Below are 72089 nucleotides of genomic sequence, written 5' to 3'. Positions count from 1 at the left end.
TTCACTAGTGAAATATTGAAAATGATTCATTCTATAAAAGTGATATGTTTCACTAGTGTATGGTTGTGTAAACATACTAGTGTTAAACTTATCCAGATCAAGTATTGTCAGCTTGATGTGTCGTTTTGCATTCCGGGGTAGGTTTTCATGAAAAAATGTAATGAACAGATTATCTTACAGTATCTTGTATTTTGTGCTGCGCAGTCGTGACAGATATTAAAATATCAGCCAAACTCGTGAAATATAATTGGTATTACTGAGGACACTGTTAGATATCCTCTACATATTACGTTTGTTTGAATACATAAATATGTACAATCTATCCATCTTTTCGCCGGTGATCTGAATTTACATTTGTGACGTTACATTCTGAATGGTGAATAATCAACACGGAAAGTCAAATCAAATATTTTTCGGCAGCATGACGAAGGTCCAAGATGTAAGTGCGTGTGCATCTTATCTATCGACAATCATCACCACTACATTTCTATATTACACCTATTTGATCAACCATATTTAATTTATTTTCTATACACAATTCACATTTGATTTATAAGACAAAAGAAGTAGGAGGCGATTAGTGTAGTGACCATTGTTCTCATCCCTTTGTTTCGTATATCCCCCCCCCCCACACACACGTTTTCACCACTTCTCCTTATATGTATACACAGTCATCAATATGACATATTTACAAAAGATTGGCATGATCTATAATTTGTTATCTGTTGTTCTATTTAAACAAAGTTTTTGTTAACGCGTGTTTTGTATTTAAAGTACAGAAAACCAAAACCTATTATTCCACAAAGATTTGAAAATTAAAACCAAAACGTTATTGATGAGAAATTGATGCTGTTTAAGTTTCGATACAGGATTTTGTCAAAGAAACAATATATTATAAAAGGTTTTCGGAAACGAGTTCGAGCGATTTTATTTTAGTGAAAAGGAGAACAAGTTTAAGATGTTAGTCATCATATTCATAGCTAAATTTTGTACTATTACACATTTCATATAAACGACCAGAAACACTTAATCAATACTAGTTTTGTTTTGGAGTGATGTATCCGTCACAGAATTATTTTTTTGACATTAAAATCAACACTATCATTTTTTTCTCCCATTTCTTTTTATTTAAGAAGAAATGTTTATTTTCATTAATTCCAGTATCGGTTATTTTATCTATTTGTTAAGTTTTGTTGTACACCTGCTTGGAACTATTGTTTCGTTTAAGTACAAACTTCATAGTTGTAAGTTATGGTTTTGTCAATGGATGGATAATAGCCATGTTAAGCTATAGGCAATCACTGTATTCAATTCATTTTGTAGTTATTCAAGTTTGTTCTGAGATACAATAAATGAAAAGAATTATACTTGATTGAAGAAGTTAATTGAAGCCAATTAATGAAAAATTGAAAATTAACCTTTATTTCCGAAAGCAACATATATGTATTTTAATTTATAAAACATTGATTTATTTCCTGGTCCAAGGATGTTTCAAAAACAAAAACGAAGGTCGAAATCCTTTCATCCATACTTAAGATCTAGGAAGGTCACGCTTTTCATTAAAACGAAATTTAAATTACTCCTTTCCAAGACCAAGAAATTCTCCATTACAAAATATAGTTGGTCTGTAATTGAAGATAGGTAGGAAAAGTTGAAGACGGAATACGTAGAGTATACGTTTTTGCTACCCTGGGTTATAAGCAATAACTGTATTTTACGATAAATGACCTGGGCCAGATAATGACAGGCAACAGTAACCCCTATATACGACACATTTACTTTACTAATAGTTACCACTTTAAATTCTGATGGTAATCCTGAAACATTAAAACAACTAGAAAATCAAATCAGCTTGTACTACGTTAATAAGGTAAACGTTGCTAAGGTAAGAAGTAGGATAAAATGGTATGAAGAAGGTGAGAAATCCACTAGTTATTTTATAGGTCTTGAAAAATGTAGAGCGTTGAACAAACAGTGGGTCTCAATTAAATGTGAAGACGGAAGTTATAAAAATGATATAAACGATATACTTAAGGAACAAGTAAAGTTTTATAGTAATATTTTTACTACTGAAGGAATAGATGTTGATGAAGCAAATAATCTACTACAGAATGTAAAGGCAACTGTTGCAAATGAGGTAAAGACAGACTTTGCGAAATTGCCTACTGAAAATGAAATATATTCGTCCATTAGAAATTTGAAAGCCAATCGATCACCCGGTATAGATGGTATTAATGCAGAGTTATATCACACTTACCGGAATTTAATAAAGCACGAATTTACTAATGTTATAATAGATATATTCCAAACAAAAGAGCTATGCCCATCTCAATATAAGGGTTTGATAACCCTTTTGTACAAACAGGGAGAAATGGAGGACACCAAAAATTGGCGCCCAATCACTCTCCTGAATACAGATTACAAAATTATTACAAAAATTCTTGCAGAACGCATTTAAAAGGAACTTTCAAATATTATTCATAGCGACGAGAAGGGGTTTGTAAAGGAAAGAAACATAGAAGACAGGATTCGTTTAATCCAAGATATTATCGAGTACTCAATTGAAGAAATTAAAGGCAGAAGTATTATTTTGTTAGATCAACAAAAGGCATTTGATCGGGTGGAATGGGAATGCGTAGAAATGTGTCTTAAAAAATATAAGGAAATTACTTATAGAGAGAGTAAAGGCTCTTGGGATAATGCATGGTTATGGAATAAACTTGGATAAAATTTGGGAGAAAAAAATAAGAAAAATTTAGTCAACCATTCATTGTTGGAAAAAAATAAATCTTACACTTCGAGGAAAATAAAATCATTAATACTCTCAACTATCAACTATGAAGTATCACAGACAATCATAACACAGAAACATAAAATCACCATAAATGAAATAATTTACACATACTTATGGAACTCTAATGTAAATAAAGTTGCAAAAGAAACATGTTATAGAGAAATTAAAATTGATGGGTTAAATACGATTGATGTTGACTTAATGGAGACGTTAAAGGGTATTAAAAATATATACAAGAGCATTCACTCAGAACTACAATGCTGGAATGCGTTGGGGAAATACTGGCTTCAAAAATATGATTCTACCTTCTCTCAGCATTTTTTTGTGTGTAAATGTAACACTACAAAATTACTAGAATTACAAAATATTCCACAGTTCTATAAGCTCTCTCTTCAAGGTTGGCAGATTATGCTAAAACGACGTTCGGTCAAAACAAAAAATGAAATACTTAATCAAAGGATATTTTGAAACACAAATATCACATTAAAAAAAAATGCGATCTTCCTAACAAACTCGACAAAATCAAATATAATGAGAATAAAAGACATATGGAGTGAAGAAAGTTTTTTTTATGAATTCTCAAGAACTCCAAGAAGTTCCAAGAAGAAGTTACGATTCAAAGATAACTGGATATCAGAATTTACCATAGTCAAGAAGGCAATTTCTTCATGTAACAATTGGTTACAAGAATTACGATCAATTTACCATGAGACTCCAGAAATTGAACCCATAGTTGTAACTGATGAACTACACATAAAAATAAATAAACACAATGAAGTAATAGATCCGAATAGATTAAAGAATAAAATATTGAAAGAACTAATTTTGAATAAGAAATACTATCCCAAATCACAAAATAGCTGGGATGCTGTATATCAAAATGATGACATAGATTGGGCTAACATTTGGACTTCTTTAAAATCATCTATAGCAAACAGGAAACGTAACGACTTCCAATGGAAATGCTAACATAATATTATTTCTACGTAGGCAAAATTATTTAAAATGAGACTGCCAAACGGTTTATGTACACTTTGTCATTTAGTTCAGGAAAATTAAATTCATTTATTCTTCAGATGTAATAAAATAACAGAAATTTGGAAGACAGTTGACTCATTGATAAACAAAGTCTTACAGGAAATATCAAATTCAAATCAAGTATACCAAATAACTGAGAAAATTGCAATGTTTGAAAGCTGTAATTTAAACCAAGAATATAATGTAATAATCAATTTGTTTGTCTTTATTACAAAGTGGCACATATGTAAAGAACAATATAAGATAAAATTTGATGATGAATATGAAGTTGCTGACTTCACACAGCACATTTTGAAGTGTGTAAAACAAGAACTAAGGTTTACAATCAATGCAATTGAAAGTGTTAAAAGATATCAAACACTGGGGAATAAGTTACAAGCAATATTTGCAAATTGAAATTGAAATCAATGTAAGAGAAATTGAGTAGAAAGAAAGAAAATGAATAAGAGAATAAATGGACAGAGTGAGGAAGATGAGCGTACAAAATAGAGAGAGTCAGAGAATGAATATGCTACATGTACTATGTACAAGGATTAGGCCAGGCCCCATCCTGGTATTCCCTATTGCATTCGGGATGATAAACCATAAAATAGAAAGAAAAACATCATTAACATGATGCAACCATTTTTATCCCGTGCTTTTATAGATAATGAATGCTTCACCCGTATGATAGTATTTTTCATTTTTGCAATGTTGATGACTGCGTGAGGTCACACACAAAGTAAACCGTAGATATAAAAGAAAATAATTACAAGTTGTGTTAGGGCCTTTGGCACAAAATAGCGATCGACTTATAAAAAAACAAATCTTTTTCTGTTTATACTTTAATTTGTTTGAATAGTCTCATCACGATTCTGCTATTATGCATTACTTCAATTTTGCATTTCGCATGCATATTTGAACACGCCAAAGCGTCAGCAAACACGAACGAACGGAATCAGAAGAAAAGACAATACGAAGAGACATCTGGTAGATGACTTCGAATCCCAAATAAAGATATGAGACCTAATAAGCAAAGCAAGCAAAATTCCATGTGTTCTGGAAAAGTAAGCGGGTTTGTTTGGAAAAAAGTTGTGACCTGTCACGAAACATCCTGTTAAATCAGGGAAAGAATATAGGTCATCAATCATCTAAAGCACCGTCAGTAATTCTTTAAAAGTAGGGTCAACGCCTATGGAGATTTAACATTAGCGTCGGCCCCCGCATGGAATTCCAAAACAAGATCAATCCAAAAAGATATGGGTAAAGGAAGCTTAAATAAGGAACCGTTAGTTTCAGAATTCATTTTATGATAAACAGGACCTCTTTGACTTAACCTGTGTGGTGTGGGTGTTAAAGGTGCGGTAATACAATTCCTCCGAGAGCATTAACGACACAATTACTATATAAACTTATATCACCATCGTGTGCAACATATTCCAGCTGTTATTTTGATACCAAATATTACACAATTTCAAGAATGAAATGTTCATTTTATTGAAGATTTAAGCAAAGAGTTATGAGAAATTTCATTACTAATGAGAAAATTTCCATTTTTGACAAGTTAGTTTACATAGTTCTAAAACGAGTCTATTTTTCATACTTGCTTAAAAGTTTGCTACCAATAATATCTTTCAACATCAGGAATTTCAAAAACATTGACAACCTGTAAATTTGTCATATAACACTTTTGATTAAAAATAGGAAAAACAACTTTTCCTTCAACTTGTGTTTCTTCATGAGTTGTTCATGTGAATGGATTTAACTTTTGCAAACGTTAATGAACTTGACCTTCGTTCAAGGTCACACAAATGAATTTGCATACATTTTTTTTGGTATGGGGAGTCAGACAAGGATATCTTTCATTGCTTTATTTGTTTAGAGTTAACGATATAAAATAATGTAATATTTCTTCATATTTTGTTTAATGAATAGGCAAAATGAAAAATAAAATAATAACTAGAACTGTACGCCAAAGGTTAACTTATACCCCGCTCCTATATAAACCAGAACTGTAAGCTAAAGGTTTACTAAGGCAAAGCATTGCAAAGCAATCCATATTCTCCTATCAGTAATAACTTAAGTATATAGGTCACTGACATACTTCCTGTACTCCCTCCCCATATCAAAACATTCTTGCATACCCAATCTTGCTAGCCCAGATGAACCAGCTTTGCTGAAACCGTCCTAGTAGTAAAGGCAAAGTTGTCAAGACAAAGATTTTTTTTATCAAAGGGCCATAGCTCTTTAAAAATGGTCGAAATGAAAAAATACTACTCTGATGCACGACATCAGGGGGTAATTACCATATCTGTAAACTTTCATTGGAATCAGCCCAGTAGTTTATGAGGCAGACAAAGGGTTTTATTAACAAAGGGCCATAACTCCTTTTAAAGGGTCGGAATGAAAACGTACTACTTGGATGCACAATGTCAGGAGGCAGTTACCATATCTGTAAACTTCCCTTGGAATTGGCGCCTTAGTTTTGGAGGAGTTGTCTGGACAAGAGTTTTTCAACAAAGGTCAATTTCTACGTAAAAAAGGGTCAGATTGAAAAAAAGGTGCCCGGATGCACAACACACAGGTAGTAGTTATCATATCGAAAACTTTCGTTGAAATTTACCCCTTAGTTTTGGAGGACATGTCCGGACAATGATTTTTCAACAAAGTGCCATAATTTTGTAAAATAAGGGTGAGAATAAAAAAAGTAATACTTGGATGGACAATTTCATGTGGTAGCTGTCATATCTCGAAACTTTCATTGAAATTGGTCCATTACTTTAGAAGGAGTCGTCCGGACAAACTTTTGCTACGGACGGACAGACAAGTTGATTCCAGTATAACCCCTTAACTTCGTTGCGGGAGTATAATTAAGTGTATAATAGTTTTCTATTAAGATTATTTTATATATAACGGTGTATATTTGTCTATAACACAATCTCAACCTTAAGTGGTTCTCCAGAGGAAAGATTACTTTGGCAGGATACATATTCATGAGTTATTACTGCTGCACATAACTTTAAAACATGTATAATATAACAAAGTGATTTGGTTAAATACGAAAACAGAAAATGTATCGTTATTTACCAGGATAAACATTGATAATCAAATATTCATGATTATGTGAAATTGGCCTGTGATCATGTTTGGCATGCTAAAAAAGTACTTTACCGGTTTTGATATTACATAAAAATTATTCTGTAGACAGAATTTATATATGGAAAGTTTTTAAAGAAGTTTAAAATATAGACTACCATTGTAAATATATATAGGCAAGTTTTTAGTGAAAATTTTGCATGTGTTTCTAATTAAAAGTACCACTAGGCTTACTTCATCTATACCAATACGACATATTTAGTATCACAATAACAGTAATTATATACACTGTACACTATCATAATTCATTTTCAAAACAACATTCGCCTGTGACACATATGTCATTTTGCCAGGATACCGCCGTCACTCAACCTGGTGTTATGCAAGGAGGTCAACTACGGCTATCAGCAGTAATTATGAATAATCATTTATGCAGTTATTGATCTATTTATGTATCTACATATGGCAAAAGAATAAAGGAAATCAAAGTGGGGGCCAAAAGTTGACCCCACCTTTTAACGAGAATGTTTATATTCCGTAACATTGAGATATATTGAAGTTCTTAAACATTCCACCATATGAAGACTGACGGACTGACGGACGTAAAACACTAAATCCACCTCGCCACATCAACGGCAGTAAAACACTCACGAAAGCACCAATTTTTAATGACAATTTCTTTTATTTAGACAAGTTCCGAGTTTTCGGGTGTGTCCATGTTTCATTATACCTGACAGATATTTGAATGGTGAACAAGCTTACATTGGCTGCATCAAGACAATGCTATTTTTAAATATCAGTTGTGATATCAAATTGTACAGGATGATAACTGCATAAGGTCAGTTTACGTTTAGACAAGACTACAGCCTAAAAAAATGACATGTACTGTATGAACACGCGCGTTTTGATTCTTTTTATGAAGTCATTTAAAACTAATTTCAAACACATACATGTTACGTGCCTAACATTAGAATTTAATCAATATTTACCAACTTCATCGAGATATAAAAATACAAATATCTAATTTCAATTTGTATATTGAAAACAATGATTTGATAATATGAAAGTGAGAAAAGTTTGAACCTACACGCGAAAATTTTGAGGTGAAATATGAAAATATTGACGCGAAATTCGAAAACGCTGACGCGAAACTCGGCAAAATTCGAAAATCGACTTAAAGTTACTTTCATTCTTTATACGCTGCCAAAATCCGTTCGGATTTGATGTTTTATGTTTCTTTGTATGCCATGTAAATGTAATAATTTAATGTAAAAATGGCAAACGCTTTTTGCCAAATATCAATTTCCGTAAAAATTAATATCATACGGAGCCCATTTCCAATAACATTACCTGAGACGGAGCCATGAACATGTATTACCAGATTTTTAAATATCTAGTGACAAAGTCACGAAAGTTGAATCAGCACTTTGAACTCACGAGATTTACATTTGTAGACCATGACACACTGATATGAACAGCAAGCTGTGTTATGTGGTCAGAATAGCGAAATCTATAAATACATTTCTAGGAAATCAGACATTTATGAGACGTCACTCTTTGTTACAGCCAGACATACGAAGTAGTAATATTGCCATAAGGTTACGTACCTGTACAGATATATCGCTGTTTATTGGAAAATTTGAAACTTCATGGCTAACCACTGCAACATGTTTTTTATTGTCTGTTATAACTTTGTATTTTTAATTCATAATGAATCATACTGCATACAAAGCAAACTATTGTTAATTGAAGAAAACTCCAGTTCATTAAATCAATCGTCTGTCAAAGAGTTCTGTAACGATTGTAAGTGTTTTGTGATGTGGCCATGCTGCCTTGTTTAACATGTCTACTGGTCAGAGAGGTTACAAAACAGCAGTTTCAGATATGTTCAAACAGCTCGTTTGGATTTCAATATAGTTTGAAATTACGTTGGTAAAAATGTCTTCCTTGTTTGTTTGTATAAATACCTGATCAGGTAAAACTCCACCACATCCCTGTCGGAGGAGCTTCTATCAGACACAGGTAAGAATCTTAAATGTTTTTAACATATATTGAAACAAAATTAATTTACCTTTTGCAGTAAATCATTTTGTGTATTGACCAATCAGAACGGTTATTGCTGTGTCCGCGACTGTCTTTATTGAGTTTAAACTCCAGCAAACATTTTTATGTTTGAATTTCAATGCACTGAAATCTAAGTAAAACGACATTTTTAGAGATTTTACCATGTTTCATGAACAAATATGTGTTACCACTGCAGCAATATAACGTTTAATTTTGTCCAACACGGAAATGCCTTTCGACAAAGAACGTCGCGGAAATAGCAATGACAGCGACTCATTTTGAACGATACTCTCTTCAATACAAAACGTTGCACCTGATTAGTACCGTAACTATATAACGTCCATCCATTGAATATACTCTATAAATTACTATTCACTGGAAATATAAATCAATATTTACTTTAATTTCACAGAATAGCGGTTTAGCAAGCTATATTTATTTTAATAAATACTTTATTTGATCAGCTTTTAAAGCTTCACATTTTCTCGTATACCAGACAATGGAATACCAGGATGCGTTTTTCTGTCTCGTTCACTTTGGCAGCTAGAATCTTTTAGACAGTTATGTCACGTTTAACTTACACATCTTAACAGTTTTAATGAAGATTTGAATTGAAACTCCCGATGGGTGATTATCATGGTAATCTAACTCTCATTAGCTAATTTTTAAATTGTTAAAGACGATTATCTTGGTGTCTTTATAGGACTTGAAAATTAACTAACTCAAGTTAGATAAACATTATAACCAATTATCACTCGTTGGGGAACCTCTATATTGCGCCCCACTTGGAATTAATTGCAGCGCATACCGTTACTGATAATCAATATGTAATAGATTGTGGAAATAGTTTCCTTTTAATGAACATTATGTAAATAGGAATATGGTGTATGCTTAACTTACGTTAAGATTATTGAAGAAATGGTTCAACTTATTTATGCCTAATTAAATATTCTTGTTCATTCTGTTTGTAGTCACAATATTTTGTGTTGTTACATGCTTGTTAATATTTTAAAAATAGAATAAAAATCTTTTTTTGTAAAATAACGTGAGTTATCGAAGTAATATTTTACATTCATTGATAGATGTCGTGTCTTTTACAAATTAAATGAATAATGTGATAGAAAACATACATTTTGTCCATTTTAAAGGAACGATATTAAAATACTTCTAAATATAATCTGACCTAGGCTGATAGGCATCTAGCAATTAATGAATGTTTAATGTATCTTGATTCCTGGTGTTTATTTAAAAACATGGTTTTGCTTACTGACCATAACATTGGCGTGATTTCTTAAGATTTTATCGAGCAAAATAAAGCCTACGTCAGATACAAGCCTTAAAAGCCATATTAAGTTAGCAAAACAATACATAGAGGATTAATCATGTCGATAAACATGTTGCTGGTTTTTGCAAATTGAATTTACAGCAATGTAGGTTGCATTACAATGTATTTTAACTGACTCGATACTTGATTAATTATGTCAACACGTGAATTGTATTTACCAATAAAATTCTGATAATCTAGGAATAGGTATGATATAAAAAGTCTATATACTGATGACAGATGGGTTTTTTCAGAACATGGGGTATCATCTATCACTGACGTTTCTTTCCTGCTATGCAGCCTGTATTGGACTTGCTGGAGCCGCTGGTAAATTCGGTAAGTGCACTCAAATAAGAATCATGGCTACAATGAAGTCTGTCTTAAATTCTAGGCGTCTTTGAGGTTAACGTGAAACCTGACTTGAAGTTAACCTGTCTTAAAGTCAACCTGTCTTGAAGGCTACCGTTAAACTTGTTCTTAAGAACACCTCCTCATATCTCCCTTTACAAGTCTGGATATGTCGTTTCCAGTACAGTAGCAATCTGTGCAGAAAGACGTCATACCAATTTTTAATTTTCTAATATCAAAGTTTTACTTAATACACAAACAAAGTATGTATTAAACGTGTCGCAGCGTAAAACATTGATATTATATATGACCAAACCGATTTATCTTACTTAATTTTTTTTAATATTCTTTCTATGGCGGTATGTATGGTCAAGTTAGCCCGTGTATGTTTACATCAGATATTATACCAGTGATGCTACCAGAGTTATCTCCATGTACCTCATGATTACGTTTGCCTTTGTCAGTAGGCCAGTATGGAGACCAAAATTATTGGACCTTCTGCCTCCTTTCTAAAAGTTATGTTACTAATCTATTGGACAGTCTGTTGTGTCTCTGACCCTGATCAACACTTTTTAAGAATAATATAAATGAAAATATGATAAAATGTGTCAAGGATGTGACATGTCAATGATATAGCGCACGACACGTTGCTTTGTTTGGACGCTTTGTTTTGGACGTTTTGTTTTGGAAAGCTGTATTTAACTAAAAGAATAAGGTAGTTAACCGAATCCCGAAACAACTGACTCATTCATATGGCCTATCATTTAACTCTGATCTCCAACTACATCATCTACAATGCAGATAAATATTGGTTAACATTTTATGTTCCATTTTGCGCCACTGTAGTCTTTACACAAGTTATGAATAACATAAACAACTATTCACTGCTAAATAATTTTGCGTTTGTTCTTTTTTTCTCAATTACTGCTTTAAATCACAACTTGAACACTTATTTTGGAATGTTTGCCGTTTTTGAACAAATAGTAACATAATCTCTTGAATACAATTTTAATTCAGCTTCCTGTTAAAGGATATCAAACCATTGTTTTATCATCACTTTGGTAAAAACAAAAAAATCCAAATTTCTATATCAATAAGTGAAATAATACATGGATTCAAATTCATAACTTCGGGATTTGGAAATTTTAGGTGGAGGTGGGTCAACAATTATAACGACTGATGGAATGGCTGGCGGTGGAATGATGACCGGCGGTGGAATGACTGGTGGTGGAATGATGACCGGTGGCGGAATGACTGGTGGTGGAATGATGACTGGCGGTGGTGGAATGACTGGCGGTGGAATGATGACCGGTGGCGGAATGACTGGTGGTGGAATGATAACCGGCGGTGGTGGAATGACTGGTGGTGGAATGATGACCGGCGGTGGTGGAATGACTGGCGGTGGAATGATGACCGGCGGTGGTGGAATGACTGGCGGTGGAATGATGACCGGCGGTGGAATGAATTATGGAAGATTCGGAATGATCAGCAGTTCTGCCATTCCTTTTTACGGAACGGGTAGTGGCATGTACAGCGGAATGTGTGGCATGTTTCCTGGAAACAGCTGGACATATTATCGCTCTACTGGTGGCATTCCTTTTTACGGAATAGATGGGGGATCTATGGGTGTTGGAAAGATGGGAGGCGGAACTATGGGTGGTGGAATTATGGGAGGCGGAGCCGGTATGGGAATGGGAGGTGGAGCTGGTATGGGAGGAGGGGCTGGTATGGGAGGCGGCGCTGGTATGGGTATGGGTATGGGAGGCGGTATGGGTATGGGTATGGGAGCCGGTATGGGTATTGGTATCGGAGGCGGAGCTGGTATGGGAGGTGGAGCCGGCATGGGAGGCGGCGCTGGTATGGGTATGGGAGGCGGAGCTGGTATGGGTATGGGAGGTGGAGCTGGTATGGGAATGGGAAGCGGAGCCGGTATGGGTATGGGAGGCGGCGCCGGTATGGGAATGGGAGGTGGAGCTGGTATGGGAAGCAGTATGAGTTCATCAAGCATGATGAGTGGCGGGTTCATGGGAGGAGGGGCTATGGGAGGAGGAGCAATGGGCGGCGGGGCAATGGGTGGAGGAGCAATGGGAGGCGGTGGAATGGGTGGAGGAGCAATGGGAGGTGGTGGAATGTCTTTCATCACCACCAGTCGTAAAGGAAAAAAAAAAGGTAACTTAATGTGTTTAACGTTGGAGTATTCAATGTTGATCTAATGTATTTTCGTTTTCGATTTTTGTTCATAGAGGTTTTTAAAAAGACTCATGTTTAAGTATGTTTTATACTAATCTCAAGACTAACAAAATGTCTTTCATTTAAATTGAGATACAGTAAAACCTCGATTTTATAGCACTCGTTTTATCTATAACCCCGTTTACCGCCGACACATGCAACACATTCTGGCAGTATAACGAGGTTATACAGTTCGCATAGACTTTTTTGTTTTGTATTCAGTGTTTCTACTCTTTATGTTGCAGGTTCCTATTAAACAAGACGAAATGAAGTAACCAACTGGAAGAAGACGCCAGATGATCATTGACATTCATTTCCATTAAAATCTACGTAAAAAGAAATACATATAAATCACATGACGCCGTCGTTTATATACTTCGATTTTGTTATGTGTCCTTGTGGATGGTTGATGTAATGTTTTAAAGAAGCTCTTGCATCATATGATCGATGTCAATGATCATATATTAAACACCCATCGTCATTGGTAATCGTTCACTATGTTTTTATGAATGTTTTTTCTTGTAATGCGTTCGTACATGTTGAAGAACCAAATAAATGTAAAATAGAGAAATCTCATATGCAGTTCTTCTCCATATTACATTGTATGTTCATTGTAACGTTGCCATCATTACAAAATCCAGATTTTAACAAGTCTTCATTATAACAATAATGGTCACATCAATCCAAACAATTAACAAAAATAATCGCGAATATCTGTTTCCCGTAACCCTTAATGATTTAAAATTTAAACACACTTTCCTGTATCAACTGCAAAATATAAGTATGACATTAATGGGAATAAAACTATAAAACGCTATGACAAACGTACCGACATGTCAATATTAATTATATAGTTACCTTTCTCTTTCTTGGTAGTAACAGAACGACTTAGTCTGGTTAAGGCTTTTACACATCACAGTTTAATTACAACCCAATTGCCTGTTTTAAGTGCAGGAGTTTTAAGGAAACTTGCCTCATCTTGACTACTGAAATATGAAACTAGGGTTTTCCTATCTGACATGTTTCAATCTACGTTTCAGATCGTTACTGATTATCATCCTGATCTGATCACTAAGCGTTTAAAATAATTCATGGCTTGTGTTATGTATCTGAGATTGGTTCAATTTTTAGATTTTTGTAAATATTTATTCAGTGTTTAATTTGGAAGCACCATAAGGAACAATTTTAGAAAATAAATGTGAAGTTAGAAGTTGTTTCTTTATGCTGAATGATTTCCCCGTAGTATTTTTTTCGCGAGTCCTTCAATTACAGTTTAAACCGTTGTGAATTTTCAAAGAGTAATCAATTTGTGCAGTTGTGAATATATCTAGATAAAGGTTATAGTGAATGTGTTAGTTTCGTGTTGACTTTAAAGTGCTAATTTTGAATACTCTGCTTATTTTTTCTTCAAAGAGATTGATACAATAAAAGGACCTATATATCATGTAATCCATCTGCACTCTAAAATGAATTTATTCTCTAGTTGAAACTCCAATTCTATGTGAATGAAATCCCTCTTATAGTTGAAATCCTGCTAAGCCTATAGTCGTCTGCCCGAACCACGCCATTTAAAAAACAACAACAACAATGTAACAGAGAAGCTTTACTGATCTGTATCACAATCAACCTTTGGGGGTAGGGGAGAGAACTCCCATAACGCATATATGACTAAAATAACTTAAATTAACGAGTCACTCCGTGGGAGCTCTGGTCGATGACTTCTGTCCTAGATGTAGAAAAAAACTTTTAAATTAATTCACAATAAATTCATTGTAGTATACATTGTCCATACCATAGGAGAGGGCTTGTATAGGCATTACGCATGTTGTCCAATTCCATTTAAATTTGTTATAAGATGCATATTCAAAACAAAAATTGTGAAATGAAAAACATCCATGCATAGATGGTTCATAATAAATAGTGATCGTTGATGGTACCGTATTAACCTTAAAGTGGGTCGACATTTTTAAATCATCGTCTCATATATTTTTATCTTACAGCTGCATGTACAACACATTATGCGAGTCATTATTGATTACATTACATCAAAGTAAATACATGAAACGCGAATCCATGTTTCCGCCTTCTAAGTTTTCACTGTAATTAACTTTTGCAATGTTATACATGAAATGAAAATAGATAAAAAAATAAATAAAATAAATAAAGAAAAAAATATAGAATAAATAAATCGTTATTTAAACAAAAATAGAACCATGTTACAACCGTTCTCTAGAGACGAACATAATTGCGATAAGGTCGATAGATAAATCATCAAAAGATATAGTCTCCAGAGATTACCGAATACAATCGTGATCCACATCATGACTACACAAGGACGTTATCAGAACTCGAGTCTCTGCGAAAAGATAATAGCAACAAACAGAGACCTTCAATACTACAGGAAGTAGGATAAACATTCCCTTCCCATATGTGCCACCCGTTATGGTATCCCTGTCAAATCCAGGAAATGATAAGAATCACCAACAATCTAAGATACTGATAAACAGATAAAGTGTTGGTGAATTGCCATGCAAATATGATAAAAAAACTTCAACTGTATCTCGAAGCAGGTACGGAGAGATAAAACTTCCTTTGTTCTATCTACAGTAGCTTGTAACAGTAAAACATGTCATAACGTACCAGTTCCCATTCACTTCTAAAAACGGTGGTGATATATAATATATCACGAATTAATTTTAATGCCACAGTGCTTGCAAATAATATTTATATATTAATAAATACACCAACTACCACAATATGCCAAATTGACTCTGACCTTGTCACCAAAATGTACCCAAGAGACCCTAAACAATAAACCATTACACTATAATTCAGACATTCTACTGTTAAATGTAAAGGAAGTCCAAGATTCTATAAATACATTTCTAGGAAATTAGAGTTTGAATGATTGTAAAAATATCACTCTCTGTCACAGGGGATCATGTGAGGTAGTAACGTCGCTATAATGATATACACTGAAGCAAATACATGTATCACTTTGCAGTAGAACTTTTTATACTGAGATGTTTTACCGCTAAAACATGTCGTACTGTCTGTTGCTGCCCCAAACAAAAAAAGGAAATTGAAATGAATCATAACCAATACATAATGATCGAGTGTTAAATTGAAGGAAACTTCAGTTCAGTAAATCATTAGACTGGCATGGACCTCAGACATCATTGTAATCGTTACGTGATGTGGCCGTGTTGCCTTGTTTAACATGTCTGCTGGGCAAAGAGGTTACAAAACACCAATCTCCAGACATATTAACTAGTTTTTGCATTGAACATAAAGTATGAAAGTACATGGGTAAGAATGTCTTCCTTGTTTGTTTGTATAAATACCTGATCAGGTAAACCTCCACCACATCCCTGTCGGAGGAGCTTCTATCAGACACAGGTAAGAATTTGGAATTACTTATCCGCATTAATGATTTTAGTGAATGAACACATTAATCCTTTTAATGTTGTAAATACTTACAGAAGAACATCATTCATTATTCACATTATTATATAAATGATATTCGAAATTTATAAAAAACAGATCTTTATTTATTTACTTCACAAAAATTATGTTCTGATACCCCAGACGACAAAGGAATCTCTTGAGAAACTCATTACTTAATTTCTAATTCTGTTAACTTACTTCAATGCACACCCAGAAAACTTTCTGCACCGCTTACACTTCCACCAATAGAAAAAGATATTAATGCATGGAATAATTTCTTCAATGAGAGATTTTGCTTTTCGATGGAATATTTTATTGACGCGAATAAGGATTTTAATTCACAAAATCATTTGATTGTTGGACCTAACTAAAGATAATTACACATTTTTAACGAGATTTCGTTGGCGAGATGATAAAAGAAAAAATATCTTGACTGGGATTTATCCCAACATGTTATCACTCGATTGATATATATTTTTATGTACTTAACATCAATACGTCGTAAATTGTGGGATTACGAGAGAGTTTTCTGATACAATTAAATTACCCGTCTCAACAGTTTGTGATATAAATAATTCAACAGACTCGCATTGTAAATACATACAGCTCGGACTAGAAATGTATAACACATGTTTTTCTTAGAAATAAAGGGCACATTTTATCAACAGATAGATCACCAGTAAGAGTAACAAAACTATTTAATTCGCTCAATTAGCATAGGATTTCCTCAACACCAGGCATGCTCTCCACTATTCCTAGACTAATATTTTGTATTGCATTCCAACAATTCTGTTGTGACTGCTTTGATTAAGTAAATTTGTAGAATGATACTTTTAAACAGTACCAGTTCCATTGCCAAGCATTCGAAAGGTCCATCTTCTTTGTCGACATGATTCTTCTCTTCTTTTTTTCGATGTGATTATCTTCATGTCAGGAACATTTCTCTATCATGGTTGTTATGGTTGTTCAGCCCATCGAAACATTACATAGCGAATGTTTTTTTTACTGGAGGATATATTCCTTTTTAGAAGACACCAAACGTTTGGAAACCATCTTAAATCGTTTCAAACTTTTCCTATGGTGTCGGATTAATTTACAAATAAAATTGTACATCTTTTCAATACCCAGCAGAATGTTCTTGAATAATGATAGCCGCTTCTTGACTGATGTAAGCAGACAATTATAACCGTACGGGGTTAGAATAAATTTCTGTAACTTTTAGATTTTCTGTTGATACTAGTTTACATCTAAAAATATTTTTTAACGCCCGATAAATCTATAAAATCATTCAATAACAACGCTTTTCATTTTATGACCGAAAATGAACCAATCCCTTTTCAGAGTGTTCGTAATTATCATTTTAGCTGAGATAATTGATTTCAATTCCTCAAGAAACATTACATTTTTCAATTTAACACATAACTGGTACTTTTTCCCCAAAAAGATGTTAATTGAATGATGTTTTCGTATTTTCAATTTAATAGATATGTGTTCCTAATTTCCGAACAAACAGTGTGTCATTAATTTCTAATCCGAGCTGTTCTTTATTCTTTATGGACAATATACCAAAAATAAAAACGCTCTATATTCTTTCATAAGATAAGACAGATACGAAAATCGATCAAAATTTTAAATAGTTGTTTTTACACCTATGAAATATACAACAAAACTTATTGAACGTTGAAATTTAATAAATGTACGTAAGTAAAATGTTAAGTGCATTGTCAATATTTTTGCTTTTAGATTATGGGGTACTATGTAGCATTGACGTTTCTCTTCTGCTATGCAGTCTGTATCGGCAGTGTTAGAGGTAAGTACTGCTTAAATAACACTGAAAAATGCAAAAAAAAAAAAAATGAAAAATAAATAAAAAAATGAATAAAATAAAATAAAAACCTGATTATCAATATTTCCGTAAAGAGTTGATAGCTTCCAATTAAGTCTCCAAAACGAGGTTTTTGCTTCTTCTTCCACCAAATGGTTTCCAGGTCATCAAACATGGCCGCCGGGGCCTCTGATTGGTTGACACATTTATGGGTGTACGCCAAGGTGATACCAACAATCCCTTTCCATGTTCCCCCCCCCCCCCCCCCCCCCCCCCCTTAAACTTTGTATGGAAGGTTATTATGGCATTGAAAGATCTTTCTGGGCATCCATTGCGACTACAGCCTCAGTTGACGGAAATTCTGTAACGGTCCCCGATTTCATAATATGCTCTATTTAATCAACACATATATTTAAACCTACTTTATTCAAAATCTTTAATCTTTTGTCCCTAAGGTTGATTTAAGGATGTATACACATTACATAATGAAACAAATACACGGCACGTATTTATACATGTTTACGACATGTCCATTTCACATTTTGCGATTTACCTGCGAATTTGTGGACTTGACTTCGACCTATGAACCTTAGTGACCTCTTATATTCCAAGAAAGGATTAGTAACAATTATATAACGAGTAAATGTAGGACTCCCTGAGGGGCCGAATTAGTTTTTCTATGGTTCATTAACATAATAGAGACAAGGGCTGATCTGTTATCTCCCTTGTGTAAGTAGAAATACGTTTCCCTTAATTTATTGTCGTACTGTGTTTTTCTGGTGTCCCTGTTGTTACCTTTGATAAGCCTTGTATCTAGGAACAACCAACCTGAACTACTGCCTGACGGCCACAATCTTGCGATTAGAAAATGTGTATTCCTGATAAGGTAATACATTTTGATAATTGTTTGTATTAAATCACTTTTCTTCTGCATGGTTTTACATACGTCCGAATATTAAACATTATTATCAAACAAGCACACATATACAAAAGATATAACACACAGTTTGACATCACAAACGTTTGTTTTGCAGCTAAAGGCTTAACAGCAATGCCCGGTATTATGTCTGGTTCGGCAGGAGGAGGTTCTTCTGGCGGTGGATTTATGACCAGTGGAATGACTGGCGGTGGTGGAATGATGTCAGGTGGAGGTGGAATGACTGGCGGTGGAATGATGACGGGTGGCGGTGGAATGATGACCGGCGGTGGTGGAATGATGACCGGCGGTGGTGGAATGATGGGAGGCGGAGCTGGGAGGGGTATGGGAGGCGGAGCGGGTATGGGCGGTGGCGCCGGGATGGGTATGGGGGGCGGGGCTGGTATGGGCGTGGGGGGCGGGGCTGGTATGGGCGTGGGAGGCGGAGTCGGTATGGGCGGTGGGGCCGGTATGGGGATGGGGGGCGGAGCTGGTAGGGGAATGGGAGGCGGAGCTGGAATGGGAATGGGAGGCGGAGCTGTTAGGGGCATGGGAGGCGGAGGTGGTAGGGGAATGGGAGGCTGAGCCGGTATGGGCGGTTGCGCCTGTATGGAAGGAGGAGCTGGTATGGGGATGGGGGGCGGAGCTGGTATGGGCATGGGAGGCGGAGCTGGTATGGGAATGGGAGGCGGAGCCGGTATGGGCGGTGGCGCCGGTATGGAAGGAGGAGCTGGTATGGGTATGGGAGGCGGAGCTGGTATGGGTATGGGAGGCGGAGCTGGTATGGGAATGGGAGGCGGAGCCGGTATGGGCGGTGGCGCCGGTATGGGTATGGGAGGAGGTAGTGGTATGGGAAGCGGTATGAGCATTATGGGGGGTGGAGGTATGGGAGGAGGTGCAATGGGAGGCGGGGCTATGGGAGGAGGAGGAATGGGAGGCGGGGCTATGGGAGGTGGAGGAATGACATCATCTTTCATTACTACCAATCGTAGAGGAAAAAAGGGAGGTAACTATCTGCGTTTAACGGTTGATTATTTCACAAAGTTAGTTTTCGTCACCCGGTACAATTTATTATTCTTTTTTGTATTAAATAAAGTTCGTTAAAAAGGTCACTTAAATATGAGTAAAGTTTCTTATCATCGGTTATATACAAATATACTAAAATTAAGCTAAAACGTCACTTGCTTTTCTTACTTCCATGCACGTTCTATTTAATATTTATGTATTCAGTGTTTTTAACTTTTTTTATTGCAGGTTCCTATTAAACCAGACGCAATGAAGTAATCAACTGTTAGAAGACGCCAGGTGATCATGGACATTCGTTGCCATTAAAAGTACATCCTATTTATGTCAATCACTGTTATCAATAATAAAACACCTTCATATTAGCTACTGTGGTTTTGTTTTGTGTTCTTCTTTGCGACTGATTGATGCCCTATGTTTAAACTTAGTGTAATGCATACCAAATCGCTATTGGTCTCTATCGCTTGCTCGTTTTTTATTTGCTGCCTCTATTATTACAAGAATTTATTTGTTTTAACAATTATTTTACGGCTCTAAGTTGTATTTAGGCACAAAATAGAGAGAGTCATTGACATCATTAAGCCTATATATAACAAGGTCGCAGTGCCAATTATTAACTACATTTGTATGTGTTTTTTTCTCGGTATTTTTTTTATTATTTGCAAATATAAAGATATGGTTGTTAGCTACTTTGGAACATATTTTGTGAAAAGCACAACAAAATAAAAAATGAAATATTCTGAGGAGAAACTGTTGAGAATTATCAAGTTCCTGGCTGACAATATCTTTGTTGAGTTTGGTGGCAACTTTTTTCCCCAACAGACTGAAGGAAATCCTAATGGGAAAAAACTGTGCTCCGCTTCTGGTTGACATTTTTGATTTCATATGAGGCAGAATTTAATTTAGAGCAAAATCCTTCAATATCACATATCCATGTATATTGTCGGCGTGCTGTCTTTAGGAAACAATATTTGATTGACCACATCGATTGTGTGTACTCTCGTGAGATTGAAATAAAGGCCACTACAGAATCTTTTACTTCAGACCTTTCATCGATCTTTACTAACAATATTTACTACATGGATAGTTTTTTTCTGTATTGTACGAGCTTTCCTTTCTTGATTGAAGCATCCATGCTTCCCAAATCTACGATGTTTCAATGTTGCGACTGAATTGGTATTTAAGATTTAACTCCAAATATCATCATCTATGCTTGTACGTTCATACCGTCGCCGCGTCATACATATTAACTATTTTGTCATACATACTGACCATTGTGTCAAACGTGCAGACTACCGTGTCATACTAACAATTGTTTCATACCAACTAACTACCGTGTAATACCTACTACCTATTATCTCTAACTACCCATTTAGCTTATATTACATCAATAACTCAAGCTTAAATCTGAATGTCTCAGATATATTTTGGTTTTGAGGTCCATTAGTGACACGCGGAGTAATCGATAGCGCCGTACAAAGGAGGTAACGATCCGCGTAAACATACAAACCGGGTAGATATCGGCCAATAAAGACAACATGGAGCGATGCATTGTTTCATTTGTTACGTACAGTACAAAAGGTTTACCATCGGGAGAAAAATGTATCGAACCAATACAGCCATATATGATGAGTGTCATATGGCGAAGATGATTAAACTGGTGGTTTCAATTAATAATTTCCAGTTTAGGTTCGATACTCACAGACTGCACTGTTTCATCACCAGGGTATTCTGTCCTTTGATGTGTACGCAGAGGCTGGTATCCTGTGATCATAATGAGCCGACTTTGTTTTCTAGTAACGGGCCTTTATACGGTTAACATGCACTTTGTAGTAAGGAATACCATAGCACATAGATTATGTTACAATAAAAACATTTTCGAAATAGATTTACCAGATGACAAAAAAAAATGGAAAAATAGAGATATTGATTTGCTCCATTTTGTATTCAATTGTGTTTAATAGTGCAAGGGTTACGATCAACTATTGTAGAATAAGACCTGATACAGTCTGTATTCCCGCTTTGTATTTCGACAAAGGCTTTTTTAAGCTATCATAGAGTAATTCAATCATGAAAGCGATCGAGTAACGTGCGGTAGGATGTTGATAGCTACATAAATTATTCACGATCAGGAGCCATGCATTCTTCCGTGCAAAATAGCGCAAATTTAATATAGATCATTTTCGGGGATAAAACGGATAGGCACGCTAATAATAAGGAAATTCGCTCTAAATCGATTGTACAGGTCTGTTATCGCATCAAATGCATCCACGCCGATCGCTTGTTATGATATTATTTTTTTTATGGAAGTTGGGTAGCTTTTAATCAAACAAAGTGGCAATAAATGAGATGCAATGAAATGTTTACAGCTGTGAATATTGCAAATAACGCCCCTCGTAGTACATTAAGGTCGGCACGTGCCATAAGTCACAAGAGAGCTTAACCAGACACGTTATTAACAGATAACATCAAAATACCAAAAACATCAACACAGTCCAAATACATCAGCAGAGACCAAACACATCAACACAGACCAAAGACATCAGCAGAGACCAAAAACATCAACACAGTACAAATACATCAGCAGAGACCAAAAACATCAATAGAGACCAAATATTTAACACAGAGCAAAGATATCAAATAACACATATCATAGCCTCACGCCAATCAGATATAATGGTGGCCATTTTATATTTTATGTTCGCTATGAAAGTAAGAACACCTAATCAGTGGTAATAGCAACTATCTTGATTTTCGGATCAGCGATAGCACGAAAATTGTGATTTCTCGTTAGGATTCTTAACAAGAAATAATAATGTTCGTTCTAGCGCTGATCCGAAAATTCAAGATGGCTGCCATTGCCCCTAATTGGGTGAGATATTTTTGTCTCCTTCTCGTGAATGACTGAAGCGCGAATAGTTTTAACCTTAGTTAGAGATTTTTCTTATGAGATAATCAACAATTTCGTTCTTTTTACTTTTGGTGCAATCCGGAAATCCAAGATGGTTCCTGATTGGCGGAGTCACCTAGCTTCGTCTTTTTATCGAGAACGGATGCTTCAATAGACTCCTTATTTGTTGCAAATGTTTTTTTATGAGATTGCTAACATGTGTTCATTCTTTTAGTGCCGATTCGAATATTCAAAGAAGGCTGTCGAAGCACCTAATTGGCCCTAGCATTTTTGACTTCTTCTCGGCACTTATTGACTGCAAATTGGTGGAAATATTCTTTATGGGTTCCCCAACAATTGATCTTACTTTTCATGCTGATTAGAAAATCCAAGATGGCCACTCGAGCCTCTGGTTTAGCTGCGACATTTTCGCATTTCTCTCAAGATATCCTTTGTGAAAGAGTTCACAACTTTTGTTGCAAATCAGAAAATCAAACACGGCTGACCTAACGTCAGATTGGCTGAGACACTTTTGACTTTTTCTCAAGAACGGCTGCACCAAATTTAGCACAGATATTTCTTATGAGGTCCTTAACAAGTGTTTTTATTTTTATCTCTATCATAAAATACAAAATGGCAACCGTTATATCTGATTGGCGTGAACACTTTTGACTTCTTCTCAAGAACGGCTGCACTGATTTACCCCAAACATTGCTCAAATTTTTCCTATGAGGTCTTAAACAAGAAAATCCAAGATGACCACGTTGGCCTCTGGTTGGCTTAGCAATTTTTGATTTGTTCCCTTGTAAGCGTTAAGGCCCGATGGACCTCTTGTTCATTATTCAAATAACCATGAATAATTTATAACCATGTTCTGCTATAGTTATAATATGTTGACATTGACATTATTGTAGTATCCAAATGAATTTAAAACTTTATTTATTTTAAAACATTTATGAAACAATTTATTTCAACTTATATTAATCACTCTTAGCTTGTTGGCCCGGATGTTAGCGCGTGGGGGTCTTAATGTGGAAGGTAACCTGAGTACCCGGATAAAACCCTCGCGGTCGGACAGGTGACCCCAACCTTTTCACGTCCGATCGGGGAATCGAACCAAGGCCGCGTTGGTGAAAAGCAAGCGCATTATCCACTGCACCACCCGACCACCCGGGTGGTGGTGCGTGGTCGGGTGGTGCATGCTATTAGCATCCAAATAGAACACCAGCAAACATTACAGCAGGTTCTACGAATTTTAAATCCCTAACGGTGTGGTTAAATATTTATGCATATTGTTTAAAACTGGAAAAAGTAATGTTTTCCATTATCATATCATAAACATGTATATATATGCACAGCCGAGGTCACGTGACAAAAGATGATAGTCTCGTTATTAATTTGAAATCGAGCGAGAGCGTTGTCAGGAGAGATTATCGATCAGGACATTTACAGGTATATCTTCACAATCATTTCCATTTCATCCATGGAACGATTTACCTAGGAAAATTGGTAATATATAGATAGCGATCAATCGTCTACAATGTCTCCCCGGGGATCGGTACTAATTGTGGCGCCATTGAATATACGTTGCACGTGTGACGTCTCGCTTTAAGTTAAAGAGAATACAGCAACGTATTTTCATCACAATTTATTTTCTTCCATTCCAATAAGCAATTCACGCGTTATTTCGAGTTCTAAAACAGTTTTACCGATTTATAAGTATTCTGGAAGGATATCAAATGATACTTAAGATTCTTTTTATATTTTGTTTTGTTTCTGTGTGTAGAATTTATGATGGTATGAAACATAGTTACGTTAAAACATATTATCCAAGACCGGCCATCATGAATTATATTTTAACGAAATTGTGTTGCTTGTCGTCATGTATGTTAATTTTAATTCCTATATTTATATAGAGAAGCAACAAGAAAAGTTCATGTCAAAACTTTGAAGCGTTCTAAACCAACGTTTTACCAATTAGTAAGACAGCCGTTTTGCGGGAACAAAGCAGTGTATTCTATGGTTACCATTTCCTTAGGCGGCAAACATCAATCGAAAACCAGACCTGAAATTCCGTCATAATTTGATTTAGATGTGATTGGTCTCCGATAAATATTTGGATTCTGTGTAACGGAATGAACAGATCATTTTCTGATAAGAAAACATTCAGGTGTAATAGTCTTTGCAGTTATTGTTTACCAATGCGGTTGGTGGGTTTATTACTAGCTGTACAAAGGGCATGTATGCATTCACATGTAAATACAGTATCTGTCTTTTTCATTTTGTCGAGAACGAGGCTCTGTCGAGTTTTGTACTCTAAAAAAGCTTATCCCAAGAGTTTCTTTTTGTCTATCTATATCAAACAGTGATGATTGGTTACTTTTCTTGCAACAATGTGCATCAGTCATTTGAGTGAGTGTGACGTCATAGTATATCATTTTACTGTATAGCGCATGTCTGCTGTGCGGACAAAAAAGGATAGAGAGATTTTGTAACGCCATCAACAAGTTGTTCACCAAACGGAACCAGAACTTAACTGTTACCATTCTATCTTTAGCAACTGTCCTTATAAGGTGACCGTATCTTTATTTTCGTGCAGTGTTAAGTGTAGTTTGTATAGCGTAAGCCTACTTGTCGGTCTTACAACTGAATTTTAGTAACCCCACATGATAGACTTTTCCTTTCATATTTAAAAATAAATAAGTAAATCAAAAGAATGGTTGTAGCATTGACTATGCTGTGTTCACCCGTTGTAGGCGTAGCCGAAAGTTTCATCAAACAGAACATCTAATACTGGTCTCCTTTGCGTTTGTGATTACAGTTTTGTGTGTAAAGACACTCATCGACTTGTTTTGTATTGTTTTCATCTGTAAGATAGCTACAATGTCGCGGTAACGAGTTTGGCAGGAAGACCCCGCCGAGTTAATTATGTATTGTTCATTTATAAAAAATGATAATGATAACAACAATATTGTACTTTTCGGCTATGATGCTAATTATCGACCGGTGTAGAGTTCAAAGAGCGCTCCCCCGCACCCCCTCGGGTCGACCACTAAACAACTATTTTGGCGAGGCAACAGCAAAGTACAGAACTATTATATAGTCATTGATTTGAATCTATTCAAACCTTTTAATTTGTAATTAGCAAACTTGCTAGTTAATGGCCGGAAATAAGCGACTTTGTCTCTGACACCTGAAAGTATTTCGCAATGTTCCGTTTTTTCCCGTTTCATTTAGATGGTTTGAAGCGATCCGACTTTGAACAGAAGGGAAGCAATACGGAAGCTTGGCGTTATTAGCTGTGTAAGCCCATCCACTTCAGCAGTAGTTGTGTCAACAGATACTTGTTTGATCAAAATAAAACGCATTAACGAAATTATCGATTGTGTCTGAGACGGTGTTTACATTTGTAAATTATAGCATGAAAATCCTATTCTGATTTTATTGACCATTAAAACTGGAACTGTGTACTTTAAAGTCTGGTTCCATTTGTAGCTAGGTTCATTACATTGATGATAAGTCAGGCAAAAGTTAAAAAAACAAACATTTTTTTTAACATTATATGTACAATATTAGTAACTTTTTGTGAGTCTTGTCTGAAGGTTGCTATTTTGAATCCCAGAATTTGTATATTTTGTACTTTAATCTAATGGTTTCGAAATACACAGGCCCAAATGTTATCCGTTTACTTTTTTTTACTTAAAAAAGTCTATCTGTTATAAAGTGCAGATTCTAATACCTGATTACAATACGGAAGCCTATTTAGAACTTAAGCTTAGCAACAGACAATGAAAATATTGACAGTTTACTTCTACAACGACAAGAGTATCGATCCAAAACGTACACGTACCATGTCGCGCTTTATCGAATATTAAGGATCCCTACCCCACTGCAGGCTTCTTCTTCTTTTTCTTCTTCTTCTTCTTTTTCTTCTTCTTCTTCTTCTTCTTCTTCTTCTTCTTCTTCTTCTTCTTCTTCTTCCACCTTAAAATTGTCCGACACATTCCTTAAAAAAACATGGTAAGGGTGTGTGCAAATGACCTTTCATTTTCCGATCGGTCAACCAAGATGGCCGCCACGGCCTCTGATTGGTCATAACTAAATATTGCTCGATTTTGCTCAAATTTGGTATGTAGGTGTGTTTTTGCATCTTTGTGACAATGGGACAGTTTGTGGGACTTTTGTAATGGTTCCACATTACAACTAGTACTTGTTCCACTTAAGTTTTTCGAACAGACAGTACCGACCGTTGCTCAGCCAGCTCGAATGGTAAGAGCAGTAGTATTATAATCAGAGGACCAGGGTTTGAATCCTGGTCTTGTCCTGTTACATTTGTACACTCTTGTTGATTCCTTTCTTTTTTTATTTCATCTTATTGTATCTTTCGTAAGACTCGCACAAGAAATGGTATTCTTTTCAGAAATGATATATAATAGCCAAAGTCATGCCGTGATTTTTTTTAGTGGTACGAGGATCCTTTCATAAAGAGAACATATCATCTTTATTTCCTCCAAATTGGAGAGCATGATACAATGATAGTACATGAATAATACATTATTTACAAAATGACAACAATCGTGACGTTCATACACGTTCACAAACGTATATACATATTGTAAAATATCAGTGATATAATACTGGTTTATGTAGCCAGTAAATAAATAAATAAATATATTGATATTAATAATAGCAGGGATGTGTACTCCCTGATAATACCATGCCTATGTTCGATTTTTTTTTTGATTTTTTTTATTGATTTTTTTTACATTTTCCTTATATTAAAAAGACAAGTATTTGTAAGACATTATTGTAATAATTATTATTACGTATATAAGTCAAACATTCTTTTTATCGCATACACGGATTCTAGTCTAAATTCTTCTAAATCAATTTCATTTAAATTATAGGTCATTGGGCCTCCTAGTAAAATGTGAATAACTGAATAGTCTGGCAGTGAATGCAGATAGAACTGAGTTCAATACTTGAAATGCAGGCAATTATACACCATAAATTGTCACGAAGATTTTCTGTTACAGAAAAATGCAGAATCACATGAGATACAAAATCTGTGTAGAAATAGCCACAATGATGACATAAAAGTTGTTTGTTACTTACACGTATCGATACAATCAATTTCATTATATATCCGATATTGTCAAGAAAATTTGGGTGACGCAAGGCTAATTTCCATAAAGGTTTTAGACAGTCATGTAGTTTCGAGTAAAATTGCGTTAAACATAGATTGCAAATTCCAATATAACGGAACATAAATGATAATTATTTTTTTTATATGACGTAAGATAAATCCGTTCAGTGAAGCACGAATTACAGCTAGCGAGATTTAAGAGTACACAAAATGTTTTACAATCTACATTGATACCGTCGAGCTCGAGACTGTTAATGAAACTCAGCAAGGGAAACAACTCCCATAAAAATCATTGTTAAAATCAATCGGTAACCGTCGGCAATCTACGAGAGAAAATACGGAAAGTGCCGACGGTTCCCGATTGAGTTATATTTTATCTAAGTAGAATATCAACATAATATCTACTTGTCCCGAATGACCTGTTATGAGGTAATGAGACGTAATGATCATTCAACTGTCACAAAGTTACATAAACGTTCCCTGTTTATATCGATTCACTAGGAAGGAGAACCTGTCACTATGGAGTTACAACAGCATGCCGTTATTTGTCCAAAACCGATAAGGCATTTTTTTCTGAAAGTCAATATGAAAGGCACTTATTTTTGAAAACGTTAGCGACCACCCAAACGTAATATCTTCATCTCTTCTGAATTGTTTCGCAAGCAGTAATCAAGATGTCGTTACAAGCGATAATTTCAACAATGTACATAATTATCTTAACCCTAGTGCAGATATGGTTTTATTCTATTGGGTAAGGCCGGTTAATCTTTCTTTTGTATGACGTCATTTGATATATTGCTAAAATGCAGTTGACATTATTGTGCAATGGTTAGCCAACTGACCGAACTAACTGAAAACATGTTGCCGTTTCGAACCGTTATGTTTTACACAAAAAATACATAAAATACACAAATAGAAACAGATAAAAAGTCGTAATTTCCCAACTCTTAATAGTATCTTTCTGATTTGAGATTGCGTGTTGATAAAATACTTTGTAGAAGCAATGTCTAAATGGCGTTCCTGGATCGAGCAGAATGTTCGGATCACAGGAATAAATTAAATCGTTACAATTACATGCTGAAGGACGTAAACTCTAGATGTGAAATATGAAAATTCAGCTTTCTGATGTAACTACTGTATGAACTACTGTATAATTGTTTAATTTCGCGATTGTTTCGATCAGAAGATTTTTGCGGGATTAAATTTCACGCAATATTGCCAGGTTCAAAATATTACACTCACGAGGCTGGATTCGTATTTGGGTGATGATACTTATTTAATAAAATATTTTATCAAATTACGTGAGATACAAATTTAAACATGTTTTAAAACGGTTGTTTTGTCTTCATTATTCTTCAGTAAAGGGACATGTGTTTTCTGTTATCTTTGTATATTCATGGTATTAATATTTGCTGGGAACCGTCGGCACTTTCCATAAACGCGAAAATGCTTTTCGATTCTCCAATCGGACATGAACAGGTATTGGGTCACCTGTCCGACTACCTGGGTTTTTTCTCCGGGTACTCCGGTTTTGTCCCACATTATGACCCCCCGCGCGCTTCCATCCAGGCTAACAAGAGTGATTAGTACAAGTTGCAATAACTTATTCATAATTGTTGTAAAATCAATAAAGTTTAAAGATATTCTTACCGTAATCACGAACTTAGATATAATCCCGTGCCGTAATCCAATATGAAATAGGTTTTTTATCAATTGAAACTCGGAGCTCATACGTATTTTTTTTTTTTTTTTAATGTAGATAATAAATTGTTTCGTCATGAGTCTAATTACAGCCTATAACGACACAATAAGATTTAAGTTATTCACAGCATCAGACAGGGAGGGTACCTCCTCTCGAGTGTTTGGTGCCCTACTACCGTGCATCAACCTATAATCACCAACATAAAACAGTTTTAAATTGAACAAATAAGATAATAATTTATAAATGTAGTACATAAAAATGATCGAGAATTCAAATACTATATATATTTATCTTGGCCTTTGATATTAACCAAATCATTTTTTGTATAATGCTTTTTAATTAAATACTCAGGAAATGAGGGAAAAAACAAACATGAGTCCAATCCCTATCCTAAAGTGGAATATAATTATATATATATTATGTAACTCTCTGACAAACATACAAATTCTATAAATTTCATTGCAGAAAGCGTTAAACATTTAAAATGCTTAATTAAAAGAAAAATACAACAGAAAAAATGTGAATTAAAGTCTTAACTCCAGTTATAAAGAAACAGGTGACGTTAAAATCAACAAAAGCCGATATCATTCACCTGCATATATCAGCACACACAGACTATTCGTTTGACCAAGTCTATCACCTTGAATTAATCTCAACCCGAGTCCATTTAATATATTGACAGGTACCAAATTGGTTCTCTTTTCAGCAGATTGCACAATATGTTATACCAAATTCACTGTACCAACACACAGTATTTATAAATCAAAATTGCTGTTCGTACCTCGTTGTGCCAGCAGGCTACGAAGCCCAATACCGTGCATTTCATTGACCAACGATCACAGCTTTAATTGATAGCAGCTAACGGGGATGTCGACACAGAAGGGACTTGTGTGGTTGTCTCCGTCTCCAGGCCGGGACGTGACGACAAGGTACACACAGGTGGGATTTAACGACCTTACTCGTGATTAGTTTACCTTGATAGGTCACTATCGTCAAATAGGACATTTCAATTCCACTCCGATAGGACAATACAAGTATAGTACCAGTTTACCACAATAGGATGTTACCTGCATAGCGCCAAGTTACCTGAATAGGACGGTACCGCTTCAGTGTCAGTTTACCTGGATAGGACATTACAGGTATAGTGCAATATTACCTGAATGGGACGATACCGGTTTAGTGCTAGTTTACCTGGAGAGGAAGGCACCTGTATAGCGCCAAAATACCTGTTTGGGACGATACCGGTTTGGTACTAGTTTACCTGGAGAGGAAGGCACCTGTATAGCGCCAAATTACCTGTATGGGAGGTTACGCTTTAGTGCGAGTTTACCAGCTTAGGACGGTACCGAAACAGTACTTTTACCAGTGAACCAGAATATTTCGGGAGAGAAAATATGACATCATATTAGTTTCATCATAACACATAACATAATAATGAAATTCAAGGATGGATTATGTTGGAGTTCGTTATCCCACTTCTTGTCGTTTCATCATTCAAAGGTATGGTATATGTATATATTTTCTCTGTGCAGAGGTACTCTTACTTATGCGAAACTGGAAATATTAACAAAAGCGTGTCTTGAGTTATTTGTTCCGGGTTAAATCGTTTGATGTCGTTCATGTGAAGACATATGTACATTATTTTGCTTTATTTGTTAGTAAGTCTATTCACCTTTCAATGTACAGTAAAACTGTTTTATTAAATGAATAGTGTGGTGACACAATCGGTCAGAGTCGTTAAATCCTATTTGAAGACTCTAATTAATTGGTACGGGTCTGACTGATATCGTATTTAGATTTCTACTGTAGATACCTGTCCTGATTTTATAATAACGTAATTGCATAATATAAAATCGAGCGTAACGTTCCCGGATTTAAAGAAAGCTATTATGACGAGTGACCACATATGAAGTAAGAAGTGCCTGTCCTTCCAGAGCCACAGTTTACACTTCAGGATGTTTAATTTCGCGTCCATATCCTCTTTAGGATTTGTTGTGTTCCGTTTTATTTTGGCACTGTATTAGTGCCTGTTGTCGTCGTCTCTTCGCGTAGATTTTGAACATAGAATTTGTCTTCGTGCTGTAACGCTGTCGTCAATACTTTATTCAGTTTATTTAAATAAGGCACACTGTCCCCTTATATCTAATTATTGACAAAATACATGTCACACTTAAAAAAGTAGACCTCATTGGCAAACAATCCTTTACAGTATGAAAGGTTAGTAGAATTCTGGTGTTCAGCAGCATGTTTGAGGTGGGTCAGGTGTAAATGTATCGGTGTAAGAGTACTATAGTGTAATAATGTTCTGTGTAAAAGTTCTGGTGTAACTGTATAGGTGTGATATGGACTGTGGCATGACTGTATATGTGTAATATTCCTGAGGTGTAAATGTATCGGTGTAAGAGTACTATAGTGTAATAATGTTCTGTGTAAAAGTTCTGGTGTAACTGTATAGGTGTGATATGGACTGTGGCATGACTGTATATGTGTAATATTCCTGAGGTGTAAATGTATCGGTGTAAGAGTACTATAGTGTAATAATGTTCTGTGTAAAAGTTCTGGTGTAACTGTATAGGTGTGATATGGACTGTGGCATGACTGTATATGTGTAATATTCCTGAGGTGTAAATGTATCGGTGTAAGAGTACTATAGTGTAATAATGTTCTGTGTAAAAGTTCTGGTGTAACTGTATAGGTGTGATATGGACTGTGGCATGACTGTATATGTGTAATATTCCTGAGGTGTAAATGTATCGGTGTAAGAGTACTATAGTGTAATAATGTTCTGTGTAAAAGTTCTGGTGTAACTGTATAGGTGTGATATGGACTGTGGCATGACTGTATATGTGTAATATTCCTGAGGTGTAAATGTATCGGTGTAAGAGTACTATAGTGTAATAATGTTCTGTGTAAAAGTTCTGGTGTAACTGTATAGGTGTGATATGGACTGTGGCATGACTGTATATGTGTAATATTCCTGAGGTGTAAATGTATCGGTGTAAGAGTACTATAGTGTAATAATGTTCTGTGTAAAAGTTCTGGTGTAACTGTATAGGTGTGATATGGACTGTGGCATGACTGTATATGTGTAATATTCCTGAGGTGTAAATGTATCGGTGTAAGAGTACTATAGTGTAATAATGTTCGGTGTAAAAGTTCTGGTGTAACTGTATAGGTGTGATATGGAGTGTGGCATGACTGTAATGGTGTAATATTCCTGAGGTGTAAATGTATTCGTATAAGAGTACTATAGTGTAATTATGCAACTGTTTTTGGTACTGGTGTGAGTGTAATTGTATGAAGGTTTTAATGTGTTAGTGTAACGATCGCCTGATGTATTGTGTATAGCGTTATATTTACAGTCAACATTCAGCTTCACTCAAACATCCTTGTAACATCAACTTAATGTTATCATCTCGTAACCATGGTTCCCAATGGAGGCCAAATCACACACTCAATAAGATATCACTCCGCGGTTTCTTCTATTGCATTTTCAAATGTGTGACTACAAAAGTAAACCCTTTCCATATCAAACAGTTGTGATATTTTTATTGAAAATATCTTTTAACGTATTCAAAGACATACTGAAGTTGATAATATACTTCTTGCTTTGTTTTGTAACCCTCCGATCCATTTGTGGAGGGAGTGGTCGTCAAACGATAGGCTGTTCCAAATTGTATGCCTACCGGAACAGCAAGACGATTGACCACTTGCTTTGAAAATATTGGTTGACATTAACGAATAGGATTTGAATATTGGTATTAAATTGTTTAATAATTAGTGTTAGTATAAGGATGGCCAATATCTATATAAAATAGTTATGCTGAACTAGTTCTAGTTTTGGGGCACGTGTAAAAGCACCTGTATTTCCGGTAGATCGAGTGACGTCATATAATTTTGTTTATTAAAGATGAACGCAAGACAAACACACGTGATTGTACCTTTAACATTTGGTAACTGATACGGTATGTCAAAAGTTAATTACACTTCACCACAAAGCTGTTTCGTCCTTCTCTAAGACGGCTTTATATATCGAATGTCTTGACAATTAAGAAAAAGTATATTTTATAAATTTCCAACTGACAAAGGTGTTACTGAATTGACAGGAACTATCTCCACAATAGTGTCGATTAACGTTTGATTATGACGTCACCATGGAATCATGTCTTTTCATCATGGCGTCACCGTTAACGATCACTTATTGTGATTTTCACAGTTACCCAGTTAAAATCTTCTAATGCGATTATGACTTATTGACAACTAGGGAGAATATAATGATCAGGTGAGAACTTCAATAAAATGCCTCCACGTCCGTCCGGAAGGCTGTCAGCATGATGCTGCAAGTCGGCAATAATAGTAAAAAGACATTTTTAATTAACGAGCAATTCTTAGTTCAAAAATATTTGTCATCTTCATGATTATTTTCAAACATTTAAATGCCCTTTTCTAATTCAATTTTAAAGCAGCATTTTTCATATTTCCTCTTTTTTATCAAATTAAAATCCCAAAACATCTACGTCTTAATTTTCATGATTATTCGTAAGCAAATAAGTAATATCGACAGGACAGACAAAGAAGGCCAGTTTTCGAGTTAATCCGCCACTTCTTCAAGAAACATGAACAACTGCATATTCCACCACATAACAAGGAGACAATCGCCCACTATGATACAAGTATATATGGAAAATTACATTGGAACTTTAATTAAAATTTATCAATCGTGATACGATCAAAATACATCAAGGTAAAAATTAAAATGGCGATATATTTTCCTGATTAATTAACTGAAAATACGATATTCATGTCCCGGGGTTCAAAATCGTCTCCTTTAAAGAGTATAGCATATAAAGACAAAAATCCGGTGATTTCGTTTTATCATAAACCAGAACAGACCGGTGTGTTAGTTACGATGTACCGAACACATGGTACTATATGCAGAAATAATGTATCTGATGTCACTTGCTGCTAAAATAAATATCCTCATACAGAAATAGAAAAAGTCGATTGAATCCAATCTATTTTATCGAGCGATAGTCTGTTGTATAGTAAACAGTGTTTGGTTTATCCTCAGCATTTATTAACATGCGCGCCACACTAGGGTGGATTTAAACAACAGACCTCCCCCATTTCACCCAAGTATGCTTAGTACAAACGTGTACGTAGCCGTCTTTATGAATGATCCTATCTGTGTATAGGGTAGAATCTATTATCGATAATGTACTATTCATAGTAAATAATTGCTTTTCGATATGTCTTTTTTAGTAAATGTACCTAAATATATCTTATCTGGGATCGATACAGCCTTGTAGGTAGCACATCCTACACAAATATGTATCATTACTCATTTGCATACAAACGTTAGGCTATTTTGGTTGTTATTTATTTTATGAGCTGAATATAACAAACGACCAATGTTTTAACAGTTAATTGTTATGACTTGTTCCAAAATAAATGACGGAATTATAAAAATGTTAAAAGATTTTTTTTCTGATAATCGCTGTCCTTTCGTTGTCAGCATATACTCAATTTTGGTTAATTAAAAGCAGGGATATATATAATTTTGAAACAAATCAATTGTATCAATTGTGTTGGCATTATGGCTTGGCAACGCAAACAATTCAAATAAGAAATCGGAGCTGTTTTATTTTCAAACAGACTCAATGATGTCGAAAAACTAGGCCCATTTATCGGCTAATGGATGAAATGAACAACTCCATATGGAATGTATACGAATTGTCAAAGGAGACAATGAATTATTCATCGGCCACAGTAGCATACCTGGCTAGTATTGCGGAACAAAGAGACAGGAGAGTGAGAGTGCGGATGGATGGCCAAATATTATTTCGGTAGTCAAAACAGCAGTAAGTCTGACTAAGCCGACGTTTGTGTCCCTAGCTTCGTAATCTACTTGTGGGATTACCATTTCGTGTCACTTGTCTGTCGGCACTTCCATTGGTGATTGTTTTAATAAGTAAAAACGAATCCAGGTGCTAAGCATGTTGATTGCTGTAGAGAAAGCCGCGAGGGACTATAATTACTGTGTCTGTGTGCTGAGCCGGTTACATTTACACTACTTTAACGACGCTTATTGTTGAGAAAAGAGTTTATTCTAGTGGAAATACCCGAAGGAGTGAATGGTTGTTAATCTTGATAAAACGATAAGTAGAGGTACTGCGCAATTAAATATATTTGTTTGGCGTTTCAACACCTCGGATGGAACGCATTTACATATACAAATGTATAGCTAAACTGGAGTAATTTTATACAGGTACAGTATACGTATTTTATAGACACTGTATATAAAGTATATCTAGTAGATTTTATAGACGATGTACATGAAGTCATTATATTACAATATTTTCAAATTTTATTTATTGAGTACATGTATTGTTTCTTATACACGCTGTGTTTTAAGGATCCTCGTACCACTGTCAAACGCTACAACTACGCATAGGAAACTGTTCTTAAGCATGACTAACCTTTGATGAATCATTTCTGAAATGAAAACCATACCTTGCAGGAGTTTTATGAAAAATGATAAAGATGAAATAAACAAAATACAATTAACAATAGTGTTCTGAGTGTAAAACGTTAAGCGAGGCCAGACCGGGATTCGAACCCTGAACTTCAGTTTGTTATACTGCCGCTCTAATCGTCTGAGCTATCCTGTCAACGGAAGTGTATCTAAGACGATACTAAGGGGAGGTTACTGTATATATAGGAAAAAAACACAGTGTAGTGGGACAGGGATCCTTAAGGGGAGGTTTCTGTATATAGGTAAAACCACAGTGCAGTGGGACACGGATCCTGAAGGAAGTTAAGGGGAGGCTACTGTATATAGGTAAAACCACAGTGTAGTGGGACAGGGATCCTTCAGGAAGTTAAGGGGAGGTTACTGTACATGTATATCGGTAAAACTACAGTGTGTAGTGTGATAGGGATCCTTAAGGGGAGGTTACTGTATATAGGTAAAACCACAGTGTAGTGGGACAGGGATCCTTCAGGAAGTTAAGGGGAGGTTACTGGAAATAGGTAAAACCACAGTTTAGTGGGACAGGGATCCTTCAGGAAGTTAAGGGGAGGTTACTGTACATGTATATCGGTAAAACTACAGTGTGTAGTGTGACAGGGATCCGTAAGGGGAGGTTACTGTATATAGGTAAAACCACAGTGTAGTGGGACAGGGATCCTTAAGGGGAGATTACTGTATATAGGTAAAACTAGAGTGAAGTATGACAGGGATCCGTAAGGGGAGGTTACTGTATATACAAAAAAATGTAGGTAAAACTACAGTGAAGTATGACAGGGATCCGTAAGGGGAGGTTACTGTATATAGGTAAAACCACAGTGTAGTGGGACAGGGATCCTTCAGGAAGTTAAGGGGAGGTTACTGGAAATAGGTAAAACCACAGTTTAGTGGGACAGGGATCCTTCAGGAAGTTAAGGGGAGGTTACTGTACATGTATATCGGTAAAACTACAGTGTGTAGTGTGATAGGGATCCTTAAGGGGAGGTTACTGTATATATAGGAAAAAACAGTGTAGTGGGTCAGGGATCCTTAAGGGGAGGTTACTGTATATAGGTAAAACTACAGTGAAGTATGACAGGGAACCGTAAGGGGAGGTTACTGTATATAGGTAAAACCACAGTGTAGTGGGACAGGGATCCTTCAGGAAGTTAAGGGGAGGTTACTGGAAATAGGTAAAACCACAGTTTAGTGGGACAGGGATCCTTCAGGAAGTTAAGGGGAGGTTACTGGAAATAGGTAAAACCACAGTTTAGTGGGACAGGGATCCTTCAGGAAGTTAAGGGGAGGTTACTGGAAATAGGTAAAACCACAGTTTAGTGGGACAGGGATCCTTCAGGAAGTTAAGGGGAGGTTACTGGAAATAGGTAAAACCACAGTTTAGTGGGACAGGGATCCTTCAGGAAGTTAAGGGGAGGTTACTGTACATGTATATCGGTAAAACTACAGTGTGTAGTGTGACAGGGATCCGTAAGGGGAGGTTACTGTATATACAAAAAAATGTAGGTAAAACTACAGTGAAGTATGACAGGGAACCGTAAGGGGAGGTTACTGTATATAGGTAAAACTACAGTGAACTATGACAGGGATCCGTAAGGGGAGGTTACTGTATATACAAAAAAATGTAGGTAAAACTACAGTGAAGTAAGACAGGGATCCGTAAGGGGAGGTTACTGTATATACAAAAAAATGTAGGTAAAACTACAGTGAAGTAAGACAGGGATCCGTAAGGGGAGGTTACTGTATATAGAAAAAAATGTAGGTAAAACTACAGTGAAGTAAGACAGGGATCCGTAAGGGGAGGTTACTGTATATACAAAAAAATGTAGGTAAAACTACAATGAAGTATGACAGGGATCCGTAAGGGGAGGTTACTGTATATAGGTAAAACTACAGTGAAGTGTGACAGGGATCCTTAAGGGGAGGTTACTGTATATATAGGAAAAAACAGTATAGAGGGACAAGGATCCTTAATTATTAGAACTCTAACCTCTTAATACATTACGTACAAACATACTAGACAATGTAACGTATTATGTTTTTGTCATAGAGTAAATCTATTAGTATTATATAGACGATGTTCGTTCAACATATATTCCGTATTTGCGTTAATTCATTTTTATTTTCATTGTAGATGGAAATATTATCGGTTATCAAATAGACGTATAAGGATTATATTTCGCTATGAAACTGTTTCCCGTGAAACATGAAAGAAGTGGTAGCGGTATCGTATATCACAGTGACATATTGTTCAAGATGAATACATGGAAAACCTTTGTACATCCATGAAAAGTGTGTAATTAGAAAAAACAATTGGTAAGATAACGAGAATACTAAAAGAAATGACGACTTTGATCGTAGAATACTACAATATGAAGTATATTTCACTCAGGATTGTACGCACAGCGGTGATGTGCGAAACTATCTGAATCATGGAATTTATTAAACGTGACAGAGAAACCTCAAAGAGCAAGAAATCAGACAAAAGGGTCAAACTAAACATTGGAGGAGAGTTATTCGAGTCCTGGATTTCAACTCTAGAACGAATACCAGGGACTCGCCTGGCCCTTTTAGCACATTTGCAGGAGGCAGACGAATCCTGGGATAAAGAGAGAGATGAGTTCTTTTTTGACCGCCATGCAGGTGCTTTCATATCTATCCTCCATTACTACCGGACTGAAGAGCTCCACGTTGACCAGCATATCTGTGGGAACATCGTCCGAGGGGTGAGTTCTTAGACGATACCTGTAGGTTAGTCCGAAATAACTTACTATCCCCTTTACATTCCTTTTGATCAGTGGAAATAGTTAAAACGTCCTCCATGGGGTTCCTTCGGAAAGCCAGGCCATCCGTGTATGGGAACTATGTGGACATGTTCCTGCACACAAGAAAGTATTAAGGAAATGCTATCCAAACCAAGTTGGCAGTTTGTTTTCAAAGAAACCCTACAGAGGCCGTTCCCACTATCTCCGCCCTGAAAAGGATATAATAAGTTATTCCAGACTAACCAGTGTGTTTGATATGCTGCTTTTTCTTTTTCTAGACAGGTGTATCAACGCTTCTCCAGGAGTAAGATTAATAGAATCTTCTCCCGGAGTGAGGTATGGATAAGGTCATTCAAACCCAAGGGATAAAATAGTGATACACAGATTTTATTCTGACTATAAGAATGTTTACATTTACTCTGCTGTCAGCTCTGTTATGCTCAATATTTCATCCCCAGGGTTTGAATATCCTTAATCATACCTCACACCGGGAAAGAATTGTATGACGTCACGCCAACAAAACATTCAACTTGTTATGTCAGGATTGAAATGTGTAAATGACAAGATCAACAGGGTATGGTAAATAGAGTGTTTGACCCTTGGAGATGAGATCGGAGAACCTCAACACATGGGGAATAAATCTTTAGTTGCTTAACACTCGGCATGCCTCGTGTTTTGCATCTTAAGAACCCTTCCCCTTTGGTTGAGATTCTCCTATCTCATCTCCAACGGGATGAGATATTCTGTTATTCTCATACCCTGGACATTTTACCCATTTTACCGGTGTGAGATTTTCTTATCTCACCGTAGGGTTGAGACAAGCTACACGTGTTCTTTGTACCATGACGTCACGGCAACAATACAATGACGTCACGTCGACAATTCAGCCGCATCACATCAACATTGTCTTGCATTGATGTAACGTCTATACAAAATACATCAGAGGGTAAACAGGGTTAGAGAAAAATAATTATTCACCCCTTTGGGGGTGAGACAGGGTGATCTGAACCCTCGGGCTTGCCGAGTGTTTGACAGCTTAAGAATCATATCCCGAGGGTTGAGATCACCCTGTCTCACCCCCAAGGGGGTGAAAGATTCTATTAATCCTACATACATACACTTGCTGAACCTCAAATAGCTCACCCTATAGTTGATAACTCTTCGTCTATATCACATGGGAGTGGTCGATTCTGTTAATCACAGGTACAAAAATTGTCACATATTAAGGATTTAAGAGGTCCCACACGACATGGAAGACAATAACATGACATCGGGCTGTTCTATTCAGCTTACGTCACTTGAAAAATTGTCCAAACATTTGTACTTTTGCAGAAGAAATTTTGAAATGTATAGAGGAAAAAATAAACAGATTGTGGTGCCGCTATATTGCAATTTGTGAACGATGAAATACATTCGAACCGTCACTTTCTAAATTCCTCTGAATCACTCAGATAATCTCAAACGCGTCACCAAATCTGTCCCATGGTATCGCAATATTAGCAATGAATGACGCACAGTCAAATATATCCAAAATGATAAAGGGATATTTAGTCGTTTAAATAGAACATTTATTAACATATTATTAGAAATGTATGAAATCGAAGTTATCTTTTCAATTTGAATATATCTTTATGATTGGGAAACATTGAACAAATCTAACTAAATCTAAACAAATTTTACCACACGTTCTGTACAACATGGTAACAATGATGCTGAAAATAAGATATGATCATATATCTGCAATTGTGATAATAACATCCAAAATCTACATTACATAATTGTTTGTTTGTAATTTTACGTGTCCAAAACACATTTTATGACGACGGGAGGTAATAATTGCAATGAAGTAGAGACAGGCAGAGATTGAGGTTGATTATCAACATACAAGACAGAAGCAGATTAATTCAGGTCTTTGAAATGTTCTCCATGCAGAAGTTTATCATTTAGTCTACATTCGTTTACACTTATACTGTGCCCTCGTCTATATTAAGTCAGGGGTGACCTCCTGCCAACCTTACCTCGTCTACTTACATATTCGTCATACACGACACTGCCATTATCGACGTGCTCTGGCGCAGACCTCTTATCTTGGCTCTGATCAGGTTGAATTCCAAATGATCGCCGACGATAGCCGAGCTATAACGGGAATACTGTGTTTGGAACGAGTTACTGTAAATATTTTATATCTTTTTAAAACGTCGCCCAGCATTTATTACTTTGCAGGTATGCAATTTCCTAATTAGTGTACACAAGAGAAAACCAAATGTATTGCATGTTCATTTTATCGCTCATACGATCCAACATCCTCCAACACGGAGACATCAATATCCAATATCTGGGCTCATATACCTTGATTATACATTCACTGCTAATTATATCTAAACTGGTGATTATCCTTTTTAAAAATTGACAAAAGAGCTAGACGTTTTAGAATATTAGTAATGACTGTTTCTGTTATTAATAGTGTTGTGAGTGAATTGTTGACATTCATCTTGCCATGGGGAGCACATTACACTGGCATTAGTCAATCAGTAAAAGTAACAGCTACGAACTTCTACGGGTGGATTTCAGTGTAAATTATTTATGGTTTAAAAGTTTTTTTTATAACACTTGTTTCATTTAAATGGCTTAATTAATATTAAATCATATTTTTTAATGAATTTTATCTTCTCGGTTTATGATTGATAATTTTAAAGATAAGCAAATACTTTTAACAGTAATAACGTTTATCTGAAATATTGGCGTTGTTTCGCTTTCTCTTATTTCTCGGCGCTCATTTTAATGTTATATAATCTTTTAAAGAATGTTCAACATCTTAGGCCGGTACCGGTATTAAACGTGGTCAGTATATGGGTATTGTAGTGTCGTTGCTAATCCACGTGAAAAATACAACTGAATAGCGTTTTAATAGAAGAATTAAAGTTATATCTGACTCAGTACAGAGAGAGGACCAATTTTATTCTTATTCAAGGACCAATCTCTTTTACAAAAATAAGGTGAGAGCGTATTATCCCCGTAATCCACAGACAGATAAAATATTATAATGTCCTGTCGAAGAAACCGGTTAATCTAAGTGTTATGTAACAAAGGTTTTAATAAATACATTGCTTCTCATTAACACCTTTTCTCGGATGAACAATGTAGCCGCTTATGATTCATTGTGTGTCTCATTTAATCTTTGATATATAAGTTTTAACAAGCTTATAACGAAACAATGCAGTACGGGAACTATATTTTCCTTTATCAAATGGCTGTAATCATGAATCATATTATGTGAACGTTACCTGTTAGACCTGTTTAGGCTGACAGGGTTAATACGGCTCATACCTTGAATCCAATGCACATTTTTTAAGGCTGGCATTTTTTCAAAGAGGTTTATTTTCGAGGTATGTTTAACTGAAAGGGACCTAACATTATTTTCAAAACCATCTTATTTTCAATCCTGCTTGTTATTCATGGTATTCAAATGATTGTTTACATTTTTTGCGTAAAAATACGGGTATGTCTGAGCATTTTGCCTAACCTTTTTATATCACACATACATCAGAGACCTATTTGCTCCATTGCAAACGCACAAAGAGGACAGATGACGGATTTCTTATTTATTCAGGTTATTTTGGTTTCGGAAAAAGGGTTTTGAAAGCCTAGATGATGGTTCTCAAAACGCAAAGTAATGTTAAATTGAGTAACAATGGTATTTTGAATTTGAAACTTGTCATTTATGAAATATCTGATACCTTCATTTACATCCAATGCACTTGGTAAATAAATAATTTGTTCCCAATAGCGAGAAAACTGCAAATAAATATTATACATATATAGCGCGAATTATTGTTTGTTTTAACATTTGAAATTTCGCTGATTATGTTTTACAGTCACTAAATGCAAACAGAAGTTGACTAATTTTTGCAATTGCTTAGATGCTATTTTAAACTTTTCGATATCTAAATACCAATTTGTTTTATTTCTGAGATGCCATATTTTGTCAAATGATTTTATTGTGTAAGGAACGAATAATAGTGTTTTGCCTTTTGTCTACGACGAGTTCGAAAATAATTATGAATACAAGTAAGCTTCACATCGAACCAATGGTCTATTTTTCGCATAATACACAGTATGAAATTACGTCACATGGTGTGACGTAACATCGTATCTTTTAACATTTCGTGTTTCGTGAGAAACAAAATAATCGATTCGTTATGATCTGCTATGATTGATATTCATTCTCGTGAATTCTGAAATAGGATGCTCCCGCTGAAGGTTGTAATTGGAAATGATTCACTCGAATAGATATATTTAAAAAATATAAACTTTATTTATTTTACAACAATTATGAAACAAATTATATAACTTATATTAATCAATCATTAATCCCGGATGTTAGCGCATAGGGGGTGTTAATGTGGGAGGAAATCGGAGTACCCGGAGAAAACCCACATTGTCGGGCTAAATTTTATCAGTTTACTTCTTTATTACCTTGAATCTTTGGTATATTTTTAATCCATTTTAAACATTCGTTTCTACTTCATATACGACCTTTCAGCTCATAGATTTGAAATGAAAGATATCAAAACACATTGAAGATATACAATATATCCCTCTGCTATAAATATTGTTGCACATTTTTTTTTACGGATAAATTATATTGCAAAAATATATATAAACGTATTTTGTATGAACAGGTTTGTTTCGAGAGAACTTCATCTAACCATTAATGATGGAATAGATATGTGCCATGTGTCATACAGGACAGCTACATGATCCAAACTTACGAACAGCTGGGGAATTATCAATCCCCCCATCATTGGATAAGTTAGTTTCCTTTACAACAATACGGTCTATAAATAAAAACAAATATTCCTTTTTAAACTTGTAATCGATAAAGCTTCATGTAGTGCAAGGTCTAGCGTTAAAAACCGTTATTGACAATATTGTTGATGATACACTTTTCTGTGAGATGAAAAAACGTGCGTCCCAGAATTGGTTACACGGTGACGCTAATCAACAGTGTGGGGGGTTTGAAAAACCAGGAAGCACTTAAATTAAAAAAAATCCACGTTGGTATAATGCTCTTCTGTTGTAATTTCTGACAGATCGTTTTAATCAATAACGAAAGGTATTTTGTGTTACGGGGTAAGTGAGGAACGAGGAAGGGTTCAATCAAGTACACCTGATGCTGGAATTCAGATTGACTAACGAACGAACAAGAGCCGGTCAAATAGACTTGTTGCGACCATCGGGCATTCATTGTATAATGCATATGCACAAATAAGGCTAAATGGCTAATGAGTGATGATTGATTATGACTTTTATCTAATAAAGTTATTTTATTTTCGAATAAAACTTCCGATTTTCAGCTTGTAGATTAAGTTTGATGATAAACTCATGGGACGGCGTTTAAATCATATGACTTTCTCAGTTGAATATCTGGATTATCCTATTATGAACACATAGTTTGACTTCATCGATCAGGAGGAAATTTGATATGAGAAGTGACGTCATAATTCAATTTTGACAGCGTGATGTATTTTGCCGCCTAGTCACGTGATATTATTGCGCACGTGGTTTAGCTAATCAAAGACTTCCAAACCATAGGTTTTTTTCATATTGCGTATAAAACTCAAATATGCTTTATTTGAAATTGTGAGCAGCATTGACTTTCTGTATCGGCAAATTAAATTTTTAAGAAGTTTTTCCTTTGCCTTGTAATTTTAATCATTATTGGTGTTTATTCAGGAGAAAAGGTGATTGAAAATAATTGATGGACGAACAGATATGGTAAAATGACAGCAAAACCCATGCCGGTGCTATGTGTAAGTGTAGAAACCCTACAGCTCTCCGGAACACTCGGTTTAGTCGTTTTTTGTGTTAGTTAATTATACCATTTGTTTCATTTTTTGAACAAAATTGGACCTGGAATGTGACGTCAGCCTGAAGTGGAATTAACGCCTCATGTCCTACCAATTTTGAGATTTTATCCAATAATTTACCAAAGGAACGTATGATTTATTTATTTCATGTAAGAAGAAAATGTTACCGTTGGTCAAATTTTCCAAACCTCCAAGATCTTGACAAATATCCAGTCTAAATGTTTTAATGGGTCAACTCCATAAAAAAGGATGATGAAACAGTTATTATGTATTCAGTCTTCCGGCTATCTTTGAAATAGAAACGTACCTAACTTTAAGACCTTTACCTATTTACACCCTTGTTAAATATGAAATAATAACTAAATGAATAAGATGGACGTTAACTTCAGTAATCTTCTAGTAGAGATATGTTCGATACAAATCCATATTGTTCCTGATATATAAGACTATTCGTACCATGAATATGATCATATAGGATGGTTTTGTTGACATGTCATTAAATACTGTATAATAGTACACCTCCTATCGAATTTGTTCTGAAATCTGTGACCGGTATTGACAGGCATTACATTAGTTCATATCTGCACAACATTAGATGTATATCAATGACATTGACACTGGCCGTCAACACATCAATGGACACCGGACGTTCTACTAAGTTACTCTGTCATTATTCCTATTAATTGCCAAACTCGGGATCTATAAAATTGTTTTCGTTATAACACTAGCTAACTTACTGTTGGTCCATACAATGCATAACGGCCTGGGACAGAGTCAATCTCCGATGGTATTGATCACAATCTGCAGGGCTTGTTTGTTCACGTAAACGGCGGGGCTCCATCAAACCAGAACGATTGACGTAAGCTTCGATCATTCAAATCCAGACGCCCGTCTATGGATTTATAGATGCATAAACAGTCTTATTGTCGATTATTCAGAAGAAATAAAAAATCTGTAGACCTAGTGATGTAATAATAACGTAAAATTGATAGAATTAAATAAACTTTCTTTTGATATTAAATGCATTACTTGGTCATGGTTGAGCAGTTTTGTACACGTGCTTAGCCGATATAGGGAATCTAAACAATCTAAAGGGCTAGTTCCGAAAGCTTGGACGTAGAGTGAGTGTTGCTGATTATCAAACAGCATACATTTATTTATTTCTTTTTCAATTGCGAAAGGTTAGGACAATCTGCATGGACAATTAACATTAGCCTCGGTTGTTGTTCCCAGTGATAATCAAGGATTTCTTTTGGCATCACAGGCCCTTTTCTAGAAGAGTTGTTATGATCCATGTGTTATGGTCTGCATGTTTTTATTAATGAAAAACATATTAGCAAATTGATAAAAATCTAAACTAATCCCATCAATGTAGGCGTTCCATTTAAAAAAGGATATTTACTATTGCAGTGGGTAACTTTCATAGGTTTGTTTTCATTAAATGCAGCTGAACATAACTTTCGTTGTTAATTAGCATTATATAATAGTTACATATAGAAAATTAACCCTCCAATGTTTTACTCTTACTTATTTATTTATTAAACAAACACCAACCTGTAAGCATAATGTAAGAATGATAGTAACTCATGAAAGCAACGCGTTCTTGAGCTTGAGTTCAGGATTAAAGTCTGATGTTTCGATCAGCCTTAGCTTTTTTGACTCAGACGTTTTTTTTGTGATAACGGATTTCTGACACTAATCTTGAGTTCGGACTCAAATCTCTGCATGAGGCTCTCTCCTATTTTCCCATTGGAAGTTATACTGATTAATTTACATCTGATATTTTTCTTCAGATTTATGTTTCCAATTACTGGTGGAAAATTGGGGGAACTCCACCTACCAACATCATTTTACTCTTTCATACAGTTTTTTTTTTAATTTTTTATTCGAGGTCATATGTCGTTTAGCCTTTATATATCAGAGAGCGTTTCCTTAGAGCAACTTGTAGGTAGATACCTGTTGTGACACCTATTCTCGCAAGCTTCCAGTTGATGTATAATTTCTGCCGAGCTTTCAATGATCAATTGCTGAGTCATTAAAATCAAACACCCATGCGATTCTTTGACATATGCCATCGTTTGTTACGCTTGATTGCATAAGTAGCGATAAGGGAACGAATTTGAATTCCGAGTCAATTTAGGTTCAAGTCAACTGTACTTTCTCTCTACTAGCTAATTACTGTTGATCACTTTGAGCATGCATGTCAATGTTTAGGGTTAATTGGTACCAAAATGGATGCCAGACGTATCATAGGAAAATGGGGAAAATATTGATCATGGCGTCAACAGTAACAGGTAAAATAAAATTGATAATAGGTAAAAGAACACAACCATGTAAAGCACATACTCCCATGTGTAGTCAACATAAGTACAACTGTATACGTACTTAGCAATACGAATTTCAACATGAACCAAGGTGGTGACTTTAAGAAATAAAAGGATAATTCGTGTTTTTTTTTGATTTTTTGATTTTTTTTTTTACATTTTGCTAAAAATTAGACATGGACAAAAACAACACACACAATAGACATACAAGTAAATTACATCAAAACCGAGACCAATAAGACGTGGAAGTCTATAGGATACATGGAGTAACGTGCACTGGCATTGCACCTTGTCATGGACATTTGGTGTAAAAAAAAAACATTGTGAAGGAAAATCAAGAACAACTGCATTTACGTCAAGGAAATACCATGGTTATTTTATCGGAATTTGATTACGTAGTTTCTATCACTGTCCATTCAAAAGGCACCATACTGAAGGGAATATAAAGTTCCTATTTCAACATCTATATGACCTTTTGTATTGTTTTCATTAAAATGTTTTGTAATAAAATTGTTTGTTCATCCAAGGTTTCGTTGACGACAATGTTCACCACATAGGAGGCTGTGTAATTGATAACCTTCCTGATTGCTATGTCAACATGCAACATACACATTTAGTTAAAGTACGAGTACAAACCTCAAATTGAATTTCTATCGGATGGAGAAATCAATTTCATCTATTCAAATTAAATTTAGATTGTTTTGTTGCTGAAGGTGGTTCATTATAGAGAGAGGGTTTAAGGATGTTTGGTCTGCATGTCCAACTCTCAGGCAACTCATTTAAGTGTCACGTATCTCCTATTTTTGGTTACAAATAATAATCACTTCAAGAAAAGATATACTTCAGTAAAACAAATCTTGACAAATAAAATCGATTCTGTTTTAATAACTTGTCAAGTATGCGGTTTTTGAAGGAGAATAATTTCTGCATCCTTTAGACAAAAAATTTGTAATCGATATATTTAACGAAAAATCTCCTACACTATCCCTTCCAGAAAAGTGATATTGTATTTTCTTTGAATTTTTCAAAATAAGAAAAGCTAACTTACTGTAAAAACAAAAACAAAAGCTCGCGTATACTGATTAACGCGGTAAAGGGGAAACAGTCGGAGTACAGACAAACATGCATTAATATACCACACATAAAACTGTGGTGTTAACGGAGGTAATCTTTAAATACAAGTACAGTTCAAAGAAACCATCACAATGCTGAACATTCAGGGTGGTCTCTAAACACAGGTAGTCTCTTTAAATGAGGCTATTGCATGCCAGGTTTGGGTAATATGTCATTCACTTTAAATGAGATTGTGACGGTGTGTATGTTTTATAGAAACTATTTAATTAATATGCCGATATCAACGGTGGCATCTTATATACGGCTGACAATAATTTGTGAACCGCTTTGAGACGACCTACGAACAAGTTTGTGATAAAGCGGTATATAAGAACCCCGAATTATTATTATTTTTATTACATATCCTACGAAGAGCGAATAAAAATAAAAGATATTTACTCGTTACGATTTCTTGCGTATGGTCAATAAAACGTTTTTGACAAACCAAACATTAAACAGACAAAACAAATCCAAACAATTGAAGTCACAAGAGTGATTGATTCAAAGCTGTTCACTAAGGCGTACTACATGTATCAAGCGTCTAAAAGATACATATGTAAAGATAAAAATGGCTCCATAACTACAAGGTCAACCACATGATATTTCATTGCATTATTAACGATTTTGAAGACTTAATTTGATTTTATATAGCTGACATTAGACGCAAATACAAATTAAATCAAATTATTTACACTCCTTACAAAATATGAAACCCATTTCTATAAACATTTTAATGTTTACGCTGCCATATTGATCCGATAGAAACATGTAAATCCTCCTCACAAAGAACCTTTTTATGGCAGTTGTGATGGTAGTTGGTGATGCTACATACATTCAGACTTTATGTAAAGAATGCTTAATGTCATGTATATAATGACATAATGCATCCTTTATTTTACTGGAACTTGTAACAATTGATTTCGATACGGTGGTCTGCCATGCTTATCCGGCCATAGTTCTCGGTACAACATAACAGCACAATAGATCAAGGGTACTCCGCCAAAAAAATTAATAAGAATTGTAAAGAAAAGTCCTAATGATATGTACATATTTGTTTCGTGCATACGTTCATTCAACCTCGTTATCGGACAGGTCCCTCCGAGGACACTTATACTGAGGACACCGACTATTCACATATAAAATCCAACACATTAAAAAAAATAGTATTCCTCAAATGTATGGTGTGTTTTATTTAAATATATTGTAAATTCCCGTTTTCTTTTGAACGCTTAACACAAATGTCAATTACTTTATAATGAGTGTGGCGTTAATTCACTGTTATTTATTCACTATGAGTCACACTCCCAATGGGCACCTTCTATCAATGTTTGTATGTCAAAGTGTCCTGTTCCATATTGTTCATGCAAGCGTTTCTATGTGCTTATGATAAAACTAAAGAACTATTTAAACTCAGAATCGATATAACAACGACAAAAAAGTAGCAAAGTTAAACTTTTCTCAGTAGTAAACTTTTTGTGTATAACTGTAATTAATATTTTACTTTTTCTCTATATATGTTCTAATGGCATTATGTGATATTTGTATAACAAGAAACATAATTGAAATCCGTTCAAGATCTTTAACGATGACAGGTTACTAGGATTGGTAAAATCTCTATCAGGTATTCAAGCCAAATATCAGTATGTTTATTTATAGCATGACAGTTTAATAAGGAATGTTTTTTAAAATCAAAAATATATATTTATTTGTATTAGGTTCATTTATAGCTCCTCGTGAAATTAGCGCTAGCACGTATCTACAAGTTAAACATATAACAATAACGATGCACAGCATCAAAATGAAAAGTGAACACTTTTACTATGCTAGCATCTACAGGCAAGAAATAAACCTTAATTTTGTTGTGTCAAATTCTGTATACATGTAGGGAGAATACATATACGGTACTCTATAACGAAACATAACATGCTCTGAAGCTGAGTTTTCTGTTATATATCAGCCTCCTACATGCTGTATATGTAATATGTAATAGCAAAAGCTTAGCACATGCTCTAGGTATGACCAAATTGGCTAAAATGAAATACGAGAATCGAATATTGCTATAATCGATCTTATTGGGTGATGAATTGATCTTGAAACAGATTTGATATGAAGTAGACAAAAACGTTTTTAGTTGTTTGTAATTTGTTTTTCCGTATCATTTCTGACATCCATTGATACTTATCACAAGTAGTTGCTTCTAGTCCAGATGATTGCTCTGTATGCAGTGTAGCATTGCTACATGCCTCAGTCTGTTGACGCCAAATGTATGTCGCATTTGCGAATAACTTAGTGACAAATAGAGTTAAAACAGCCTCAAAGCCTGAAAGGCAGGACATATTTTGATCTGACTTTGATGGGAATGTTCATCGCAAAACAAAAACGATATGTACTGCATGAATCGATCATAAATCGAAAAATTGAACTTGGGTATCCCGAATTATTTTCATTATTGATATAACAAATTTTACTTACGAACTAGGCTGATAGTTATTGTTATCGCTACTATGATTTGATACTAAAACTAGGTACAAACCTGTGTTATGACACACTTGATGGCGGAAAGGATCAACAAGAGTATACCAAAATGTCAACAGAACCATAATTCCAACTCTAAATCAATAAAACTATGGCAAATTACGAACAAAGGAAATGTTACCATTGAGACCATTGAAAAAAATACAAGGAGAATAAGACCAGGTGTTCCGGAAGAGGAAGTGCCTTCTGCTTCATCGTCGACACCCACAATGTAAATCTGATTCAAATCCTAGTAATTGCACGTCTACACATCGAGAACTCGGGTAGTGATAACAAATCAATAAAGCACTGTAATGAGCATAGAAGCTCTTTTCCGGTAACATGTACGAACAATTGAATACATCGACTTTCATATCACACAAAGAAATAACATACGTCCCTGCGAGATACTAATGGCGACCATCAAACTTGTCCATGTTTTTCATCAACCTGTATCTTAGGAAACCCTGTGTTGTATTTTTTCCGTCATGATATTCGGAGCAAGCTCTTGAGTACCGCATCAACTGCGACATGTTAACAATGCATGTAGGGGAAACAGGCAGTTACTAACAAGAAAAGGAAAGTTCAAAACGTACCTGCTTTGACAGAAAAGGCCCAGGTGTTGTTTTTAAATGGGCACTTTCAGCGCATGGTTCCACGTTCGGCTTTCAATAGTAAGGAACAAAGACAGACATCGTCTCTTTTCTGTCTCCTTGGGCCCTGTTGTCATCTTGTTTTGTCTTTGATATCTAGTGTTGCCTTCATGCTTTAACGGTTATATATGCCTACATTTAATTGCAGTGACCTATTATCACTAAAGTGAACATAGTATACGCCTGAGAATACTTGTCATTAACTCTACACAGTAGATATGATATTTGATGTGTGGGAGTTTTTTATGCACTCTGTAACATCTATAAACACAGATAAACGAACGCCAAGCTACAGGGCTTATTCCAAGTGTCACATGTTGATTAATTCTTATAATGATTTGTCATCTTAACAGAATGACATGAAAAACATTTATTCTAATTTTATCATTATATATCATATTTTCTTTTCATTTTGCCGTTAATGAATGACTCTTCATTAGCTGGTTGTTGAGCTAAACCATTAATTCTAATAACTTTGAAAATATTCTGTGTATATTTTTTTTATATTAAGTTGAAAAAGCTATTTATAACTTGATCATTGTACTTCCGAGAGACTTTGAAAATGTGTTTGGTTTGATCACCTACATCAAGTATTTCACCGACAGGCTGATTATATATTAAATATAACCCTATGTTACTTTTGGAGTATTTAGCACAGTTCTTTCAATGCATATCAACTATTTGGAAGAGACACACATTTATCTAATATTAATTGGGGATTTCAAGACTTTATCATAACGCTTGTCTAATTATTTCTGTAGCTTTTGATGGATAACTAAATGAAACCTTCATGCTTGTTCGTCTATTTTAGCAATGTTATAGGCAACTGAACATCTAAAGAAAATAACAGGGCAAAACTGTTACGACGCTGATGAAATTGCTGAAGATTATATTTTGTGTATAGATGAACCTTTTTATGGATTAAATGTTCCTGTCAGTCATTGTAGTAATATTCAAATTATCTCTAAATCTACGAGACATGAAGTTATGGGTAAAGAATTCAGGAAACTATTTATAGTATACAGAAAAAGAGACTGACGTTTCCAAATGAATAAAACCATTAAATAAAGTAGCACACAGGATATATCGGTAGATGTGATGTAAACATTTTGAAATATATCAATTTCTTTCTATGAATGTCCTTATTTTAGATCACCATACGAATAACCCTTCACTTAGTACCCAGTACTTAGGACAACAAGAGCATGGCCTTGACCGTGCAATAGATTCTGAAGGAAACTCGTCAAGACAAGGTCAAGGTCATGATCATACGAACGTCGTGTCTAAATTCCTTCTTAAAGGAAACATAATCGTAGTCATGGAAATAGGCATTTCAACAGCACAACAAATTACAATGCTACGTTTGAACACCTTAAGGGAACCAATGGGTTACCATGTTCGCAGTTCATCCTATCGTTACAGAGATAAGCAATTAATGAATGAATCAATGACTGTGACGTTTTGAAATTGGTTTGGATGTTTTATTCTATTAATTGATGTTGTGGCAAACAAAATTCGGTAATTCGGTAATTCGTCCTTTTTTATGAAAGACCAATTTTAACATAACATTAGAAACACCCTTTAGCACATGGCCATGGAAGGTTAAATACCATCGTACTTCAACCATCCCAATAAATTCTTAAAGTTGTTCAAAACCCTTTGCTTCCAAGCCTCCCCACCCCCACATATACTTTAATTGTTACATATTTATACATTTTATATGCATTTGGTCTCCAAGAAATGATTTATGAAGAAAATATTTTTTAACTATAGTAATTAATCCTAACTATCATATTTTCGAAAATATCAAGTCGTTATGCACTATTTTGTAAAGTTAAGATAGCAATGTCCTGGATGCTATTAGCGAAGTTATAGAACTTCAGGGAGACTTCAAAATAAATGTTCGGTTCGATCACATTCATTTGTCCATTATGCTTCATCAAAAATTAAATTAACTGGATGACTAATACGTCACTGTAACCTATCGTAACTTGTGAAGAGTTCGGCACAGTGATAAACTCACCTATCAGAAGTACACATATTTGTTAAATATTTATTAGGCATTTCATGATTTTATCAGCACACTTACTTGATTATTTCTGACGATGCTCACAGATGATTAAAAAATTGTTCAAATGTTTGGAATAACTTCATGCTAGCTCTCCAACTTCTGTATTTATTTTTAGTAACAACATAAGCAGCAACTGAATAGTTTATATATAATGCAGCAGGTGACACAGAAGACACTGGAATTACAATATGTCAAAATGCTCAATATTTCATTATGCGTAACGATGATTGTTTGAAAAAGAATGTAATATTCCTGCTTTTTGGTGTAGTACTTTTAACAGTTTTATTTAACCAACTAGAGTGTGAGATTAGGTATTGTAATCCCCTGCATATATCCCATGGACTATCTATTTTTAACATCTGGAAATTCGTGCAGTTGTCTGTCTGTCTATCTCTGTCTATCTCTCGCTTTTTCTCACTCTCTCTTTAGCAATTGTATAAACAAATACGAGCTATTTCTTTGATGTTTATCCTCGTTATGCAGAATTATTGGGAGACAATTCAAATTTATTTTTCAGCATATTATTTACATTCTAAATCATCGAAGTGTTTAAAATGATAAATACGATGAAGTGAACTCAACATGTAACGACAGACGGGTTACTGTGGAGATAATGTAAACGGCATTGAATAGAAATTCCACATCTACAAGCTCTCGGAACAAAAGCCACGTGAATTGGTGGTCACGTGGTTCGTTAAGGGGGTGTGTACACTTTCTTTGTAAACGTAATCCAGAAGCAAATTAACTTCGTCGAGATACAAAATTGGTAAATTTTGACTCAAATGGCTGAAATTTCACATCATAATGAAAGGGATATCTTTCTACTCATTAGTACCCTGTCGTTAGATATGCTGTTTGTAACGAACTGCATTCTAATGTTTTTTATAAATTGTTGTATGTAACTCTCAGATTTTTGGTTCTAGCCGAAAGTACACATTCCCCTATCACATGACGTACGTTTCTCAAACCCGGTCGAATCCGGAGAGAAAACAATTTCGAAAATGACGTATAGACAATTGTATTAGGGTACGCAAGCTCTGAACTTAGATACGTCATGAAAACATCAAGGTACTAATGTTAAGAAAGCTAGTAAGTTAACTACAGCATTGATATTCAAAGTTTTCTTTGAGAAATGCCTCTTTTAAGCTCTGGTTTAGGACTTACGAATTATTGTCGAGTATAATCACCTCTTGCTTTCAGCTATTATATAAAAATTTCGTGTGTTCTAGTATTTCTGTGAAAATCAGTAGTGGTCTAAATGTTCGAAAGGGGCGGATCTTATATCCTCCGGAAGTTGGGATATCTTTCGAACGATCAAAGCGGATGCGGTCTTCAGAAACAAGCCGGCTTTTATCGTGGATATTTCCATAATCAATACAAATCCTTCAGCGCGGATAATATGAATATAAAATTATTCCATTGGACAACCATTTGAAAACACTTAAATGGATTGATCTGAGGGTTAATACACCCAATGTTATCAAAACACTATTGAGTAGAAGTAGACATTGATTTGGTGGACGAGAAAAACTCGATACAAACATAAAGGGTCCGTGTTATTGATATCCAAACAATGTACGCAGCGGCACCTAGAAATCTCTGTGGGCCAGAATATCCCCGCGAAACTCACATCCCTGTGGAGCAAATCGATCACATGGGTTTGATAGCTATTGACATTGTCATTCGTGTCTCGAGAACTATCTACATAAAAGTCAGATTACTGGCGCAGCATTATTCAGTTAAGGCCAATTTGATATTCATTACGAGCTAGAAAAGAAAATTATAATGATTTATCTTTCATATATGTTTTTGCTTTTGGTTTCTTCAACGAATTAGTGAATACTATTTCTAACAAAAGTGTTTTAGTTGATATAATGTTATTACTGCGCTGTTCTTCAAAAATCAATTGAAAGATAAAAATTAAAAACAAAATCAATTTAGTCTCCGCATTTAGTTCATGTTCTTCGGATTAGCATGTAAATGAATAAAATTATTAAAAACCGCACACCAAACAGACCTGCTTTTAACATTTCAAACATCCGAGTGCTTAATGGGCTTTTTCAAACTTTGCAATGGCGGTTTCTAAACGGTATGCAAATTAAACGATTTGTTCTATTTATTAAGTTTTCAATATTCCTCGCAATAAATGTGCAACAACCTTGATTAGGAATAGGACGTAAACAGACGTTGCTAAGCATTTAGGAACACCTGGTCTTGTTCTCCTTGGACTGTTTCGAGAGACGAAATGTCAATCTTTCCTAATTCATATTCTGTCATAGTTTCATCGATTTACGATAGAATCGCGGATTTCTTGACACTCCGGTTTACTGCAAGATTGCTTAACTTAGCAGACACAATTTTGTGCGTAATATTGGATTTTAATAGATAAGTGAATTTATACATTGGCACATGTGTAATATATGGAATAAAAAACCATATACCATAACTTTCATTAGTGCAGACATAAATTTGCGTAATTTCTCAAGCGTGGAAAATCGTTAAAATTAGAATACCTCTATATGTTGTACATTTACAGTATTTTCATGCTATTTTTATGATAATATGGAGAATATTTCGGTCTTAGAGTTAAGGAGGAACTCGATTTATCATACAATAAACGTGTTGTTATATTGAAACACACCCAGAATATACCATCACATTATTACATTGTACATCAGATCTATTAATAACAGGAAAAACAGTCCAAATAAAATAATAATAAGAGTATTTATTTATATTTGATGAGACAATTAAGTCAACGATTTGCCTTACATTTGGTCAAGTAGTTATAAACTATACACTTATTTAGGATAAAACATGGTATAAAACATCATTGCAGTACTTAAGATAATTCCATAAAAAACTTCTTTGCACTCTGTTTAAAAGACGATAGTGAGTGTGCATTTCTAACATGTTCAGGTAAAATGTTCCATGTATATGGTCCCTGGTAGGTAAAAGACTTCTTAAACATTTTTGCTTTAAATGAAGGTAAATAACGATAATGTAATTTCGAAGATATCATATTTTCGTTACCTTTAAATTATCGATGAATGTTGGATGATGTATTTAAAATTGTTCTGACTTTCGAGCACCTGGGTATGTGCTTTAGTGGAATAAGGACGTTAAGACCCGTCAATCAATCAAAATCTGGGTTTGTTTGTAGGCGTGCGTGATGGCCTTTGCTTTATTATGACGTCTATGTGGTTCTATTAACCGAAGTTTTGCTGTCGCTGGCGATGATGAAATTTCAATCTGTTCCGGGATCTGACGTTGTAGTATTATTTAATCCATTGTAATTATGATTAACTAGCTGGATATCAAAAAGAGAAAAAAGAAAAAAAAATCTCTGTTAACGGTTATTGTATTTTTTCCTGTATCATATTTCTAACGTTATTGTTACAAATGAAAAATTCAGTCGATGTTGAACAGTAAATTTTTTTCTTTTTTTCTTTTTTTCTTTACATTTTGTCTTTCCATCTTTTCAAACCTAGCCAATTAGGTAAGAGTTAACTAGTGTTTTTTACCACAGATTCACAGCACTGTAGGGCCCCGACAGCAATCCATCATCTTCAATGCAGATCGCGACATGTCACACGAGTACCACTTCCGGTGTTTGACACTCTGGGTAATTATGGGAGTGCTTTGATGTGACGCTTATGTATTGCATAATACATGACAAATAAACGCGTTGGCACAGAGACGATGGAAATGAGATGTTAGAATCAATATAACAATCAAGGTGCTGGTGCTATCTTGTTATATATCAACAGTAGGAGGGATGCTTTCTCTGTATTCACTTTTACATGGAAATGTCATCGATTGAGGAACGATATTTGTGATAGATTTATATATAGCACTGACCAAGCAGTGATTACAAATATCGTTACTGTCTGGAATTTTGGACGTTACAGCGAAACAGCTTCAACATAAATGTTTGTTTAAATCAAGATTAAATTAAAAATCGATATGCATTGTTTTCTCAGAGTTAGTGAAAAATTGATATTTCATTATTTTGATCTCAATAAATATATCTTTTAATTAATCATTTCCATGGAAATCTACCACAACAGCTTTTCATTTAGGAATTGGAAGTCAATTGCAAGATAATATACGATATGTTGAGTTGAGTAAGATAAGAATCTACATGTATATATATTGTAAATAAATACTGATGATCACAAACCGCATTTTACTTTAAAACTTTGAACAGGCGTGACGGACGATTTTTTTAAGAATTGAATAATAAATAGTTTAAATAATTCACATCATGATTGACATGAATGTTGATTTCATTTTTAGATCGTATATCAGACAACATGTTATCTACACAGATAATGCACGGTATATATAACAAATAACATGCACGTGATATTTGATTTACATAGGCTTAAATATCTATAATTTATTTGGCAGTTCCTATGATGGAATTGGGGCGTTGAGCTTCAATCATGAGATGTGTTTTGTATAGAAATGTCCTATTGACAGATAAACTACTCGGGTATGGTTTATTTCTATCAAATTACATTGTATCAGGATTTTCTATAGGAAAACCCTCAAATTACATTGTATCAGGGTTTCCTATCAGAGAAAGCTCAAATTACATTGTATCAGGGTTTCCTATCAGAGAACCCTCGAATTATATTGTATCAGGGTTTCCAATCAGCGAAAGCTCAAATTACATTGTATCAGGGTTTCCCATCAGCGAAAGCTCAAATTACATTGTGTCAGGGTTTTATATCAGAGAAAGCTCAAATTAGATTGTATCAGGATTTTCTATCGGAGAACCCTCAAATTACATTGTATCAGGGTTTCATATCGGAGAAATGTATCAGGGTTTCCTATAAGAGGACCCTCAGATTACATTGCATGCATCAGGGTTCTCTATCAGAGATTTTTGCATTTGTTAGGAGCCGTGACATCTTTATGGGTGTCATATGTCGAAAGGGAAATATGTACCCTTTAATAGCGTTTTTTTTTTTTTTTTTTTTTTTTGGCGAGGGGATTGGGATTAATTATGTATTTTGTTACATTTTGCGGCCTCCTCGGATCCATGCCGTTTCAGATTAGGTGGGGTGATTAGCCTGAATTGGCATACCGAGCAAAACTGCAAAAAAAAAATTATATGCATGATACGGTTTTTAATCTGAATCCTAACCAGAATAAAACAAACAGAAAAGAACCCAATTTTACTAAATATGTTTGAAATATAGGTTATCGTTCTTATTTTTTATAAACGGAACTTAATCCTTCAAATCATGTAAACGGAAGGGGACAATCCGAATCAAACCGTACATTTGTCCCGAGTGAGGGTTTACACCCGTGTCACATAACATATAAAAAGCAAACTAAATTGTCCCATCATCAACCCTGCGGTTTTATAGTGGTATAAGATATCTTACTCACTATGCACTTGATTTCCTATCGTAACAAACGTGTAGAACCATTTGCCAAACCTATCAGATAAGTACGTACAAAACAACGCTAATAGGATCAATACTATAATTAATATTATAATCGATTGATACACTTGCGGTTTAAATAGGTTGAATTATGTATAGGCTTCAGAAAGTCAATATGGATATTGATAACAACTGCTGTGTCAGAATGGTGCGTGATATTTTGAACTGGGCGATTTATTAAGTATGATATTATATTTGTATATGCCGGGACTCAATATCGAGTAATTACACGTATTGTCATTATATTAGAGAGATGTGGATATTTGTTTATTCAAAATTAATTACACATTATTCCGTTGTTAACAAGGTCATATCGTAAAATATATCAAACTGGTTTGAACCGAAAAACTTACTATTCCGAAATGATTAAATGTCAACCATAATGTCCCTACAGTACAGGAACCCCATTAAAATGGATATCAACGGTCATCCTTGATCCAAGCTTTCGGGCTTAGTCCTCCATCACGGAAGGAATTGTCCTCGTCCTTATGTCACTTCTATGTTTGAAAACTTGAAGATCGCAGGACTAAGCCCAAAAGCGTGGATCCAGAGTGACTGTTGATATTTATTCCCAAATGAAATATATGTGTTTTATAGACGTTTATGACAGTATTCTCAGCATTAGATAATAACCCAAACCTGAATTTGATATATCGTTATTGTATTGATAGTAGTAGGGAGTATCATTTTACTATAGTCTTGGTTTAAACTTTGTTTTATTCAAATTTTGTTTGACAATACATCGAAATACATGTTTTATAAAACAGAAAAGGAAACAAAAACAAGTGTCGTGACACTTATGTAAATTTGTTACCTGCTTAGTAATCAGCTTTTCAACACTAGCTACAAGAATGAAGTAATATGTACAATAGAATAATTACGGGAATAGGGGAGGGGGTAATGGATTGGAATGCAGTGGAAACCAGGAATGAATAACATATCAAAATACATATGATCATCAGATGGTAATATCATATTGCTCTATTGCGATGAGTATGTGGAACACGATTCTGTAAAATATACCAATGGAATAGTAGATGAAAATGTCAGCATTCCTGTAAGTGGACACTCGAAAAAGGTTAAAATGTATATACAAGTTACATAGAATAAATCACCACTAAATCAACTATTGACAAAATTAGTATGTCACAAAGCACCGCCATGATGATTAAAAACGTTGCAGTTCACATACTAGCCATCACACTTATCAAATATAAGTCCATAAAACACTTTCCCGCCTCGTCCCTGGTACGTCCTGCTCTTTCAAGATAACACATCACTTTTATCAAACAATTATAATCATGGCGAGTTAGTGACATGATATTGTATAAAGAAATGCAATGGCAAAATCACTGAATAAGCATATAAATCCAAATACATTTAATACTATAGTCTTGTTTAATGTTGAAGTGAAATAGCAAGATATTTGATAAGGAGTATATAGGGGTGATTGGTCCCTTTTTAGTTTTGTTCTGTTTAATAGTTTTGTAAATATTCAACATAGAAATGTGGTATCAAAGGTGCTGTTGTGATACAGGAAAAGTGCCTGAACTCTCGTGTTAATTTCGAAACTTCATGAAATTCTCTCATATGCAATTGAATTTCAAATTCTGTCTCGTCTTATTTCTAGCACTTCATCTTGAAATAAATGACGTCATAATTGAAAAATATTTGTATCATAGTGTTGAATGACAAATATAGTTCAGGGCATAATACATCATTTATGAAAAACAGAAACAAAATTTGAATTATCATTATGTGAATATGAAACATGACCTATTGTAGGCAACACATATATGTTGCAACGTACATAAATATATCTTATCCACAAGGATTCTGTGTTATACTTTCATGGGAAATGTACTACTTACACCAAACGGGAGAAAAACGATCTGTTGTATTTACTCCAGGCCATGTTAAACAATGACGGGTAGGCTGGAAACTAGCCGAGTATTGCCACGGTCTCGGCAGGACAGCATGCCCATTGATCTATGCCTATGCAATTCTTGTGTTTAGTGTTTCGACATCCTGAAATCGAGAGTAGAAACTGTAATTAAATCCACATACATGTGCTACTAGTGGACATGATGGAATCCGTCGTATGCACCATGCTCCGGTTTTAAAGGGGAACTTACAACAATAATTCATCTGGATTTATTTGTACTGGAGCTCGAGACGTCCATTAGAACTAATTAGCTCTGACGTATTCAAGAAACAAACGCAGCACGAGCACCTCGTGTTGAACATTGCATGTCTATTTCACAAACCAGTGATGTCATTAATTGACATCCATTCATATTCATTTTTTTCAGTATTTGTTTTATAACGTAAAGGAATTAGAATACATCGATACAAAATAGACAAAGCCCCGTCTCCACAGACTTGAGAGAAGTCATTTTTGTTTTACTGTTGATCATATTTGCTGACTGATACGTCGCCTCATCTTCGCGATCGAACTGTGCGTCTGCCTCTTTCATCTGCTCATGGAACAATGGAGAAATCAACAGGCTTTTTCTGCACGCATTGGTACACACGGAACCTTGTATTTGTACTTAACATATTGGAATCATTTAAAAGTACATCAATACGCCTCGATACACACACTGATCGATCTAGTAGTCACGGCCCACGTTTTACCATGATCGGTCTAGTATTCACGGCCCACGTTTTACCATGATCGGTCTAGCATTCACGGCCCACGTTTTACCATGATCGGTCTAGTATTCACGGCCCACGTTTTACCATGATCGGTCTAGTATTCATGGCCCACGTTTTACCATGATCGGTCGCTTGGCACCGTTGTCATATGACTTATACGGAGTCGAATGACGTCACACCTCAATCAATCAATTCATCAATTGTATCACAATATTTCTGCGCAGAATTACTCAAGACAGTGCAATTTTAGATAACTCACGAAATATTTGATTATTCTTTATAAGTTCAACTTCGTTTTGCTTATCTATACAATTAGCTATAAGAGTTGTGATAACTAGTCTTTATTCAGATAAAGAAAACAGCGTGGTTTCAATAGAATTTTTGTTTCAAATTTAAGAACGCATTATCACAGTCGGTTGTTTGACTTATTAGGAAAATCACATTTACCCATCAACTTGTATCCAACTATATATATGTAACATTTCTATTTTCATGAAATAGATTTCTTCCGAACATTTCGTTTGTCTAGCAATTACCCTTTATTTTCTTCAATCAAAACTCATGAAACATTTACATTATTCTTAAAACTATTTAACATGTCTAGTGTTAGATATTTTTGACCATTCAGGATTTCTGTAATCAAACAGTTTGGATCTTTAACATGTTTCACTAATCAAACTATTCTGCAATGTTTGTGTTTATCAGGAGCTGGAATTCTGGGGCCTCACAGAACTAGACATTGAGCCATGTTGCTGGGGCCATTACAGCAAGTTCAAGGACCACAAAGAAACGCTAGCGGCACTGGACGACAACTTTACTACAGAGATGGATATCGACGCGTGGGGGGACAAGCCGTCCAATCTCAATCGCTTTAAACGACAGATGTGGCAATTCATGGAAGAGCCAGGATCCACACGTGGAGCCAAGGTATATTTGATGTAGAATGCAAATATCAGAATCAAGTTAAACTATTCATCGTACTTTGGCCTTTTAAATAAGCAACAAGGTTTGGATTCCTTGTACAAGCCTGGATATGTAAGATGTCATTACTATCAGACAACCATATACCTCATCGGTCAAATATAACTCAAAATATAGGTTCTACCACTCAGTTCACTTAACAAATCACCAGCGCAGGATTTTGAAATGTTAAATCTTATGCAGTAGATATCTAAGTACATAATCCATGAATAAGCAACTCCTCGATACTAGAGGGGTTACGCTCACTTTCGCTCTCTGCAACCTAGAATATGTCAAAGCGAAATTGAAGGCTCAGTGTCAGTGTGCGCCACCTTATGGATGAGGCAAGAAGTCCAGTTTGATCCTTTGATGTTAATCCAAAACATCTTGCAGTCGCGTAACGGTACAATTGACAGGCTTTTAAGTCGGATGTCGATCCCCTGTAATCTTCAAAGCACAGGTATCACCTTAGGGATTTGTAAGTATTTTTTACACCTGATATTATGGTGGCATATTTCTGCCATCCACTTGCGACTTACGAGTTACGTATGTCGACATAATTATTGAAAGATGTCGACATAATCTGAGAATATGTCGACATAATCTGAGAAGATGTCGACATAACTGTTAAATTATGTCGACATATTATCACATTTGCCGAGATAATTTTGCCGAGATAATTATCTCGTAAGTGGGTAACTCGGCTTTTTATCGTGTTAATGCTCGGGTGTGACATCGACTTGCCACTTACGACTTGCCACTTACGACTTATTTATGTCGACATCCTAGTAGATTATTGCCGACTTACCAAAACGAGGCTTGTGCACGAGGACCGCGAAGGTGGGCTGATGGTGACTGAACAGTGGTGACTATACTGGTGAGTAACTTGGTAAAATCAATGTAAATATGGGAAATCAAAGATATGGATATTACAGTAGGTTACTATGATGTACAGAGTTTATCAATCAAAGAGGGATTTTACATAAATAAGTCGTAAGTGGCAAGTCGTAAGTCGATGTCACACCCGAGCATTAACACGATAAAAAGCCGAGTTACCCACTTACGAGATAATTATCTCGGCAAAATTATCTCGGCAAATGTGATAATATGTCGACATAATTTAAAAGTTATGTCGACATCTTCTCAGATTATGTCGACATATTCTCAGATTATGTCGACATCTTTCAATAATTATGTCGACATACGTAACTCGTAAGTCGCAAGTGGATGGCAGAAATATGCCACCATATGATATCAATCAAATAGCTAGCCGCGTGCCTTCATGTTTTGCTAGGACATATTCCAGGGGTGCATGGAGCCATAGTGAGCGTAACCCCTCGACTATCGAGGTTGAAGCAAGTTAGGACGGTTGAATAGTAGACATAAAGAACCCATGTAGAGGGTCAATATATTGAACTGAACAACCAACCACTTTTTATTAATTCGATTTTATGGCAAGGTCCTAAATTGCTTAATCAAACGTGGCGTACCGGAATAAGTAACCATATGATGTGGTAGACAAGGTTTATGTGTTCTATTAATCAATTGATGGAAAATATGATAGTATAGTTATATGTCAGTTTTCCAATGCCTACAATCCACATCCATTGTTTGAATGTCCGATAAGACATATAAACGACTAAAACAAAATACCGTTATACTGCCATGCGATTCGTAGATGCACATCAAAGGATCAAATCAGTCTTCGTGTAGGTGGCGCTAGCAGAGCCTTTGATTTCGTCATGATTTGTTCCAGAGGTGAGGAAACGTAACAGAGCGTAACTATGGTAATTTATACAGATACGTAACATTTCAAAACATGTTAATGTTTGGCTATAAAATTGATAAAACAAAAAATAACTTTCTGTTCCAGATTTTCGCTTTCATCTCGATGTCCTTCGTCGTATTGTCTATCGGTATTTTTACCATGGAGACGTATACGTGGTTCCGTGTACCTATCACAGGGGCGGTGAAGCAAAATTCCTCCGACCTGGCGTTGATTATCAACCCCACGGGGGACTATTGCGTCAAGACTGGGGGAGGGGACGGGGTTTACAGCTTCGCCGACACGAAACCCCACCTAGTTATGCAAGTATTGGATTACATTTGTGCGGCTTATTTCACAACAGAATATGTGTTCCGTTTATTTTTTGCCCCAAGAAAGTGGGAATTCCTCCGTCAACCTTTGAATGTGATCGACATATTGTGTTTAATTCCGCACCTGATCGCCATTATTCTTGTGACGATCGATCCGAACGACAGCACGAGTCAGCTCTTCAAATCAATGCTAGCCTTGAGGACGGTTAGAATTCTGAGAATTTTCAAACTGATGAAACACTATAGCGCATTTAATATCCTCGTGTACACTATTAAAGTCAGCACAAAAGAATTATTATTGATGGTGATATTTCTCTTCACCGGGGTATTGATCTTCGCGAGTATGATTTTCTATGTTGAAAGTGATACATTTGAAAACATACCCATTGGATTCTGGTGGGCGCTGGTAACCATGACAACAGTCGGGTATGGAGATAAGGTACCAAAGACAGTAGGGGGATATATTATTGGTTGTGGATGTGTGCTTTGTGGGGTCCTCACAGTTGCTTTCACGGTACCCATAGTAGTGAATAATTTTACTTTATATTATTCACATGCACAGTCAAGAATAAAATTACCAGCCCATAAAAGAAAAGAATTGAAAAGAAAAATATTCATCAAAAACCAAAAGTCTTCAAACTTTTTGGATAAGCTTCGGAATAGGAAGAAACGTAAAGATGCCGAATTCTCTGAACTACACGACGTCAGCATAAAGAGATCTCCACCTTGTGGCGAGGAATCGGTAAAGTCTAACTCTACCAATATTGACTTAAGTGCATCGCGGCAGACGTCACATCTAGTTAACGAAAACAACAGGGACATTGAAAACAGTAGGCAAGACCGGATACACACCATCTCGGAACAACTTGACGACGGGAGTGCAACTTCGATTACGCCGGTAGAAATCGAGGTGACAGAGAACGAGGTAAGCGGCAATTTGAACATTCTTTCTGAATAGCTTAGTTTCAGGAAATGAAGGGTTTGCTTATTTTCTGCAAATAATATATCACTATTGAAAAGGAAAGACATTTAACATTATTATTTATTCTCCGTTTTCAAAAAAAGTTCTAAAGTTTCCATCCACTCCGCCAATGAAAGAACGTTCTAAAGCGAATGAAAAATTAATTAAAGTAGTTACAGACTTACTTTGGAAAATATTAAGTAGCTGCATCATGCCATTTATTTGTCTTGTCCGATCAATAGAAAATGCCAAAGGTTGTGGATTTTTATATTCACTGTCCGCGATAAGTCTCTTATGGTTGGATTTTAAAGAATATAAAAAAAAATCATATATCATCGATTGCATATATCCGTTTTTAATGCATCACAAGAAATGGATGTCTTAAAAAAATCAAATATCAAAAATACAGTGGAAACCATCCTTAAATATTATTTAGTTTTCTTATACCGGAAGTGTATTCTCTAATATCTTTGTCATGTTTTGTCTAGCTTTTGTTTAATATAAAGGCATGCATTGCTTGATTAATCGACCCATAAACTCGAAACGGAAGGAAGCGCAGTATTATATTAACCGTGTCTTTGATTAATTTCAGCAACACAAGATCGAGACTACACAACTGCTGAATGGCCTCAAGGAGACCAACCAACGAGTGAAAGAAGAGCGAAAGCGACAACTGGAGGTACTTTGGACTAAACGCGAGCAGAAGCTGAAACAGCAGAAGGAAAGCAGGAAAACACCACGGGCGGCTCCCGCGCCGGCGGCGAGTAGCAGACGACATGGCGAAAAGAAGTAAAAAAGACGTGCAAATCTGCTTTGAAATACTCAAAGGAGAATTGTGCTTAGGATATATACATATCAATTGATATTGTTCAAAAGTAAACTCGTATTCGCAAGCAGTGTTGACGAGGATTAATAAATTCGTAAACTTTTAAGATTAAGTGTTCTGGATGGAAGGATGTTCAGTGTCCCTGGCGTTTGCATATTAACATGACGTGGAAGTGCATTGTCAAAAGCACATTATGTAGATAGTTTACTTTCGATTTATGTGCTTGTTAATTCACAGACGCATGTCACGACACGTCAGCAACAGACACATGGAACATTTTGAAATATAATTCATTTTGAATGGCACTTTTCCTTGAGTGTGTCAGGGTTGACAAAGGTCTGCTGTGATAACATTGTGATAAGAATGTGGGATCATTCGCACGTAACGAACATGAGCACCATTTCTCATCACAGCATCGAGTGTATTAGGCATATACGTCATGTAATCACATGGACCAGCCTTATAACAAAGGCATGCACAGTGTATGTAAAGTCCACAGCAAATTATCACATTCTGGTTACTGATAACCATCATTCATCTCTTCTTTTCTGGATAAGAACATTTGAAGATTCAATAATCGTGTACTTTATACACATTATTATTATGTACTGTAGTAACATGAAGCCTGTCTTATCCGAATTCTGTATAATCTGGAAACCCGTATAAACCAGTCATTCAAAAATATCCGTTTTATACATACCTAAATATCTTCACTTCCACTCAAGTAAGACCCGATAATCTTCAAAACATAATATTTTCATCTACCTATGAAACTATGTAGCATATCGTTGATGGTTCTGGTACGTCAGGAACAGTGGAAATGACGTCATATCAACAATCAAAAATAATTCCCTGATTTTCTGTACAATTCAATACTGTGTAGTGCTTTGAATCAATTAGTGCCCATGGGTTGACTCTTGCCATTGTTTAGTTCATGGAGTGATGAATCGGTTTGGTCTAAATACACATTCAACATATGAATCATCTCTCCAAAGATCAACACTAGTCTATCATACCATGGACTTAACTTAAACAAGACCAAGTCCTGTAGTAAAGTGTGAAGAAAAAGTGACAAGAATTCAATATTTAGAGTTAATTTATGGAAAAAATAACAATGATGATGAAAAAGTATGATTTTTTTTACAATCTGCTTTTATTTTAATGATGTTCATTGAAATCATATGCAATACACATGAATTGTCCATTTCCTTTTATTAGATCTTTAACTAGACTGTGTTTTTGTTAGGCGTATGGAACAAGCAGAATACATAATCTATTTTCTCAGATACTACTTTATTGAAATTCTTATACGGTATATTTTTCTTACATAATTATGAACTATGCCTTTAATGTCCGTCCATTGATTATACTGATTATCATTAATTTTTGTGTATACCTATTTTCGCGATTTCGTCTTAAATAACTTATTTGTGAGGATTTGGTCGTGAGAGAACCAATAAACGATATAAAGTGTCTATTCATTGTTCAATTTGCTTGAACAAATACTCTTGTACACTCCTAACTTTACTATCAAATCCTCGTGCAAAATAAAGTGAAGGTATAGATTTTGCGAAAATTAACAGATTTTCAGTATATAAAAGCTATTAGTTGTATAGATTGTTATACTTTTTCTCAAAAATCGCTCATGTAAAGTTTGTTTATATGTATTTATAAGAATTGTTTTGTTATGAGTATACGTTATTTATGTACATCGGATTGTTATGACCATAAAAAGACTGTCCATAGGTCAATTAATAGTTAATGATAGATTAATCATCCATTAAACTTCCATTAAGGATACATGCTACCTTACTGTGATATCGCTTCTTTACAAAAGAGTTTCAAACTAAGAAACGTGTAATCTTTCCCTAATATTTAGTCATTTTGAGTTGATTAATTAATTAATTGAAATATGGATTGCAATATCACGCTAATTTTGTGTTCGTTAAGGGGAAAACTTTGGCATAAATTACATGTAAAACATGTACGGTACCATAGATCCTTAAGGGAGATAACTCTAACACAAATTGCAGATGTCATACGGTAGTGATTATCCTTACGGGAGTGTATATCTTTAAGGCAGACAACTCTAACACGGAGTACAGGTGTAATGTGTCAGGTAGTGTATATCCTTAAGGGAGATAACTCTTACACAAAGTACATGTGAAATGTGTCGGGAAGTGTATAACCTTAAGGAATATAACCCCAACACGAATTATAGGTGTAATGTGTCAGGTAGTGTATATCCTTAAGGGAGATAACTCTAACAGAAGTCACATCCCTATTGTAGCATGCATCCTTAAGGACGAAAGCTCTAAAACATTAGACATGTGTTTTGTGTAAGATTGTATATATCGTTAAAGGAGATATATCTTACACAAATCACTGGTATAATGTATTAGGTAGCATTTACAATTGCATTGTTTACCGGACAAATGATCGATTGTTTATTGTTATGTGTTTGTCTGTGTTATCTTGCAGTTTAATACTAGTTTTAGTAGTCTGTTTCCTTATTGGACCTGAGTTACTTGGAACCTTATTAAACCGGAGTTGTATTTGCTCCAGATAGTTCATTTCAACCAAAGAGGTTCCATTGTATTACATTTGACATTTATTCATATTTCATTATTTCCATTCGCTTAAACATTCCAAACTTTGTTTTAAAAAAAATATACAGTTTTGTTGATCAGTGTTTCTTGATGATTTGTTTTGGAAACATAAATATAACAACAAAACCAAAAACTGTGTATGTTGTTTGTTTGACCACAGAGTCCTAGAGCTAAGGTAATGGTATTGGCGTGAATTGGTTTCAGTGATTTGGCAGATCAACGAAGGGATCGCCAAAATTCAAATCATTACAGTTTAACATCATTTAAATCAAATGTATCGAATGTTTTCGTCTTCGTCTAGCTTGGCTCTTCGGCTTTACGGAACACATGCACACTAACTGCTTCACTTATACAGGGAAAGCACCCGAGAATATCGAATTGACGGTATTTTAAATATGTTCTACTCCAGACACCAATGACAAAATTTTGTAACGGTGTTGTCGATATAGACGGGTCGCAAAATGAAAACCTTCAAATTATTCCACTCAAATTTAGAATAAATCGCGTTTTATGACAAATTTCCTATTATATGATTTAACGTTTAAATAATTGATCAGATAATAACTCGCCACGTTTTCGATCGGGAGAGCTTGATTTTCATGTATAACCTTTTAGTTCCTACTTTAAAATCAACAGGGTTGTCGGGTGGTGCAGTGGATGGCGTCCTCGCGTTTTTACCAAGACGACCGGGGTTCGATTCCCCCGATCGGCCGGGAGAATGTATGGGGTCATCTGGCCGACAATTCGGGTTTTATCTACGTACTTTGATTTCATCCCAATAAAGCTCCATCCTCGCCAACAGGAGTGATTAATATAAGTTGGAAAACATGTTGCATAATCGTTATAAAATAAATATAGCTAACTGCTTATATCTAAAATCAACCCATTGAAATGGATATGTATTTACATAGCGTACGTTTGATACGTTGTTTCTCTCAATAACCCGAAACTCAAATAAACAAACATTAGGGGTATACTGCTGGATGCTATGTAGGCCTTTGAAATTACACACACGAACGAACTCATCCTTACGAACGGACGAACGAACGAACAAACAAACGAATGCACGCACAAATAAACAAACAAAAAAACAAATCCAAAACAATAAAACCCCTGGCATATAGAAGGTTTGGGGGAAACTCTGATATTCTAATAAAATTCCAATAACACACATACACATTTATTACTGTTAATTATTTAAACAAATGTGCATTGTGGGAAAACACACGATACAGCATATAAACAGTGTACTGAATTAATTTCATATGTCGGCATTATATTTTTAATGACAAAACATGTATATATAGCTCACACAATGACTGAGGAAGTACGTAACGCCTACCTCTTTCACTTGGTTTTATGTCCTGCGAATTTGTTTCATTTAATTTCATTAAATATTGTTTTCCGCGATATATTATTAATGTGAATTCATTTGTTTTCGTCGAAAGGCTGTCTTTTTGTATAGTACAATGACTCTAAATGGCGCCATCTTGATTTTTCTCGCGTGATCTGTTAATTATAAACTGAAGTACGCATGTCATATTCCAGTGTCTACTTCCTGTTGTATTAATACGCAAATCACCATGATGCTTTTTTATGCATGAGTATAGTTTTATTATCATTTTGCTTTGTCCAAATTTAGCTATACTCTATTTGACCTTTTTCTCAAGTGGAGAAATTCAAAATCGGCGACGTCAACAATGTAACGGCACTTTCCAATGGTTAAAAAACATCTGTTCTTTTTTGGCCAATAACACATACATGTACATGGAACAAATCATGCTTCAACTTTTTTCAAAACCGTCCCACTGTTGCATATGCTAGCAAGTGAGCCGTGTGTGGCTGTTCTTCAATGGTTTAGCTAATTCGTGTGAGGGAACACGCTTGCATGTACATATCTAAACGTTTACACATTACAACACTTGATACTGACACAACATGACAACTAGCTCAGCGTCCAGAATTTTTATGACAAAAGCGCTAGATAACTTTGACATGAGCTTACTTGTGAAATGAAAACGAGACATTACTTGAAAAAGCTGCACGCGCAAAGGAATAACCTAATTCCAATAATTTAATGACCAAAGTAACGCTGTCTTAGGCCCTGAGGCATCCTCGAAACTCGTGGGGTTACGCTCACTTACGCTCGGTTCGAATATGTTTGTTTGATTGATCTCGGGTAAAAAAAAAACACACCTGACCATTGGCTATAGGCTGATACGGCTCATTCCCCGAATACGAACTCTGGAAAATTCAAAGGAAGGTGTTTATATAGGAAATCCTTTGAAGTTTAGTTATAGCCTGTTTCAACTAAGAATGTCAACTCATTTTGTAGATATGATACTAAAGTCAATAATAAAATGGATAGAAAGTTTTTATTCATACATATAATAACTGTAATACACATTTGATACAGCACTTAGTAATAAAAAATAATCATTAAATATTGATATTTACATTTTATGAAAAAAAAATAGCATTACATTATATGAAAAAAAAAGCATTACATTATATGAAAAATAAAATTCCTTAATACAAGCCACATTGATACTAATGTCAGCAATAAAATAAAGATTCTATTCATACATATAACAGTAATACACATTTAATACAGCACTAAAGGATAATTATTAAACATGAATATAAACAGTAAACCACTAAATGAAGCTGAAGTTTCTAGCACAAATCACATTCTCTCTATATATATATCACTTAAGTCTCTAGCACAAAACACTCTATCCCAGATGCAGAAGCTGTGATGCTGAGTCGGCGTAGGTCGTCAGGTCGATAGTTCCAGTCTGATAACGGTCTTTCAGGGTGTCCAGGCGTCTGTTGATGTTGGCGTATCTCTTCTTTCGGGGT

The 72089-nt window shown here is 35.2% G+C and overlaps 3 protein-coding genes across 4 annotated transcripts; all 3 read left to right on the top strand.

Moving 5' to 3' along the window:
- Positions 1-8886: 8886 nt before the first annotated feature.
- Positions 8887-13336, top strand: LOC110443653 (glycine-rich cell wall structural protein 1-like). Its single transcript, XM_021488004.1, has 4 exons — positions 8887-8929; positions 10550-10631; positions 11793-12812; positions 13118-13336. The coding sequence occupies exons 2-4, from the start codon at positions 10553-10555 to the stop codon at positions 13126-13128; spliced, it is 1110 nt and encodes a 369-aa protein (XP_021343679.1). The 5' UTR covers positions 8887-8929; positions 10550-10552; the 3' UTR covers positions 13129-13336.
- A 2921-nt stretch (positions 13337-16257) lies between these two features.
- Positions 16258-19645, top strand: LOC110443626 (acanthoscurrin-1-like). Its single transcript, XM_021487962.1, has 3 exons — positions 16258-16271; positions 18063-18129; positions 19179-19645. The coding sequence occupies exons 2-3, from the start codon at positions 18066-18068 to the stop codon at positions 19643-19645; spliced, it is 531 nt and encodes a 176-aa protein (XP_021343637.1). The 5' UTR covers positions 16258-16271; positions 18063-18065.
- Positions 19646-30660: 11015 nt separating this feature from the next.
- LOC110443650 (potassium voltage-gated channel protein Shaw-like) lies at positions 30661-69292 on the top strand. 2 transcript variants are annotated; one of them, XM_021487998.1, is made up of 5 exons: positions 30661-31321; positions 38482-39073; positions 62480-62701; positions 64608-65756; positions 66385-69292. In XM_021487998.1, exons 2-5 carry the CDS (start codon positions 38780-38782, stop codon positions 66583-66585), a joined length of 1866 nt encoding a protein of 621 aa, XP_021343673.1. In that variant the 5' UTR covers positions 30661-31321; positions 38482-38779; the 3' UTR covers positions 66586-69292. The 2 variants fall into 2 exon arrangements, with proteins under 2 accessions (XP_021343673.1, XP_021343674.1); XM_021487999.1 differs by lacking the exon at positions 30661-31321 and adding an exon at positions 35859-36089.
- Positions 69293-72089: the final 2797 nt, after the last annotated feature.

Source organism: Mizuhopecten yessoensis, unplaced genomic scaffold (genome assembly GCF_002113885.1).
Source record: "Mizuhopecten yessoensis strain PY_sf001 unplaced genomic scaffold, ASM211388v2 scaffold716355, whole genome shotgun sequence".
NCBI lineage: Eukaryota > Metazoa > Mollusca > Bivalvia > Pectinida > Pectinidae > Mizuhopecten > Mizuhopecten yessoensis.
This window is presented reverse-complemented; position numbering and strand designations above follow the sequence as displayed.

Excerpts from the sequence above, each read along its gene's own strand:
- LOC110443653 (XM_021488004.1), top strand. The coding sequence starts at position 10,553 with ATGGGGTATCATCTATCACTGACGTTTCTTTCCTGCTATGCAGCCTGT. Across the intron at positions 10,632-11,792 it reads TGGAGCCGCTGGTAAATTCG|GTGGAGGTGGGTCAACAATT; the intron begins GTAAGTGCACTC and ends TGGAAATTTTAG.
- LOC110443626 (XM_021487962.1), top strand. The coding sequence starts at position 18,066 with ATGGGGTACTATGTAGCATTGACGTTTCTCTTCTGCTATGCAGTCTGT. Across the intron at positions 18,130-19,178 it reads CTGTATCGGCAGTGTTAGAG|CTAAAGGCTTAACAGCAATG; the intron begins GTAAGTACTGCT and ends TTTGTTTTGCAG.
- LOC110443650 (XM_021487998.1), top strand. The coding sequence starts at position 38,780 with ATGGAATTTATTAAACGTGACAGAGAAACCTCAAAGAGCAAGAAATCA. Across the intron at positions 39,074-62,479 it reads GTGGGAACATCGTCCGAGGG|GAGCTGGAATTCTGGGGCCT; the intron begins GTGAGTTCTTAG and ends TGTGTTTATCAG. Across the intron at positions 62,702-64,607 it reads GATCCACACGTGGAGCCAAG|ATTTTCGCTTTCATCTCGAT; the intron begins GTATATTTGATG and ends TTTCTGTTCCAG.